Source organism: Pinus tabuliformis, chromosome 3_2, assembly GCF_031772625.1.
Source record: "Pinus tabuliformis cultivar Carrire ecotype Pingquan chromosome 3_2, CPIR1, whole genome shotgun sequence".
NCBI classification, from domain to species: domain Eukaryota; kingdom Viridiplantae; phylum Streptophyta; class Pinopsida; order Pinales; family Pinaceae; genus Pinus; species Pinus tabuliformis.
The window spans coordinates 413053333-413125421 of NC_142302.1; the positions used below are offsets into that span (position 1 = coordinate 413053333).

General features: G+C 39.1%; 2 pseudogenes; both read right to left on the minus strand.

The window, feature by feature from the left end:
- Positions 1 to 1170: 1170 nt before the first annotated feature.
- LOC149181131 (BTB/POZ domain-containing protein At5g48800-like) lies at positions 1171 to 39575 on the minus strand (annotated as a pseudogene).
- Positions 39576 to 39837: 262 nt separating this feature from the next.
- LOC149181132 (BTB/POZ domain-containing protein At5g48800 pseudogene) lies at positions 39838 to 41114 on the minus strand (annotated as a pseudogene).
- Positions 41115 to 72089: the final 30975 nt, after the last annotated feature.

Consider the following 72089-nt stretch of genomic DNA (forward strand, 5'->3'; position numbering starts at 1 on the left):
CCTATGCTACAGTGCAGTCAATAAATTTGATCTTTATGGGTGTCTCTGGGCTCCAAACTGTTTACAGTATTTCCTAAAAGGACTATCCATATCTCTCCTTGCTCTAATCAATCATCAAGAAGTGTTTAGGGTGAAGGACCCAAGGCATTTGTTATCTTCTATGGAGGAGATGTAGTGCTAAGAGGCACAAAGCTTCTCGGGCTTCAAGATCCAACACTCTAATGCATGTGGAAAACTCTCTTGAATTGATGTTGGATGACTATGGAGGTTTCTTCTCAATACCATATATGTTCATCCACAATCCAAATTTTACAATAGTTAAAGAGAATGTCATTTCATAAGAAAACTGGTAATGTAAATTCCACTGTTGTGAATAAAAGGAAGTTCCATCAAGAAAACTATTGCACAGCCCTTCTATAACTCCCTTGTCATTTGGACATTGATAATATCTCCCTTTTCCATCGGTAATGCTATCCAGGAGATGATTTGTAACCAGTGCACCCATGTAAATGGGCAAAAATTGTTTGTCTTTTATTTACTTCATGATTTCTTTTATCTCGTGGTTGCTGCACATTCTCATCATTATATTATTTTAAGGGAAAAAATGTATAATTGTCGTTTTCACTTCTGCATGCAGCATCTCTGAATAGTTTGAGAATACCTTATTCAAACCAAATCATGCATCTTCATGACCTAATCGTGGATTCATCAACGTCACAATCGTTAACTCAATCACATTTGGAAATGCGACTTGAAAAAGTTTGACAATCTCATGATCCATTGAATAAAATGTGACCTTTGGGAGAAACATCGATCAGTGAGGTCATTTGCGACTTATGAAGGTTGCATTGCAATGAAGACGCATCTTCTGGTTCCTTCCCTACGGCATAAAATTGAAATTATGTGACTTCGGTGGAAGGGCGACTTACTAGAGGTCGCATAGTCGCGTTGCAGACAGGTCGCTCACTCTGGTTGCTTCCCTGAGGCTATAGAGTGCGATTATGCGACTTCGGTGGAAGGGTGACTTACCAGAGGTCACATAGTAGTGTTGAAGATAGGTCACTCACTCTGGCTTCTTCTTTGAGGCCATAGAGTGAGATTATGTGATCTTGGGAGAGTTCGCAGTTTGACAACTGCAACTTGATGGGAATTTATGACCTGGAGCTTGTACTAACGAAATTTTGCCATGTGGGGATTTCCTTTCCATTCCATATCTTTTAATCTGGGATGGGCCTTCATGCAGATATCAATGGCTCTATACAACCCATTTTCCACTGGGAGTGCACACTCTCGCATCAATTCAACAACGGTTATGAATTTCGCAGGCTTGAGATTTGCATCTGGTGCTATTTTCCCAAGTAGTTATCCAACCACTTGGAAACTTTTATGATGGAAACCTGTGAAGGAGAATCGGCCAGGCCACTAGACTTGTATCCACCCAAGTTTGAATCCACTGTATCCTGATTCTCATCCTGTTGTAAAAAAAAAGAAGTTTCCTAATATTCTATGCTCTGCATCCTGATTCTCATCCTATTGTAAAAAAAAAAGTTTCCTAATATTCTATGCACTACATCCACATCAAACAGAGTATCTCTACTACATAAGAGGGAAGAGATTAGCAGACCCTCGAGGTAGGCACATTCGAGCTAACGCCCAGTTCTTTTCTCCAAGTCTAGCCTGCAAGCAATCGTGGAATTGAGCATCATAGCAATACCAAGAAGGTCGGAGGGAAAGGTGATGGGTATGGAATTTTCTCTGTAGGAAAGAGGCTCACAATAGTCTCCACCAGTATTCTTTATTTGTGATGGTTCAAGGTAGCAGCAAGGCTGGGCAGCTTTGTTCGAGCATAGGCATCACATTTCTTGGCAAGCTCTTTCAGGGCCTATTCGGCATAATGCATGAGTGATGTCCTAATGTTCTCATGTGTTACACCTATGGATTTCATGGCTAATATTTCTTTCTGATACATTTTGATGCCAACAACCGATAACTCTTCAATCCACCAATCTCCCCCTGAATAGTTCTATTGACAATTCAACATCACGTTTCTTAGTCTACAGCCTACCAGAGTTGCTAGAATCTAGGTGTTACACTAAAATTTGTCACCATGACTATTTGCAGTTAGTATGGCTCCATCAACTGTCATACTATCCTCCTTGGCAAGTCTCATACCTCTGCTCTCCATGTCAAACTCCAAGAAGGAGAGAAAGTCTTTAAAAATCTATATATCTCTGGGTACGTAGTTTCTCTTAGCCTTACCTGCGTGTACGCACCCCAAGTTCACAATACCTGCGTACTTGTACGCTCTGTCTGTAAAGGGGAGGGTGTGTACTCCTATAAAGGTCAAAAGGCGCAAGTTTCACTCCAAAAAAGTTACTTGTGGTCATTTCTAGAGCATTCTAGAAGCTTGTTTGACGTGTATGGAGCGCCTCCAGATGGTTCATGTATCCCTATGAAAGAGGAACTTATCCCATCAAGAGGGGAGCTATCCCATCCAAAGAAGGGCTTATCCCATTGATGGTGGACCTGATTAACTTCCTCTAGAGCACTATAAATACAGGCATTGGGCCAGAGGGAGGAGAAGTTGAAAGCTGAACATTCCTAAGGGTAGATGCTGCTGGAATTAGGACTCCCTTGTAAAGCTTGAGAGGAGAGATTCCCATCCTTTCCTAGCCTTATTTGAGAGTGGGTGAGCTGATCAAAGTAAAGGAAAACTCTTGCTGGACCCTAGGAGGGACTTGCACAACACCAAGGCTCAGGTTGTAATGGTTCCTTTTGTTTCCTCTTAATACAAATGAACTCATTTTTCTCAACAGATTGTTATTCATGATTTGTTTCATATACTCCTTGGTCTGTATGATAGATATGTATTGTTTTATGAGTTTATCAGGTGCTATTTAATCTTTTGGCTTGTTAGGGAATGCAGGCTTCGAAGAGAAGGAGGAGCTCATCCGGATCGATGAGGCTGGACTACTACAAAGCGTTGGACTAAAGGTATGTTAAAATCACCTGATTACTTGTATTCTCAATGCATGTTTAGAGAAAGGTAGTGTTTATTTGTCTTGTTTGTCACTAGAAAGCTTTTGCTTCTAGGGAGGTCGGCTGTGTCTGCACTATCGACTCTTTCCGCATGACAAAATGGCGACTCGGATTCAGTTTCATGTTTACGCAAGCTTGAAACGAAAAACTATGCTTGTTCTTTTCTTGTGTCAAGCTCGTTAAAAAATGAAACAAATCCTCCCCTAATTGAGTCGAGAGTTTGACTAGATCTCATAAATGTTAAGTTGTATATTTAGGTTAGTTATTTCAGTGTTTTGCATAATTTTCTTACAGTTATAGGTCGAGTCTTTCAAACGATCTCGTTCATGAACCTTCATTCCATCCAGCTTGTACTTAGTTGAATGAAATGAAGCTGGGGGGCATGCGCTCTAGCAGTTACGCTTAGGCGGCATCAAGCATAGTTTTTATCTGTTTCAAGCTTGTGTAAAAATGAAACTACTTTGAAGCATAGTTTTTCTCTGTTTCAAGCTTTTGTAAAAATGAAACCTATCTCGAGTCAATTTCAGTTATTTTCAAGACTCGTTAAACTCATGAAAATCCCGAGATTATTTTGCTATCTTTCATTCTCGTAAAACAAATGAAAATGTCGAGTTCTTTCCGTCTTTTCCTGCTCGTAAATTAAATTGAAATTCGGCCATATGAGTACATTTTTATCATTTTTTTGAACTCATTAAAACTTATGAAAAAGTGAAAACCATGAGTACATTTTTATCATTTTTTCGAACTCGTTAAAACTTACGAAAAAGTGAAACCTTAGAGTCATCTTTAAGCCCTTTTCTGACTCCTAAAACATGAAAATATTGCCGAGCGTTTCTTTTACACTCGTTAAAACGGAATTAAAAGACGGTCCCCTTATAGCCCTTTTCTGACTGTAAAAACAAGAAAAGATTGTCGGATTTTTGTCGTTTCAAATTCGATACTGGAAATAAAACGACGTGTCCTTGATCGCTTTTTACTTTTCAGGTCAAAGACACTAATCATGAAAGTACTCCTTGGTCGCAAGATCAAGCGGTTCTCTCAAGTATTATTTTATACTTTTTCGGGCTTGGGAGACACAAATTTACGAAAAAGTTCAACCCTGGAGTTTTCTTAAGTTTTTTCAGACTCTCTAAAATTGAAAAACGCCGAGTTTCTCCTATACTGGACTCGTTAAAATTTCACAGTAAAAGACCTGTTCGGTTACAAACAGGAACGGACCACTCCTTCTTAGGGTTCAAATCAAAACTAAGTTGGACTCATCCGAAGGATGAGCTTATAATCAAGCATATGTTATCCTCCTCAAGCTTGTAAAAAATAAAGAGGTACTTGCCAGAAATGGTGGGGGAAAAGAGAGAAAAATGAGCCTATTTTTTATCCTTTGTCTCGGAAGAAGCCTTATCACCACTCTTGAACACGACACTTTTCATTCACCTGGGTTGGGAAATCCTTTGCCTCACAGTTGATTAAACCACATTGAAAGTCTTTAGCCGGGTATTAACTTTGGGTCAAATGTCACCAAGCCATCTGTTGTGTCGTTATGTGTTCAAGAGGTCACTGCAAATAAACCATTCATCTGCAAAATACCCGTCATCCATCTCGACCATCCCTGAGTCAGTCCTTACAGCTACATTTCTTCAACTTGATCTATGATTTCGTGTTGTGGGCTTGCCTGCAACGGGTCGCTTTCTATCGACATCAGCACATTATCTAGAGAGATGACCTAGAAATCGTCAGTACCTTGGAATCTGCATGCATCAATGGCAGGTTTCTCGCCTTTGATGACGGTTTACATCATTGACTTTCGATCGAAGGACTCCGTGAAATGTTCGACATCAACTCATTCATTCACATCTCATGGATTGTACTGGGTACTTTGAGAACCATTGACATCACTAGTGGTCTCTCTCACACTTGTTAACAGTTTACATCATCGACTGGTAATCAAGTGGTTTCTACCATGTTCGACATCAACTCATTTATTCGCATGGATAGAATCGTACCTTTTCGGGAAGTAGAAATGAAGACCCTGGATCTAGTTTCCACCATCCAGGCTGCGAGGAGTTTTGTATTCATTATACAGTAGACTAATCATAAATAGATGGCTGTGTCCATACTGTGTCTACATGAGTCTATGATTATGATGTATTGCGAAATCATTCCTATATCAGAGTAGTAGTTAGTTTGTTAGTTAAAGTTTTTGATCTGAGTATGGGAATGCCTACCTCAGCGATGGTATGATCTTATATATGTATTTTGTGTTGAATACTTGCAGGTTTCGACTGGGCTCTCCACAAGATAATCCTTGAAATGATAAAGTACTTCACCCTTCCTAGATGATATGAAACCCTTATCTACTACAGGCTTCGCACTTTAGGGGGCAATCTGTTACACTAAAATTTGTCACCATGACTATTTGCAGTTAGTATGGCTCCATCAACTGTCATACTATCCTCCTTGGTAAGTCACATACCTCTGCTCTCCATGTCAAACTCCAAGAAAGAGAGAAAGTCTTTAAAAATCTATATATCTCTGGGTACGCAGTTTCTCTTAGCCTTACCTGCATGTACGCACCCCAAGTTCACAATACCTGCGTACTTGTACGCTCTGTCTGTAAAGGGGAGGGTGTGTACTCCTGTAAAGGTCAAAAGGTGCAAGTTTCACTCCAAAAACGTTACTTGTGGTCATTTCTAGAGCATTCTAGAAGCTTGTTTGACGTGTATGGAGCGCCTCCAGATGGTTCATGTATCCCTATGAAAGAGGAACTTATCCCATCAAGAGGGGAGCTATCCCATCCAAAGAGGGGCTTATCCCATTGATGGTGGACCTGATTAACTTCCTCTAGAGCACTATAAATACAGGCATTGGGCCAGAGGGAGGAGAGGTTGAAAGCTGAACATTCCTAAGGGTAGATGCTGCTGGAATTAGGACTCCCTTGTAAAGCTTGAGAGGAAAGATTCCCATCCTTTCCTAGCCTTATTTGAGAGTGGGTGAGCTGATCAAAGTAAAGGAAAACTCTTGCTGGACCCTAGGAGGGACTTGCACAACACCAAGGCTCAGGTTGTAATGGTTCCTTTTGTTTCCTCTTAATACAAATGAACTCATTTTTCTCAACAGATTGTTATTCATGATTTGTTTCATATACTCCTTGGTCTGTATGATAGATATGTATTGTTTTATGAGTTTATCAGGTGCTATTTAATCTTTTGGCTTGTTAGTGAATGCAGGTTTCGAAGAGAAGGAGGAGCTCATCCGGATCGACGAGGCTGGACTACTACAAAGCGTTGGACTAAAGGTATGTTAAAATCACCTGATTACTTGTATTCTCAATGCATGTTTAGAGAAAGGTAGTGTTTATTTGTCTTGTTTCTCACTAGAAAGCTTTTGCTTCTAGGGAGGTCGGTTGTGTCCGCACTATCGACTATTTCCGCATGACACTAGGCGTGATAGGCTCGATGCCATATACTCCCTACAGGCCTTTGAATCAATTGAATCAGTGCATTTGTTTATAATTTTCAGTTCCTCTACAAGAGGGAGAAGATTCATGCAACCGTGTATAACTTCTGCAGATTTTTCAAGGCTTTGGGCCACAACTTCATCAAGATAGGCCTTCGTGTGAGCCATTAGGTTTTCTTCTATGTAGTCCTCAGTCATTTCAAGATATTGGGTAACACATTGAATATGGGCCACATTTGATGAGGTGATTTCAAAGTTTATGCCATCGCTGAACTTTGGTGCTTAGCTTTAAATTATCGCAGTCTCTTGCATCTGCTACTAGCTTTCGAGTCTGCCTGCCCTGTAATACCAATGGAAACTTGTGCAATCCAAGGCATCCACCATCAACATCTATAACAATGTCACTAGGAACATCTGAGGAAAAATCATATGTCCACATTTTCTCCCTGCTTTTAGAAATCGACCCTCCGCCCCCAATTGTTAGATTGTTTATTCCATGGAAGAGTCAGTGATTAGATTTCAAGTCTGCCCAAACGCTTGGATCCTCAAAGGCGATGATTGTTCCAGAAATCTTGACTGTGAGTGAATACTGACAGGGACCAGAGAAGTTGAGGGGCTTGACCAGGTAAGCATTTCCTCTTGGAACTAACAAGATTGAAGGGTCAGATTGAACATGCTTCATTTCACGCTATCATGAAATCCTGGGTATCATCGATGTATCCATCTCCAACAACACCAACTCATCCACATTCACTACTAGATGATTAGCAATGAATATGTTTGAACCAGTTTACATTCCTGGATCCTCGAATCTAGGCCCATAAATGCCATTGTGACTGCTCCTTCTTCATTAAATATGTGCCCATTACAGCACTATTTAAAACCCTGCATATAAAATGGGATAAATGATTCAAACCATTAAAATAATTTCATCTGGAGGTGATAGTAAAATTTCAACTAAATTAAAACCAGATCTGCTTGGATTCGAAAATCAGCATAGCAATTAGCCACCTGAATCGAGTTATGAATTGCAATCAATTTATGCTATGCCAAGATTGAAGGGTCAGACTCAACATGCTTCATTTCACGCTATCATGAAAGCCTAGGTATCATCGATGTATCCATCTCCAAAAAAACCAACTCATCCACATTCACTACTAGATGATTAGCAGTGAATATGTCTGAACCAGTTTACATTCCTGGATCCTCAAGTCCAGGCCCATAAATGCCATTGTGATTGCTCCTTATTCATTAAATATGTGCCAATTAAAGCTCTATTTAAAACCCTGCACAAAAAATGGGATAAATGATTCAAACCATAAAAATAATTTCATCTGGAGGTGATAGTAAACTTGCAACTAAATTAAAACCAGAGCTACTCGGATTCGAAAATCAGCACAACAATTAGGCACCTGAATGGACTTATGAATTGCAATCAATATATATATACACGTCGCACACCTTTTAAAGTCAATGTTTAAATTAAAAATGATGGTTAGAGAAATACGTCTAGAAGAAGTGCCATAGTTGTTTCCAACTATGGTGAGGCACAGTTGTTCCCATATGATAATCTTAATGCCACAATTATCCACCCATTAATCCGACGATGGATTCTGGAGACACAACTGTCCTGCAGGCAAAAAATATATAGGCCCATCCAACCCATCTCACCATTTATGGCCTCTAGTCACCACTTTCATTGGAATTTTTTCTCCATCACCACCATTGTGCTCACCCCCAACCACCTTTTCCCTTCCTAATCTGTCAACCATTTACCAACTTTGCTCAACACAGGGAGGAGTAGGCATTGTCATCTGCATTTTTCTTCGATCACGCCTGCTTTGCTCACCCCCAACCACCTTTTCCCTTCCGACTCTGCCACCTGTTTCCAGGCTCTTCTCATGACAGCCATGCCCAAACAACGTCGTCGACATTTTTTCCATCAACTGTGGGCTTTCACACGCAATTTTTAGAAGAGAGGGTTGGCGGCAATTAAGTTCGAAACCTATTTATTATTGTGGCTTTCACAAATAGGATTTTAGCTTTTAGGCCAAGGGCTTTCACGCCTAGGAGTTTCTCTTTCAGGGCAAGGGGTTTCGCCTTCACAAGCTAGCCTTTTTCTTTCAGAGTGACAATGTTCACACTCCAAGTTGATGTGGGTGCGACACGGAATTATTTCGGTCTGAGGTAGCCTCTTTAAGCATGGGGCGCACAGGTTTGAGCATATATTTATAGAAAACGTTAAAAATTTAACCGCCATTTTTTCCTCAATTATAATAATCCCTCATTTTTCCCTTCTTTTCAGGACTCTATATTCGATGGTTGCTTCCATCGACCTGCTCCTTTGACCGTTGTGCTCGTCGCCACTGGCATGCTCTCAAGTCTTCCATGCGACGTCCAAGTTTTTTCCTATTCATGAAACTTTGCAGCCACATTCATTACTTTATCCCTTCTTGCTTCCATTTCTTTTACCCCTAATAGCCTCATTGTTATGCTTTCCTTTTGATGCTTATGATTTGGTAGTCGCGATACAGTGCTTAAGGTTTCGTAGCTTAGCTTAGGAATTTGTAGCTCAGCTTAGGACTTGGTAGTTGGGCTCAACCTTCGTGGTTCCCATGACGGTTAGTTGTATGTCCGTCAATGTTCATGTGTAACCACAACAACAAGAAAATGCATTATTAATTTGAAACATATAAATGTGGAATGTGCTTCTCTCGTTCTGTGTAAAAACTATTTGTAAACTTTTTTTCCTCTTTATATCTGGTCATTTGTTTCCATGTGTTTCTTGGTTTCTACTTGTCCACTTCAGTGACTATTTTTCATAATATAAATGAATGAAATGGAATTATTTCAAGTTATTTTAACTTTCAATTTATTGTAATAGCCATATTTAGTTTTTAAATATTTGTTGTGAAAAAAAACCAAATACAATTCATTTCATCTTCAAATATTTCATTTTTAAGATTGTTGGTTTGCTTACTTCCATGGCTTTTGTTTTCCACTTTAATTCTTTTGAGAATGGCCTCTACAGTTCCCCAAGGGACTTGTTATAAGCAAAATAAACTTTATAACTTATTATATTTAATGAAAAAAATGAATGTCATTCTGTGTATAAACTATTTGTAAAGTAATCATGTTGCCATTTTCTCCCTTCAACTGTAGTAGATAGTGGAATTTTTGGTTTCATTATTTCCATCACTTTTTTTTCCACTTTCATTCTTTTTAGAACAAGATATATGGTTCCAGAATATAAAAAAATATTATAATTTGTTGTTAAAACTTGTACAATTTGTTTTCATCTCATTATTTGTAAAACTATTTGTAAAGTTTCATTCATCCTCGTATATAATAATGTTTCCATTTTCTCCCTTTGACTATAGTAAATAGTGGAATTATACGTTTGGTTACTTCCATTGCTTTTTTTTCCACTATCATTCTTTTCAGAACGATCTATACAGTTCTAGAATATAAAAAAATTATTATAATTTGTTGTTAAAACTTGTACAAATTATTTTCATGTCATTTTGTGTAAAAACTATTTGTAAAGTTTCATTTGTGCATATATATAATTATGTTGCCAATTTTTCCCTCCCAGTGGAATTTTTGTTTTGGTTACCAACAATTCATTATTTATTACCATAAATATAATATCTTTACTTTTTTGTATCGCTCATAACCATAATAATAGTTTTAGACATAATAATTATAAGTTATGATTCAAATGGTTTGAAAACAACAAAAGCCTATAATGAATGCACATAAAGTTATATAAAATGAAATTAAATGTATAAAAAAAACATTTTGGTTCTATTGATAGTGTTGGACCTACCAACATGTCAGGGGATCTCCCCAGTAAGAAGTCCAAATTGGACCTCATACTGTTTGGTGTAGGAATCCCAGTAGTGGGTCGTACGTAATTCCTTGACCGCAATTTTTCATAGATGCAAGTAATATGTCCCTGTTGGTAGCAAGGGTGTGACAACTGTGGTGAGCCAAGGAAAGTACATGAGAGGTTCTAACACATGGGGAGTGAGGGGAGTGCACCCCTTGGAAACCTATAATAGTACTCATTTTGGAAGGGAACAAACGAGCAAAGATGGATCACCAGCTGGAATGTAAGATACTGAGAAATCCAAAGTGATGTTCAAAACAACAACACATCTGCAAAAAGATTCATACAATTTCACACAAAATAGTTCATACACAAATGCGTAAGTTAAATAACATACATTGCTACAGCAACCAGAATAGTCCAACTACAATAACAACACATGCATGAAAATTTGTTGGCTTTGTTATATTAAGAAGTGCAAGTTCCAGTCATACAATACATTCATGTACACCCACTAGTTCCAATATTCGAGCGTTACAGCCATAATCAACTACTCCTCCAAAGAGATATATTAGCTTTGCATAGTGGAGAAGCCAAGATGTGTTACAATATTGTCCAAGATTTCTCTAAGATAGTCCTATCGAAGCTTGGTTGACCAAAAGCCAATACAATGAGTTATGAGGGACTATTTATAGCAAAGGATGGAGTGGCCCTTGACATTCCTCTTTATGACAGTTCATCTACCCTCATGACTCTTCATCTACTCTATGACTGTTATATCCAACTATTAACACTTGAACTTACACTTGACAAGACATTACATTACAATGCACATGTACCCATGTGAGACAAAATGGCTTGAGCAAGCCATGCAAGACATCACTATGACTCGGATGACAGTGGGAATTCTAACTCTTCTACATCCTCTCAATGATCAACAGTAGTGAAATAATGCCAAGATCGATAGTCTGCAATGGTGTCTGTGTACTCCAAGGTGACATCTTTCTGGAACCCGAATCTTACCTCCATAGCATTCGGGTAAATTGCTTAGGCTCCTATTTCCAACTCATCTGAAATCACATGCATTATTGTCTTCAGCGTAGCCGAACCAGAAGCATACTTGTGCATGATGTCTGCACTGATTAGCAAGTCTAGGCTGGTGGCTATGCACATCAATGCGTCAAAGTATGAGTCAAGCTCTAGTCGGACCTATGCCTTTGTCTTCACCTGGGTGAGATTCCCAATATATGGGATTACATGTGTGTGCACCACAACATCCATAGTCTTGAATACACGTGCATGGGAAGCCTGTAGACTAGTGATGACCTACAAGAGCTCTTCATAGTTCTGAATCTGACTTCGGATGCGTGCCTTCAGATCAACCACATTGGGCCTCATCATCTTAAGTAAGTGAAGCGGGGCTCCCTTATATCTCATCGTCCATGTTTTCATGTAATCAACAACAGCATGCACGTTTGACAAGATGTGTTCTCTTCTAGCACATCATTATTGCCATCCATTTAAATGGAATACTGCCTTATGCACGGTACCAAAATTGGAATACAATGCTTCCATTACTGTGTCAAGGGAGAACACTTCATCTTGTATTACCTTCTTTAACTCTGCTCGGGTGGATGTTGTAACCAATTCTCCTCCTTGCTTGGCCTTATATAGTTCCTTTACTATTCACTCATTCTCAACTATCAGAAAACAAACACTTGATCTAGTGGCTTCGGCATAAGCTCTAGTAGCATCGACCAATGCTACTGTCTTTTTGAGTATGTCAGATATGATCACTCCTTCTTCATACTACGGAGGAGAGGTGTGATATTCTAGAGTCGACACTCTACAAGATTACACAACTCTATGTTGAGACTCGTTGAATGAGATGTTGTGCATATCTCCCTCCAACTGATCTCCAAGGATCTTAGTGTCTCCTCGATCACTTAAGACTTGCTCTTCTTCTGGATGCGATGAAGCTTGTGGGTCAATCTCTTTGTGGCAAGGCATCAAGTCGATGTCTTGCTCTAAATCTTGGCACTCCATATCCGTATCCATTTTTTCAATTTCTCGCTCTATCTCCTAAGCGAAGTCCTACTCTTGCCATGTCACACCCAATTTTCCCGATAGTTGTTGTTCTGATGAGTCCACTACCTGTATGGACAATGTTTTATTCATCTGCACAAGATGCGCCCCCTATTGTATCTATTCTTGTTGCACTTCATTCTCTTTTCTGTGCAGCTCCTGTTCCTTCTGGAGTTTCTCCTTCAACTCATGCAACTCCTTCTCTGTTTCCTCCATTATCTATTTCTCTCTCTGCCTTTGTGTGTTTCACTTATCGCGTTGTTGCCTCTTCGCCTCTATAGCCATAGCTTCTTTCTCCACAAGTGGATCTACATGGAACTTGCATCTTTTCTCTTCCTCCATGCGATCAACAATCTTCCTCTTGCCCTTGTCGCGCACTGGTATGTTCACCTCTGCTACTGCTGCTACTTCTGGTGCTCTCTAGGATGCTGCTTCACGTTGCTTTGCTAACCATTCCACAGTGAAGCTGACTGGTTCATTGAGTATGGAGGAGCTGTAACAGTATCTCCATGGATCCTCCTCCACCCAATGACATGCCCCGTGGATCTAGTTGAATTGTACTGTCACGCAGTGATCTTTCACAAGACAATGTGGGTCATACAGATTGTAACTTCAAATGTCGAATGGATACTTCTTCATCTACTTTGCTTCGACATCTGAATGCTTGAAATTCTGGATCTTGTATAACCCAATGCATAGCGGAAGAGCGGACCAAGGTGCCTGCTTCTTCCAATGCAACCTAACTGTCAATCTTTCCTAGATGTGATATGCTACTTCTTGCATGATGAGTATGTCCAAGGAAAACTTTGGTAGAACATGTAGAGGATTCTCCGCACTGTATATTAGTGTGAAGGTGTTGGACAGTGAGGCATACCAATTATCAATTTCTATCAGTGCCTCCATTGTTGCCTTCAACATGCAGGGCGGATCCTGTTCAAATATCATCTTGTTAACCAGGGTGAAAAAATGATCGGATTTCCGTGTGATAACTCCTATGAAGATGCATTCAGACAACATCTTACAATAAGTGTTCATGGCAGTCTTCGTCGATGTCCATGCCCATTTCAAGCCCAGGAACCTTGTCAGGCACATATTGCATCCAAGATGTAGGCAGACATGTATATCTCTGCTTTCATACCTTTGGGCAGTGGTCAAGCGCTTGTAAATTGTTCCTTCAACTGATGAGCCAACACACTGGACCAATTACATGCTTTTCCCTCTCTGGCCAGTTGGTCCAGCATGATCACCCAACTCTGTGGGAAGTTTTCCGTGCTTTCTTTGCCATACAATCGACATGTAAAGATGACCAAGTATTGATACGCCTTCTGTAGTATCTTCGTTTTATAGATCTGGTTGGGTTTCATCCTGAATTTAGTGGCTCCTTCCCCTAGTTCTTAAAAATGTCTTTGGAGTTGGCATGGCTGCTAGGTAGGTTAACAGGTGTCTCCATGATGGTCACGGGCTTCATCATCTGATACATCTTACCATAATCCTATGCCTTGAAGGTAGCAATCTTTGTCCCGCTAACACTACTCAATGTCATCCTCTTAGGATTAGTGTGCGAGACAATCCAATGTATCATGTCTGTGCATGGGAGCACGGGATACCCGCATCCAATCCAGTACAAGTCGGGCTTGTGGATGTTCACATACACCTAGTGGTCTTTGAGGTCTTCCCCAAATTTTCTTGGAAATGCATCGTTGACCTCTTGCCATTTTAACCTGATGTCCTTGTCTAGAATCAACTTGGTATCTTCATAGATCGGTAGACTTGCAGACACGCGCTCAGTTGTTGCTCCAGTTACACTTCCCCCTATGTCCTTTGAGCCTACTCTCTTGGAGGTCATTGATCGTAAACTACAAAGAGGAAGAAGAACACCTGCTAGATCTAGAGACAAAGTGACATGCATGGCAAGAAATCTATCAGTGAAAATCAAAGCAAACTTGAGGAAAGACATGCAACATACCTTGGGATTGAAAGGCAAGGATTGCATAATTTCTTCTGGGAGGCTGGCTGACTGGCTGCCAGAACTACACAAAAGGCATTTTGGGTTGTCTTGGGAGGTTGACTAGCTACTAGATTTGTGCAATGTGTAATCTAGGCTAGTCTGTTGACTAATGGAATTGCGCAATGCACAATTTCAGCTGGCAATGGTTGCAGGTTCAATGAATGCATTGAGGAATTTTCTAGTCTAGCAGTCATTGTCCCTTAAAATTGTGCAATGCAAGCCTGGAGGATAGCTCTTGGGAAAAAATGTGTATTTCCTAAGAGGAAGACAATGCCTTCCTTCTTAGGATTGTGCAATGCTGTCTCGGTGAGGCAGAGTCTGGGCTAAGGCTACCCAGACTTGCCGAAGGGAAATTCAAAGAAAATGTGAAAGTGAATGCATAGCGATATTGAGTGTAAGAAGAAGAAAATGAATGTGTGTGCAAACAGTGAACGAAATATTTATAAAATGGAACAGTATGCATATCGGTGAAGCGAGTCACTGAATCAGTGACTATTCGTGCAAAACAATTTCATGCATGCGATAGCAGTGAGATGCTAACAAAAAATGAAATGGTGCTATTAAAAGCTAGTATGCATGTAAAAGATAGCAAGCGTTCACAAAAATCAAGAAAATAGCACTCACACAGGCGAAAACACAAAAAGCGACAAAAACGCTGCAAAAGACAAGTTGAGACCACTTACAGGTGAGTAGCTGAGCTGGAAGTGTCAAATAGTTCTGGATGTACTGTCGGATGTCAAAGCTTCAATATTGATGTTAATAAATGAGTTATGATGCATCGAATAAATAAGTTTGAAGCTCATGATGTGCATGCCACAAATCTAGGAAAAAGCGACACTTGGAAGAAAGATTCTAACACAATCTTTGAATATAACCTCTAGCAGCTACAAATAGCTCCCTAAAATCTAGGGATTCTTTTTTTATGTTGATTTTACTATTCCGAGAAAAAGCATCCCATGCATGCAAGTCAAGTTTCCTTGGTCCCGGGTGGAACTGTTCAATGCAACTGCACATGCAAGAGCCTACTTAATTGTTGGGGAAAAATGTGCATTTGTAGGAGGGAGATGGGTTGGCTGCCCAGGAGATTTGTGCAATTTCTACGAAAAGTGGCTAATTGGTGCCCAAGATTTTGCAATTAATGGGCTGAGAAACCCTACTGGGATCAATTGCGAAATTTTCTAGATGAAGCCTTACTCGTAGATTTGCGGAATTTTGGAGCCCAGCAGGCCGCCAGACAAAATTAGTTAATTTCTGGAGGGAAGGCTAGTTTCCCTCCAGAATTGCATAATTTCTTGAGGGAGATGCTTAGCCTGCACCTAGACCAAGTCCTTAGAAACAACCTGTGAGGGGAATCCTACAAGCTTTGATGGATAGGCTGTCTTTCTGCAAGAAAATCACTGAAGCTTTTGTACTTGATGGAGCAAGACATGGTGCTGCGAAAGGTTGGAAGGGAGGTTCCAAAACAAAGCTAAGGAAAAATTTTGGAGGGTGGTTGTAGCCACTACAACACTTAGGGACACATTGGTAGAACTCCAGCTCTCTAAATTGACCTTGTTCATGAAAATAAATTCTAACACCTTCATAAGTATTTTTTAGTTCTCAGTTCATCTTAGTTTCACACTAGATTCATTGTAAGATGTAGCATCTGCCAAGCTCTTGGTTGATTGACACACATTCCAAGCCAAGGCAACATAGTTGTTTCAATTGGAAATGAGGGGCATATTGGTGCAGAAGCAATATAGTTTTCAGATTCTTAGTTTCATCTCTGGTGTTTCTCCACTGCCAGCAAGCCTAGACAGTACCCCGACAGAGTCACGCAAGAACACAAGCATCACTCTACTACCAGCAAGCCTGGTCAGTACCTCCATAGAGTTACTTGCATCACCTCTCTAAGCAGGAATCCTTTATATTCTTTTGCCTTATTCATTTTTCATTTTTTTTTTTTTATTTCCAATTTTCATTTTTTTATCTTTTCATAGCTTTCCGTAGCACTTATTCATTTCAAAGGCGGAAGAGGGATCCTGACTTATTAAGAGTAGAAGAGGTTGTTCCTTTCGAGAAGTAGTTTATTAAATTCCTCTGAAGTGCCTATTAAGGTTTCCCCCCTCATCTTACTCTATCTGGATGAGCTGACAAGGGTTAACCCAAAAACAACCAACTAGAGTAGGTGACACTAGTTAGCGCACAAGTGTTGTGTTTTCAGCAAGGTTCACTTCGAACAATACGTTTTTCCATCGATGTATCATGGACTAGAAGTAACAAGTTCTTAATATAAAGATAGGATGATAGAAAACCAAGCAGTGATAGCTACATAAGGCCTCTTGTACTTTACCCAGCTTGTTTCATGAGTCATGCATCGTTTCATGTGAAAGTAACCTACGAACAAAGCAAGAAAACAAACAACAAACCAAAGTAGAAGCAGAAGAAAATGTGAAGCAAGTAAGCAAACAAGCAAGCAAACAAACAAATAAGAAAAGGAAGTAAGCAAACAAACATGCAAGAAAACAAACTAAAAGCACACACTACTCCTACTCCTAGCCTAACAGTGCATGGGCCTGATCACGTGAATTGATATTTCCAATGTAGCCACCGGCAAATTGGTTGACCCATGTTGGTGAAGACTTGGTCCGTGAGCAACCCGGTTGTACAGACTAGTAGACAAGAAAAATGTAATAATGAAGACAAACACACCTCATGTTTCAAAGTAAATGAGTGAAAGTGTGTGACATGTGGTCTGTGGACTTGTCGCAGTGTTATGTGACACTACATGCAACTTTAAAGCATACGCATACTCTTCACTATGACATGCAAGTAAACAGAAGAAGCAAAGACAATTTGTGTTGCATGTGTGTGCTTGCAATGTAAGATTCCTCCAATGCATGAGCGATGGGATCATGAAGTTCGAGTGGAGTAAGCATGATTTGTGTGTGGGATTGATCTTCAATGCATACAGATGAGTGATGAGGAGCCTCGGGTGATTGAACAATTTCCTGATCGAAAGTGAAACCAACCTCAGGATAGTGAGGGCCTGATATAACCATCATCTTGGGCTAAAATGCCTTGATAGTTTGGGGGGCTTCGACTTCATCGTTATCTAGATCATCATAAATTGGTGGCTTCGAAAAATAAACTGTGATAGAATCATGATTGTGATCGAATATGGGAGTAAATGGATCACGATAGCCACGATTAGAAAAATCAAAGATTTCATCGGTATCCTCATGATCTGATGAATCAAATAGAGGCGTAGATTAGAAGTGAACAAATTTATCCTCTGTTTTTCTGGAAAAGGAAGATGAAAGATCAAATGTATTTTAAATGAATAATTCATCCTCTCTGTTGTCGAATGATGGACTGACATCCAGTGTTTCTTGTGAGTGATACATAATAGGTGCATCCTTAGATGAAGATACAAATGTGAAATCATGGATGGCACTTTCACCAAATATGTGAGGAAAGAAAGGATGAGGCTGGGACGGAAAGGAGTCGTCATTCACCGAGTGTTGATGCTCAAGCTTCCCATCATATTCTTCATGAATGATAGCGCATGTTGGATGTGCAACACCAAATTCGTCAATGGCTTGATCCTCGTTCACAACAAGTGTAGAGTCTGCAACGGAAGAACACAAGATAGTGTCATCTAGAGCAACATCTGAGTATGAAGACAGAGGCTGTGGTACAAAATGCATATGAAAACTCGATTGAATCACAACCAAATCTACATGAAAATTAAGTGAAGTGATGTTGGGAGGATGTGACAGCTGAATAGATGTGTGAGAATGATCTCCCACATCATTCTGTAGTGGTGGATATGTTTAATGAGGGGATGGCAGACAGTCACTTATGATAGTGACCACATCCATTTGTGATTGCACAGCTCCATCACTAAAGAATACTTAGTGAGGCTTGATTTCAAACTTCTTCTTAGGATGAGTAGATTTCTTAAAACAGTATTTGAATCAATCCCAAAGATAGAAAAATTTCATCTAGCTCATCGGAGCTTGAAACTTCAAATCACGGAAGCATTGCCAAAAATCCATAAGTGATTCATGTGGAGCCTTTCATTGTTGTAACTATTTTTGGTCAAGATGTTCTTGAGAAAAATGATAGAAAGTATCTTCAATGAGATCACAGAAGTGCTCAAGTGAGTGCACGTTGTCAGTCAGCACATTGCATAGCCATTGATGTGGAGATTCACGAAGTGTGTATGCAAGCAGCACACTGGCCTACTCGACGGAACATCCATCTTCCTTGTAAAGCATGGAAAGAAAGTCATGTAAAAACTCAAGCCAGGCCACTTCGCCTTCACCATCATATGTGTATGTGGATAAGAGATCGAAAAAGTCCCTTGAGATGGTAACAAATTCGGCATGCGAAAAACATCATGGAGGGAGGAGAGTGCAAGACTCCATGATAGATATGCAAAGGTTCAAAATAGGATGAGAGGACACAGCTTGTCATTTGGCCCTCCTTCTAGTGCCAGAAATGTTGATGGTGATGGACCCGCCAGTATATCAGGGGATCTAGCTAGTAAGATGCCCCAATTAGACCTCATATTGTTTGGTTTTGGAGTCTGAGCAGTGGGTCATACGATAATTCCTTTACTGCGATTTCGCACAGAGGAAAGTAAGATGTTCTCTTTGGTAGAAAGGTTGTGACAGCTACAACGATCCAAGGAAGGTGCATGAGAGGTTCTAGCACATGGGGAGTGAGGTGAGTGTGTCCCTTGGAAACCTATAATAGTACTCGGATTGGAAGAGAACACACGAGAAAAGATGCATCACCGGCCAGAAAGCAAGATAGTGAGCAATCCAAAGTGATGTTCAAACCAACAACAAATCTACAACAAGATTCATGCAATTGCATACAAAATAGTTCATAAACAAAGAGCGAAGTCCTACTCTTGTGATGGCATAGTTTCTCTCACAAGATGCATACCCATAGCTACTTTCTCCACAAGTGGATCTACTCGAAACTTGCAGCTTCTCTCTTCCTCCATGCGATCGACAATATTCCTCTTGCCCTTTTCATGCACTGGTATGTTCACCTCTGCTGCTGCTGCTACTACTTTTGGTGCTCTCCGGGATGTTGCATCACATTGCTTCGTTAACCATTCCGCAACGACGCTAACTAGTTCATTGAGTATGTAGGAGTTGTAAGAGTATCTCCATGAGTCATCCTCCACCCAATGACATGCCCCGTGGATCCAGTTGAAATGTACTCTTGTGTAATATTCATTCACAAGACAATGTGGGTCCTACGACTTGTAACTTTGGAGGTCGAATGGATATTTCTTCATCTGCTCTACGTCGACAACTGCATGCTTGAAACTTGGGATCTTGTATAACCCAATGCATAGCGAAAGAGCGAGCCAGGGTTCCTTTTTCTTCAGGTGCAGCCTAGCTGTCAATCCTGCGGAGATGTGATATGCTACTTCTTGCGTGATGAGTATGTCCAAGGCAAAATTTGGTAGAACATGTGGAGGCTTCTCTGCATTTTACATCCGTATGAAGGTGTCGGATGGTGAGACATACCAATTAGAAATGTCTATCAGTACCTCCATTACTACCTTCAACATGCATGGTGGATCCGTTTCGAATATCATATTTTAAACCGGGTGAAAAAATGATCAGATAGCCATGTGATAACTCCTCTGAAGCTGCATTCAGAAAACATCTTACAATAAGTGTTAACATTAGTCTCTATCGGTGTCCATGCCCACTTCAAGCCCAGGAACTCCTTTCAAGCACAGATTGCATCCAAGATGTAGGGGGACATGTAGATAGTTGCTTTCATACCTTTGGGCGGCTATCGAGCCCTTGTTACCTATTCCTTCAGCTGATGAGAAAACATGCTAGACCAGTTACATGCTTTCCCTCTCTAGCCAGTTGGTCCAGTGCAATCACCCAAATCTATGGGAAGGTGTTAATAGGCCAAAATGTACCACCAATGACTAAGGGGTCTCCTCGGTGCTAGGTCCCAATTATACCTAACACCTTTCGAGATAGGAGCCCCATCCGATATGTGGGCCTGGCTGCCACCATGAATTTTTTTTGCTCTTGGTTATCAAATGAGAAGGTGCTAGAGTGGGGCAAGAATGAAGTGCTTGAGCAGTGAAACAAAATCAGACCACTATTGACAAATTACAGAAAGTGGTTTAAAGAAGTCATACAAATGATAAGAAGAGATAAATGATGAGGGTGATTAATGAGCTAAAATCCCATCGGACATAATAAACCGAAACATGTTGGAGGTCAATTGTGAAGTAGTTCACAATAGGTCACCGACATGGCCAGGAAAAAGTAAACACATATTCTAAAGAAAAATATATATGCGACCACTATGTATGAGTACATAGCATCTCGCTTATATGAAAGCACACATACAGATATGGTGAGGTACCAGACAACTAACACAACCACCATGAGTAGGCATGGGAATCATTGCAAAAGGTAAAAGAAAACATCTTATTAATATTGCTCCAACTTCAAATACATATCAAGCAATTGATCAATACCTATTAATGGAACGTGGACTATTCATACCGTCGTCCAGTGTCAAAACCCTAACCCTACTACCAACCCATTCTCCTAGCTACTAAGAGCTGAGTAGCCCTAGCTCTCAAGCATTAATCAACTATCTATATTGGCCTCAACTTGAGTGCCAAAGTCCCCCCCTTAAAGTGAGGGATGAGGGCACATTTATAGAGGTCAGGTGACCATTCACCAACCGTGACCTTTAGCCTTCCCTCGTGCCCTTTCAGTTACCTTCATGCCTCTTTAGCTTCCTCACTACTCTCTCATGCCTACTACCTAGAACAGGTTTAATTCCTCTCAACTTAATTGTTGGCATCATAGGAGGACATTTACATTATGATAAAAAGAAGAAGGAGATGTAGAGGGTTCTTATAAACCCTAGAATTCTTTTCACCAAGGCGGTTTCCAGAGTACAATACCAAATTGTGTGGTTCCTTGGCTGCATGGAATGCCATTACAGTTGCCATTATGTCTCGATCAACCATGTTGAGCTGGCTTATTTACAGGTCAGACATCCTAGCTGCAGGTCTTCCCATGAGTAAACCTAGACCTCTCCTCATAGGTCGGAGTCCTTGCCCTCCTGTACCCTATAAGACAAGAATGATAGTTATACATGATGATAATTGAATACCATACCATAAATGTAACAATAGATAAATAAATAACAATAATCATGAGAAACTGAAATCAACTTTGGACCCCTGGATAATCCTATCCTATGCTACAGTGCAGTCAATTAATTTGATCTTTATGGGGTGTCTCTAGGCTCCAAAATGTTTACAATATTTCCTGAAAGGACTATCCATATCTCTCCTTGCTCTAATCAATCATCAAGAAGTGTTTAGGGTGAAGGACCCAAGGCATTTGTTATCTTCTATGGAGGAGATGCAGTGCTAAGAGGCATATAGCTTCACGGGCTTCAAGATCCAACACTCTAATGCATGTGGCAAACTATCTTGAATTTGATGTTGGATGACTATGGAGGTTTATTCTCAATACCATATATGTTCAACCATAATCCAAATTTTATAGTAGTTAAAGAGAATGTCATTTCATAAGATAATTGGTAATGTAAATTCCTCTGTTATGAATAAAAGGTAGTTCCATCAAGAAAACTATTGCGCAACCCTTCTATAACTCCCTTGTCATTTGGACATTGATAATATCTCCCATTTTCATCGGTAATGCTATCCAGGAGATGTATTGTAACCAGTGCCCCCATCTAAATGGCCAAAAATTGTTTGTCTTTTATTTACTTCATGATTTCTTTTGTCTCGTGGTTGCTGCACATTCTCATCATTAGATTATTTTAAGGGGAAAAAGTATAATTTTTGTTTTCACTTCTGCATGCAACATGTTTGAACGGTTTGAGAATACCTTATTCAAACCAAATCATGCATCTTCATGACATAATCATGGATTCATCAGCATCACAATCGTTAAATCAATCACATTTGGAAATGCGACTTAAAAAAGTTTGGCAACCTCATGATCCATTGAATAAAACGTGACCTTTGGAAGAAATGTCAATATGTGAGGTCATTTACGACTTATGAAGGTGTCATTACAATGAAGATGCATCTTCTGGATCCTTCCCTGAGGCATAAAAATGCGATTATGCAACTTCGGTGGAAGGGCGACTTACTAGAGGTTGCATAGTCGCGTTGTACATAGGTCGCTCACTCTAGTTCTTTCCTTCAGCTATAGAGTGTGATGATGCGACTTTGGTGGAAGGGAGACTTACCAGAGGTCGCATAGTCGTGTTGAAGATAGGTCACTCACTCTGGCTTCTTCTTTGAGGCTATAGAGTGTGATTATGTGACCTTGGGAGAGTTCGCAGTTTGACAAATGCGACTTGATGGGAATTTATGACCTGGAGCTTGTAACAACGAAATTTTTCCTTGTGGGGATTTCCTTTCCATTCCATATCTTTTATTCTTGGATGGGTCTTCATGCAAATATCAATGGCTCTATACAACCCATCGTCCACTGGGAGTGCATACTCTCGCATCAATTCAACAACGGTTATGAATTTCACAGGCTTGAGATTTGCATCTAGTGCTATTTTTCCAGGTAGTTATCCAACCACTTGGAAACTTTGATGATGGCAGCCTGAGAAGGAGAATCAGCCAGGCCACTAAACTTGTATCCACCCAAGTTTGAATCCACTGCATCTTGATTCTCATCTTGTTGTAAAAAAAAAATTCCTAATATTCTATGCTTTGCATCCTGATTCTCATCCTATTGTAAAAAAAAAAAAGTTTCCTAATATTCTATGCACTACATCCACATCAAATAGAGTATCTCTACTATGCTAGAGAGAAGGGATTAGTAGACCCTCGAGGCAGGCACATTTGAGCTAACGCCCAATTATTTTCTCCAAGTCTAGCCTACTAGCAATGGTGGAATCGAGCATCATAGCAATACCAAGCAGGCTGAAGGGAAAGGTGATGGATATGGAATTTTCTCTGTAGGAAAGAGGCTCACAATAGTCTCCACCATTATTCTCTATTTTTGATGCTTCAAGGCAGTAGCAAGTTTGGGCAGCTTTGTCCAAGTAGAGGCATCGCATTTCTTGGCAAGCTCTTTCAGGGCCTATTCGACATAATGCATGAGTGATGTCCTAATGTTCTCATGTGTTACACCTATGGATTTCGTGGCCAATATTAATTTCTGATACATTTCGATGCCAACAACTGAAAACTCTTTGATCCACCAATCTCCCCCTAAATATTTCTGTTGACAATTCGGCATCATGTTTCTTAGCCATAGCCTGCCAGAGCTGCTAGAATCCAAACGTGACAGGATCGATGCCATCTACTCCCTATAGGACTTTGAATCAATTGAATCAACACATTTGTTTACAATTTTCAGTTCCTCTAGAAGGGGTAGAACCTTCCCGCAATCGTGTATAACTTCTATATATTTTTCAAGGCTTTGGGCCACAACTTCATCAAGATAGGCCTCCATAAGAGCCATTAGGTTTTCTTTTGTGTGGTCCTCAGTCATTTCAAGATATTGGGTAACACAATGAAGATGGGCCACATTTGATGAGGTGATTTCAAAGTTTATGCCATCGCTGAACTTTGGTGCTTAGCTTTAAATTATCATGGTATCTTGCATCTGCTACTAGCTTTCAGGTCCGCTTACTCTGTAATACCAATGGAAAATTGTGCAATGCAAGGCATCCACCTTTGAAATCTATAATAATGTCACTAGGAAAATCTAAGAAAAAATCATATGTTCACCTTTTCTCCCTGATTTTATAAATCAACCCTCTGCCCCCAATTATTAGATTGGTTATTCCATGGAAGAGTGAGTGATTAGATTTCAAGTCTGCCCAAACGCTTGGATCCTCAGAGGCAATGATTTTTATAGAAATATTGACTGTGAGTGAATATTGACAGGGACCAGATAAGTTGAGGGGCTTGACCAGGTAAGCATTTCCTCTTGGAACTAACAATATTGAAGGGTCAGATTGAACATGCTTCATTTCACACTGTCATGAAAGCCTGGGTATCATCGGTGTATCCATCTCCAACAGCACCAACTCATCCACATTCACTACTAGATGATTAGCAGTGAATATGTCTGAACCAGTTTACATTCCTGGATCCTCGAGTCCAGGCCTATAAATTCCATTGTGACTGCTCCTTCTTCATTAAATATGTGCCCATTGTAGCTCTATTTAAAACCCTGCACAGAAAATGGGATAAATGATTCAAACCATGAAAATAATTTCATCTGGAGGTGATAGTAAAATTGCAACTAAAGTAAAACAAGAGCTGCTCGGATTTGAAAATCAGCACAACATTTAGGCACCTGAATGGACTTATGAATTGCAAGCAATTTATGCGATGCCAAAAGAAATGGTGCAATTAACAATTTAAGGGCGCAGAGTAACATGGAAATTTGAGGAATCTTAATGCACTCGAGGGGACAAGGGCCAAGACAAAGCAGGGTTACTGTCATGATGTGTTATCACAAACCCTTATGCATATGTGTGATCATGCTTCAGGGTGAGTCAAGAAGAGCTTAAAATGACATGAGTACTTCGATCACATATGTCTAGAGTTGCAAGGGTAGTATATAATCTTTGCAAGCCCTAATGCTCATGTGGAGATGTAGGGCCAACCAAGAACCTGGGGGAATATGATATGCAACCATCTCTCCCATGATGCCTGACAATGTCGATGGAAACGCACTCTTAGCAGGAGGTGAGTTAGGTCAAAACAGGAGAGGTTTCACCTTTTCCCATTTAGGGTTTTTCCCAAATCCCAATATGTCCAACCATAAGGAAAGCCAAATTGCATGTAAGCCTACTCAAATATAGGACATCTATTGGTCGCGATACGAAACATGTGACGATGAGTTTTAAAACATGAGAGACTCTTAATGCATTAATGAAGCCATTGACCTTTGAAACCCTAATGTGATTTTGAGGCCTACATCTGAGATAAAACATGGTGTGTGAATGCTTTGCATGAAACATGAGTGGGCGCATGAAAGGGGGTGGATAGGAAAGGTTGCTGGAGAGAAACCGGTTGGGGTCCTATCAAAAGACCCTAGAAGCTCGGGATGAGTGGTGGGGTACCCAAAATTTTGAATATGCCCCAAAAATTTGGGTGCTGTTGTAGCGCCTACAACAATTGGTGAACCACTGGTAGAATCCAGTATCTCTATCAACACCCCTGTAGTAGTCCAAGTGTGAATAATGATGCAAGGGAATATTGAACCGATGCTATGGGCACCTCTTGCGTGGCCACGACCTTTGTGGATATGCCTTCCCTTGTGCCTCGGCTAGGTCATGCTAGTTAGTAAACACCCAATTAATAGTTCGCACATGTCGGTAGTTGATGATGATGCAAAGAACAGGGCAGAGGGCTTATTGTATTCAGAATTTTAGAAGTAAGTTTCTAGTGTTGCTCCACTACCAGTAGGCCTGGATGGTACCCCAGCAGAGTCACTTCAAGAAATCACATATGTTGCTCCACTGCTAGTGATCCTGGTCAATACCCCAGCGGAGTCATTGCATTACCTCCCGGTGCAGGAAGCCTTTCTCGATCCTTTACCCTTTATTTGGTTTCATTTTCTTTTACATGTGCATTTGCACTTATTTCGGGGCATCCATTGCGCCAGGGCAGATGAGGGATCCCGAATTATTTACGAGCAAGAGAGGTTGTTTCTTGTTTGACAGAAACTAAAAGATATCATGATTTAGGTTTGGCCTCATGCCAAGCTTCCACATCTCATTTCCAATTAGCAAGTGAAAAGGAACACAAGTCATTGAAACAATCAAGACCACGTTGGGCACTAGGTTGAGGTTATGGGTATAGGTCATTCAACCAGATTAAGGTTCCCCATGAGAAATTTGTTCTTATCTTCCCTGTTAATAAATTATACTCATATGAGAGATCTCCAGGATGCAACTTTGATGATTGGTTCCAAGATCTTTCAAACAAGTGTGAAGAGGATGAAACAATGCACTTTGGAGCGAGAGAAAAAGGTGTGAGAAAGCTATTCATGGCACCATAGGCTTGAAAACTTCAAGTTCATGAAGGCTCATGTGGCAGCATGCAACGTGGAGGAAATTTCTAGGCTAGGTCAAAGATGAGTGTGTGCCAAGTGAGAAGGAAAGTGTATGATGCAATGCAACAGACAGGGCTAATGATGCAATGTAATGCTATTTGTAGAAGATATCAACCAATTGGAATTAAAGGACCAATGCAATGCATATGCAGAGATTTCATGAATGCCATGCAATAATAAACAAATGCAAGGACATGAGTGCAAAAAATAATAAGCAGGGAACTAACTACCAATAGTAGAGGAAATGAAGCATGACAAATTTAAATCATAAAGCAAACTCTAATCAGTGAACTAATAAGAAAAACTAAAACCTAACTAATCTAAAACCCTAAATCCTAATTTAACCAAAGCATAGGTCAAGTTATGTGAAATTGAACTTCCAATGCAGCCAGCGTAGCAATTCCCAACCTGAAAACACAAAGATGACAGCCATTAGAATGTGTGGAAAGAGTTGTGCAAAACATAACATGCTTACCTATAAAGCATGCACAACAGAAAGAACATCTCGTCCATCTACAAGGAAATGTGTTAGAGAATACCTTTCAAGGCAAAATGCAACCAAATCCTGGTAAACTAAACCACAAGCATGAAATTTATAGTCATCCAACCATAACATACATCTGTTTATGCTTAACCCTAAATCCAATGCAAGTAAGGCAAGATGTTGTCAGCTAGTAAAGGAATCTGCCAGATTGATCTGATCAACAACCCTATCATGATGTAGAGGATGATCAACTTGATAACCCTAAAAAGAGGGGCCTCTGTTGGGTGTAACTGAGATCCCTGAGGATTCAAACACAGAAACCCTAATTTCAGAAACCCTAGTTTGAAATTTTTCCTAAACTTCGTCAAGGACGTGATGACCTGACATAAGCATCAGCGGAAGCTAAAGTGCCTCATCATCCTGGACAGCCTCTAAACCTTCAAACGACATGCCATCCCATATTAGTAGCTTTGCAATATTTGTAGATGGGTGTATACGATTATTGTTGGTTGTGACCGGACAACTATCAGTGAAAATATTGTGGATTGGATCCATTGTCTGAATGTTGACAGATTGGCAGCTCGACAAATGGGACTCTTTAGATTCCCGAGAATGAACTAAATCAACCGCAAGAGTGTTAGGCAAAGGGGAGAGCATGCAATTGGCCCCTTTCCATAAAGGAGATTGAAAGGTATCATTTGATTGCATATGTTTACAGATTGTATTTGAGACAATGGCTAGAGCACTTCCTTCAGTAAAAAAATTAGGATATAGAGGTTTATGCACATTAGTTGAAAGGCGTTGGAAAGATTTTTTGAGAGACACATTGCTTGAATCAAAGGGTTTCCAAGATGAGCTCGCATCCGGCGAGATGATGCTGAGAGGAGCATGATGTGTGGAAACCATAATTTCAGAAACCCCAATTTGACTTGGTTCAAGGGTCTCATCAGGAACATGAGAACTTGATAGAATCATCAACAAAAGCTGAAGTGCCTCAACTTCCTGATGAGTCTGTAAGAATTTGTAAGTTGGGTCAACAAATTATAGTGGCTTCGTAGGATCAACAGATGAATACATAGGATAATCACCAAAGGCATGAGAGAATATATTTATGGTAAAATGAGAATTGTTGAAACCACCAGTTTGATCAAGTTGGGTATCTGATACATAAGGCTCTTCTTGGCTTGGGGGTGAAGCGGGATTAATGAGGGAACCAACTTGAGCTAGGCGAGATGCAGGGCCCTCTTCTTCACTTGTTAAATACTACAAGTGGCAAAGATCAGGTATAAGGGATTCAGACTCTGCATCATTTGATTGTGAAACCTCACCCCCATGCACATGATTGCAATCAGTGCGAGTGAGATAAATATATGAATGATTTGAAGAAACTGCCAATGCAGTAGACCCATGGAATAAATCAAGGTAGAATGGATGCACACAGTCAGATGAAGGAGCACTGATCGAACCTGGACTCACATTCTTCCCATTAACATTCACCAAAGAGAAAGATAAATTTACAGGCCTGATATGTTCCATGGATTTGATATGACAGTCAACATTACTTGAGACAAGACCAACACCATCATGCACAGTTGAATGAGATCCCGGGATATAGTGCGACGTATGTTGAATAGACTCGATCAAAATAAATGTTATGTGATTTTCAGATTCAAAACCAAAAGAATGTATGAGGGATTTTGATCCAAAATGGATCCTAAAAACCTCTAAGTCTTCATATACTTAACTATCGGAAACACTATCACAATGGAAAATAGTGAAAGAAAGGGTAAAAATAGAGCTAAGCAAAGGTTGAAGTGACGCTGCATAGGAGCTGTCGGATCGAACCGATCAACAGTCCAGATCTAATCGGCATATCGCAATCGGTGGAGGCCAGCAGGAGATATCGGAGGCAACCATATGAAAATTGCAACAGCAATTAGCGCAAGTCAACGAGGACTGTTGATCAAGCACGTAGATCAATGGTTCAGATTTACTTGCAATATCGCATCGCTAAAAACATAAGGAGGACTAACCGTGGCCCGAGGACTATGTGATAGGTGATTGCGATATACCACATCTCAATATCGCATCGCGGTGATACAAAGGAGAAAGGCCGATACAAATGAGACTTGTGATAGCCGAACCCGACGGGTTTTATAAATGCGACTCTATAAGTTTTGAGTTCCGATATAAATGGATTTGTCAAGATTTTCTGTGTATTAGCGCATTTCCGTATATAAACCGAAATACAAAGAAAAATGCCCCGAAGCGTTAAAGCCAGAACCGAAAGGAATTATAGATGCAGCCTTATATTATTTGAGTTCCATAATGAGCAGGATTGCAGGCGGGCTTGAGGCAGTAAGTGGTATTGGAAGGGTTTCACCCGATCCCATACACTGGCCGACACATGGCTTGGCGAGGAGAGAGAAAAATCGCCTTTTCAGGTGGGTAGTCTCCGCACACCTAATCCACTCGAAATAGATATCAAGCATTGGATGGAGATCACATAGATCAACGGTGGGCTTGTGATAGTGACCAAAGGTGGACCTGATAGAATTATAAGGCAGATTTAATATTATTTGAAGTTCGATAGAAAGTATTTTATCAGATTTTCCAGTGTTTTCTGTGTATTTCTTTATCTAAATAGAGAATCGAATTTTTGGGGATTTCAACCACGCTAGTGGTCCTTTCCATTTAAAAACAGGTGGCCACCATACCTGAAGGAATTTTAGAATGATTGTTTAACACTCAGAGGTGATTTGAATGGATAGAGACTAGAAGCCAGAGAGCCCGAAAGGGGAGACGAACAGACAAGCACCGATAGGCTTAAAAGCCACTCGATGTCAGAGACAGTGCAGGTAGTTGCTGAGACAGAGAGAAAGCAAAAGATAGAGAGCAAGAGGGAGAGTCGGTGTACTCTTGTAGACTTGAGGATTTCAATTAAATCCCTGTTGTTTTATCACTGTTGTGTTGAGACTCAATTTGAGCTCACACTTGTAATAATATGCTCTTGAAGACATAATAGAGAGGTCACCACTGAAAGCTGGACCAGGAGACATAGCCAGGAAGTCTGGTGAACTCCTTGATTATTTGTTGTGTTGATGTGTGTGCCTGTTATGTTTTTCTAACTGCTCATTGTCTATATTATTCGCAATATTTTTGATCCATTGCACTAGTTAATATAGGAATTCCTGCACATGAGTCTGTAATACCTTAATATTGTTTTAAGATCTCATTTTCAGATCAAGTGGTATCAGAGCTTTTGGTTTTGGTTTTGTTAAGGTTAGACAAGCTTGTGCTAGATTTTGAATGCTAACTAGGTCAAATCTCAAACTAGGAGAAGGAGAAATTGTTGAGGCTAATCCAGAGACTGGGAGAGTATATCCTCAGAGGAGAATGGCAGAAGAAAATCCATTGGGATAAGAATCTCAATTTATGGAAGGTTTTAAGGCACTCCAAGCCATGGTGGAAGATATGTATCGGGAATTTAAGAAGGGTCGAGGTGAAAGCACTTCAGCACCTAAACCAGACAAAGGAGCAGAGAAACCTTTTCTATTTTCCCATCTCGAAGGCAAAGGAAAAGGATAAATGCCTTCTCCACCATCTACTACATCATCACATTCATCATCCTCATCATCTTCTTCACATAAAACTAGCCCTGATAAGAAAAAGAAGGAAACTTCTTTGATTAAATTAGATGTGAAGTTTGATTTTCCTATTTATGATGGAGAACTAGATGCAGAAAATCTAGATAACTGGATAAGATAGATTGATGTATATTGCAAGGTGTATAACATTGATTTAGAAAGGAGAAAGATTCAGCTGGCTAGCCTACAACTTGGAGGAACTGCACTAGTGTGGTGGGAAGGCAAGATATAAGCTGATCTGCAAAGACTTGGTAACATCCTTTCTACCTGGAATGAATTTGTTTCTCCCATCAAAAAACAATTCTATCCTTCAGCTTATATGTAGCAGGTAATGATGAGTTAGCAAACTCTTCCCCAGTTAAAGGGTCAAAGTGTACAAAGTTATACTCAGGAATTTAGAAAAAGAGCTTTAACTCTAGGCATATGTCTAGAATCACCTGAAACTTTGTTGAAGTATACAGGTGGTCTACATAACTATTTGAAGCATGCCATTCTCATGTTTAATCCCACTAGCTTAGATGATGTCTCAGTTCAAGCTACACATCTAGAAGCTAGAGGCAAGAATGTGAACCCAGAGGTTGGGGGATCATCTAAACACTCTATAAGCAAGAACAAGGTAAAGAGGAAACTGAAATGGAAGGAGAGGAAAACAAACACTATACAGAAGGACAAACCTTCATGCAATCCTTGCACGAAGGATGGACACGATGAGGCACACTGCTGGTCTTTGCATCTAGAGTTGAAACCTAAGAAGTTCGGTGGTAAGAATAAAAAGATTGTTGCTGCTATTCAGAAAGACTTGGGGTCAGACTCAGGTGATGAAACAAAAATCACAGCCACAGGTATAAAAGGTAAAAATTCTGAAGCATCCACAAGTAATTCTGCACAATCTATTGATAATGAAAATAATGAGAGGAAAGGACATGAGCTTTTTCGTATTAGAGTCATTTCCAAGCACCAAAATATTGATACTTTATTTGATAGTGGATCACAAGTAAACTTGATTCCTGAAACAATTTTAAAGAAGTTGGGATTACTAACGAAACCTCATGAGAAGCCATATCCATTAGGTTGGGTATGTGATAAAACAAAGATATAAGTAACAAGACAATGTAAACTTAGGTTTGCTATTGGGTCAACATTTGTAGATGAGGTTGAGTTAAAAATAGTTCCATTGGATATATGTGGTATTTTTTTGGAAGTCCTTTCTTGTATGATAGGAAAGATATTTTCTATAGAGCTGAAAATAAGTATCAACTCACTAAATATTGAATAGAATATATTGTAAGAGCTCATAAACTCAAAAATAACTATTCTCTCATAAACTCAGGGTAGGTGAAAAGAATTGTGAATTCAAGTAAGCAATTTTTACCACTGGTTGTAAAGGAAAAGAACGCTGATAAAACCAATATATTTGAAGGCTGTGATGCTAAACAGAAAGCTGATTTAGTTAAAGCTGTTTCAGAATATGATATCTTATTTCAAGAACCTAAAGGTCTACCACCCAAAAGGGAAATAGTACATGATATTCATTTGCAGCAAGATGCTCCATTACCTAACATCGGAATGTACAGGTTATCAGCTTTAGAGAATGTAGAGATAAAGAAGCAGGTACAGGAGTTGCTCAATAAAGGGTTCATAAGACCAAGCACATCACCATGTGGATCTCTAACTGTGTTGGTGAGAAAGAAAGATGGTTTGTGGAGAATGTGCATTGATTATATAGCACTGAATAAAATAAAAATCAAGAATCATTATCCTCTTCCTTGTATTGATGATCTATTAGATCAGTTGAAAGAAGTAGTTTACCTTTTTAAGTTAGACTTGCGAAGTGGCTATCATCAAGTCAAAGTTGCAGAACAAGATGCATGGAACATTGCTTTCAAGACAAAGCAAGGGTTGTATGAATGGCTGGTTATGCCTTTTGGCTTAACTAATGCTCTTGCTACATTCATGAGAGTGATGAATGATGTAATAAGACCTTTTATTGATGATTTTGTAATTGTTTATTTATATGACATTCTTGTTTTCAGTAAGACATGGGAAGACCATGTAAAGCATATAAAGCAGACTTTAGATGTTTTAAAAAGAGAAAATCTCTATGTGAAGCTGTCAAAATGTGAATTTGGCAAGACATCTTTAAATTATTTGGGTCATATTGTAGGGGTGGTGAATTGAAGATAGATCCCTCTAAGGTTGAAGTCATTGTGAACTGGCCTAAATCCAAATCTTCTACAGAGGTTAGGAGTTTCCTAGGAGTAGCACAATATTGGAGAAAGTTTATTGCTAAATTTTCTTTGATTGCAGCTCCATTACATGCTTTAACAGGATTGGAATAGGTGTTTTAGTGGGGAAGCAAACAACAGAAACCTTCAAGACCTTAAAAGAAAAATTAGTACAACATCAGTACTAGAACTGCCAAATCTTCAACATCCATTTGAGATTGAAATAGATTCCAATGACTATGCCATGGGAGCAGTGTTGATGCAACACGGTAAACCCATATGCTATCATTCTGAGACATTTACTACTGCAGTAGTTAATTATCCGACATATGATAAAGAATTGTATGCATTAGTACAAAGTGTGAAAAAGTGGAAACATTACCTAATGGGCAAAGAAACAATCATACATATAGATCATCAACCACTCTAATATTTGCACTCACAAACTAATTTGTAGCAATCAAGACATTATAGGTGGATGGGTTTTCTATAGCAATTTCATATTGTCATCAGATATAAGAAGGGCATACACAATAAGGTTGCAGATATGTTATCAAGACCAATCATAAATGCATCTACTATACTTAAGCATAACTCAGTAATGCATGAAAGTTACATTGAACAATATGCTCAAGATGTATATGCAACTCTAAGTCATGGCAAGCAAGTAGAAGAATTGGATTATTATGTTAAGGACCAACTCAGATATCATTTGGGAAAGTTATGCATTCCATAAACTAAAAGAGTTAACATAATCCGAGAAGCACATACTTCTCTCATATTAGGTTATTTTGGTGCAAGTAAAACAGTTTCATAGTTGCAAAGGTTCTGTTATTGGCCAAGAATGCATGAAACAATTTCTACATATATTAAAGGGTGTACTATGTGTGCCACAAGCAAGCCCAGTAATAGAAAATTAGGCTTGTACAGTCCACCTCTAGTTCCTTCTCATCCTTGGGAAAGTGTTTCCATGGACTTTGTTGGGGGATTGCCAAAATCTAGAAAAGGTCATGATTATTTGTATGTTGTTGTGGATAGGTTCAGTAAAATGTATATTTTGATACCTTGTAACAAGCAGGTTACAACTAAACAAACAGCGAAGTTGTTCTTTCAGAGTGTATGGGTTCATTTTGGGTTACCCACTTCTATTGTTTCTGATCGAGATTCTTGATTTGTTGGGAAGTTTTGGTCAAGTTTATGGGAGTTGATGGACACTAGATTGAAGAAGAGCACAGCATTTCATCCATAAACAGATAGTCAGATAGAGGTGGTCAACAGGACAGTGATCTAGTTGCTCAGAGGTTATTGCAGTAAGAATCCCAAGCTTTGGGATATGCATTTGTGTTATGTGCAACATGCTTGCAACCATGCTAAGCACTCTTCTACTCAGAGATCTCCTTTTGAGACTTGTTTTGGTTTTATACCTCCCTTGGCTTTTGTCTTTGGTAAAAACATAGCAGTTGATGGACATAGCGATGTGGACAAAGCAACCAAGTTCATTGAACAAATCCAAGAAATTCACCAGGCAGTGCAGGAATAGCTGGAAAGAAGTCAGGCCAAGTACAAGGCAAGGCATGACAAGCATCGAGTTGAGCATAGTTTCCAAGTTGGTGATCAAGTATGGTTGTACATTAGCAAAGATAGAATGCAAGGTGAAGGTGAGAAGCTAAAACCAATAAGGTATGGGCCTTTCAAGATACTTGATAAAATTGGTGAAAACGCTTTTTGCCTTGATTTTCCAGCTTATATGCAAATCTATTCAGTCGTTAATGTAGAAAACTTGAGACTGTATGAACCTTCATTGATTGAAGATCCTGAAGAGAAAAGTCAGTTGCCTTCTATTGATGATCTGTTGCATAAATATCTCAATGAATTGTAGGAAGACATAGTTCTGGACAGGAAGGTGAGAAATACGCATTGAGGGGATGTTGAGTACCTGAGAATCAGACTTAAAGGTTCAAAACCAAGCAGTGCACGATGGATAGAAATTGGACAAGTGAGGAAGCTATATCCGCACTTGATCGATGCCTAAAAACCAACTTTTGGTGGTCCAAAAGCTTTTCAGTAGGAAGGTGTGATCCAAAATGGATCCTAAAAACCTCTAAGTCTTCATATACTTAAATATTAGAAACACTATCGCAATGGAAAACAGTGAAAAAAAGGCGGAAAATAGAGCTAAGAAAAGGTGGAAGTGATGTTGCATGGGAGTTGTCAGATTGGACCAATCAACAGTCCAAATCTAATCGGCATATTGAAATCGGCAGAGGCTAGCGAGAGATATCGGAGGCAACCATAATAAATCACGACAACGATCAGCGCAAGTCAACGAGGACCGTCAATCAAGCGTGCAGATCAACGGTCCAGACTTACTCACAATATCACATTGCTAAAAACACAAGGAGGACTAACCATGGCCTGAGGATTATGCAATATGCAATTGTGATATATCGCATCGCGGAGATACAAAGGAGCGGGGCCAATACAAATGAGACTTGAGATAACTAGACCCAATGGGTTTTATAAATGCGACCCTATAAGTTTTGAGTTCCGATATAAAGGGAATTTTTAGGCTTTTCTGTGTATTAGTGCATTTTCGTATAAAAACTGAAATACAAAGGAAAATGCCCCGAAGAAATAAAGTTGGACACGAAAGGAATTATAGATGCAGCCTTATATTATTTGAGTTCTGTAATGAGTGGGATTTTGGGCGGCCCTAAGGCGATAAGTGGTATTGGACGGGTTCCTCCCGATCCCATGCACTAGCCAACATATGGCTTGGTGAGGAGAGAGAAAAACCGCTTTTTCGAGAAGGTAGTCTCCGCACACTTAAGCCACTCGAAATAGATATCAATTGTTGGATCAGAGATCACGTGGATCAATGGTGTGCTTGTGATAGCGACCAAAGGTGGACCCAATAGGATTATAAGGAAGATTTAATATTATTTAAAGTCCAATAGAAGGCGTTTTGTCGGATTTTTCAATGTTTTCAATGTATTTCCCTGTGTAAATAGAGAATTGACTTTTTGGGGATTTCAATCACGCCAGTGGTCCTTTCCATTTAAAAACAGGTGGCCACCATACCTGAAGGTGTTTTACAATGATTGTTTAATGCTCAGAGGGGATTTGAACAGACAGAGGCCAGGAGCCAGAGAGCCTGAAAGGGGAGATGAACAGACAAGCACTGATAGCCTTAAAAGCTACTCAATGTTAGAGACAGTGCAGGTAGTTGCTGAGATAGAGAGAAAGTAGAAGATAGAGAGAAACAGGGAGAGTCTGTGTACTCTTATAGACTTGAGGATTTCAAGTAAATCCTTATTGTTTTGTCACTGTTGTGTTGAGACTCGATTTGATCTCACACTTGTAATAATCTTCTCTTGAAGACATAATAGAGAGGTCACCATTGAAAGCTGGACTAGGAGATGTAGCCAGGAAGTCTGGTGAACTCCTTGATTATTTGTTGTGTTGATGTGTGTACCTGTTATGTTTTTCTAACTGCTCATTGTCTATATTATTCACAATCTTTTCGATCCACTGCACTAAGTAATATAGGAATTCCTGCACATGAATCTGTAATACCTTAATATTGTCTTAATATCTCATTTTCAGATCAGATTTAGAGACGAGACCATTACATCTGTTTCTCAAAAAGCATTGTTCATCTTTGAACTATCTATGACCACAATCTTATTATGTAACAAGTCAAGAGGAGGATGAAAAATTCCACAAATAGTAATCTCTTCCTCGGGGATTTGAGGTTGTTCCAAATTCAAAGAGATAGGCTAAACAAAATTACGAGTAGAATCTAGGAACTTTGTAATTTGCAAATTATGACGATACTCATGCGAAACAGGACTTGTTTCTAATTGAAAATGTTGTAAAGAAATGAGAACCAGTTGTTCAAAATTTATATACAAATACACCCAGTCGACATCACTTTCAAGAAATTCAAAGCAAATATGCACATATCTGAAAGAAAAATCCTCTAAAGATTCCTGAGGTTTCATCCTAAGCTCATTTATTCTCTTTAACGCATCTTGGAAATCATACATGTTAAGTTCTTGTTGGATCTTAGCGATGAGTTGCTTGAATGAATGATTAGACGTCACTGGCAATGTGTGGCACCATTGCTTGGTGCAACCTTCAAGGGTGAGGGAGAAAACGCACAAGAAAAATCTTCGTCGTTGATATCAAAAGATTCACAAAACTCAAGGAAGTCATAAATGTGCTCGATTAAAAGGGTTCCATCCTCACCATAAAACTTTAATTGAGACAAGCGATGGAACTGCTCCTAGGGGATGGAAAATCGAAAAATAGACAAAGCAGATAAAGGCCTTGGGAGAAAGATTCTAGTTGGAGCCATTAACATATATGAGACTAAAATGCAGGCTTCAAGGGCTCATCTTGTCATTTTTCCCTCCTTCTAGAACCAAATTATTGACGATCCAAAATGTACCACCAACGACTAAGGCTCCCCGGTGCAAGGTCCAAATTAGACCTCACACCGTTAGGGATAGGAGCCCCATCTAGCATGTGGGCACAGCTGCCACCATGAATGTTTTCTACTCTTAGTTATCAAATGAGAAGGTATCAGAGTGGGGCGAGAATGAAATTCTCAGGCAGCGAAACAAAATCAAACCAAGATTGAAAAATTGCAGAAAGAGGTTTAAACAAGTCACAGAAATGATAAGAAGATATAAACGATGAGGGTAATTAGTGAGCTTAACCCCATCGAACACAACAAAGAGGAACCTACCAAAGGTCAATTGTGAAGTAGTTCACAATAGGTCGCTAACATGGAAAGGAACAAGTAAACATAGATTCTAAAGCAAAACATACATGTGACCACTATGTATCAGTACATAACATCTCGCGTATATGAAAACACACATACAAATATGGTGAGGTACTAGACAGCTAAAACAACCACCATGAGTAAGCATGGGAATCAGTGAACAAGGTAAAAGAAAACATCATATTAATATTGTTGCAACTTCAAATGCATATCATGCAACCAGCCAATGCCCAGTAGTGGAACATGGACTGTTCATACCATCACTCAGTGTTAAAACCCTAACCCTATTGCCAACCCACTCTCCTAGCTACCAAGAGTTGAGTGGCCCTATCTCTCAATCATCAATAAACTATCTATATTGGCCTCAACTTGAGTGCCAAAGTCATCCCTTTAAAGTGATGTATGCAGGCACATTTATAGAGGTCAGGTGACCATTGATCTACTATGACCTTTGGCCTTCCCTCATGCCATTTTAGCTACCTTCATGCCTACTGCCTAGTATAGGCTAAATTTATCTCAACTTAACTGTTGGCATCATAGGAGGACATTTGCGTTATGATAAAAAGAAGAAGGAGATGTAGAGGGTTCTTGTATACCCTAGAATGCTTGTCACCAAGGCGGTTGCCAGAGTACAAGACCAAATTGTGTGGTTCCTTTGCTGCATGAAATTCCATTGTGGTTGTCATTGTGTCTCGATCAACCATGCTGAGCAAACTTATTTACTCGTCAGACATCCTAGCTGCAAGTCTTCCTATGAGTTACCTTAAGTCTCTCCTCATAGGTAGGAGTCCTCACCCTCCTGTACCCTATAAGATAGTAAGCATAGTTATACATGATGATAATTGAAGACCATACCATAAATGTAACAATAGATAAATAAATAACAATAATCACAAGAAACCGAAATCAACTTTGGACCCCTGGATAATCCTATTCTGTGCTATAGTGCAGTCAATTAATGTGATCTTTATGGAGTGTCTCTGGGCTCCAAAATGTTTACAATAGTTCCTGAAAGGACTATCCATATCTCTCCTTGCTCTAATCAATCATCAAGAAGTGTTTAGGGTGAAGGACCCGGGGAATTTATTATCTTGTATGGAGGAGATGCAATGCTAAGAGGCATATAGCTTCTCGGGCTTCAAGATCCAACACTCTAATGTATGTGGCCAACTCTCTGGAATTTGATATTGGATGAATATGGAGGTTTCTTCTCAATACCATATATGTTCATCCATAATCCAAATTTTACAGTAGTTAAAGAGAATGGGATTTCATAAGAAAACTGGTAATGTAAGTTCCACTATTCCAAATAAAAGGTAGTTCCATCAAGAAAACTAGTGCACATCCCTTCTATAACTCCCTTATCATTTGGACATTGATAATATCTCCCTTTTCCTTTGGTAATGTTATCCAAGAGATGATTTGTAACAAGTGCACCCCTGTAAATGAGAAGAAATTGTTTGTCTTTTATTTACTTCATGATTTCTTTTGTCTCATGGTTGCTACACATTCTCATCATTATATTATTTTATGGGAAAAAATATATAATGCTCGTTTCCACTTCCGCATGCAGCATCTCTGAATGGTTTGAGAAGACCCTATTGAAACTAAATCATGAATCTTCATGAGCTAATCGTGGATTCCAAAGCCTCATAATCATTAAATCAATCACATTTGGAAATGCAACTTGCAGAAGTTAGACAACCTCATGATCCATTGAATAAAATGTGACCTTTGGGAGAAAAGTCAATATATGAGGTCATTTGCGACTTATGAAGGTCGCATAGTCGTGTTCCAAGGAAGTTGCATCTTCTGGCTGCTTCCCTGAGGCATAAAAATGTGACTATGTGACTTCGGTGGAAGGGAAACTTACCAGAGTTAGCATAGTCACATTGCAAATAGGTAACTCACTCTAGCTGCTTTTGTGAGACTATAGAGTGTGACTATGCGACTTTGGTGGAAGGGATACTTACTAGAGGTTGCAAAGACGTGTTGCAGACAATTCGCTCACTCTGGCTACTTCTTTGAGGCTATAGAGTGCGATTATGCAACCTTCGGAGAGTTCGCATTTTTACAACTGCGACTTGATGGGAATTTATGACCTGGAGCTTCTACCAGCAAATTTTCGCCTTGTGGGGATTTCCTTTTCATTCCATATATTTTAATCCATGATGGGCCTTCACGAAAATATCAATGGCTCTATACAACCCATCATCCATCGGGCATGCACATTCTCGCATCAATTCAGCAACAATTATGAATTTCACGGGCATGAGATTTGCATCTGGTGCTATTTTGCAAGGTAGTTATCCAACCACTTGGAAACATTGATGATGGTAGCCTGAGAAGGAGAATCAGCCAGGCAACCAAACTCGTATCCACCCAAGTTTAAATCCACTACATCCTGATTCTCATCCTGTTGTAAAAAAGAAGTTTCCTAATATTCTATGCACTGCATCCACATCAAACAGAGTATCTTTGTTGTGCAAGAAGGAAGGGATTAGCAGACCCTCGAGGCAGGCACATTCGAGCTGATGCCCAGTTCTTTTCTCCAGGTCCAACCTGCAAGCAATGGTGGAATTGAGCATCACAGTAATACGAAGCAGGCCGAAGGGAAAGGCAATGGGTATGGCGTTTTTCTCTATAGGCAAGAGGCTCACAATAGTCTCCACCATGATTCTCTGTTCGTGATGCTCCAAGGCAGCAGCAAGGCTGGGCATCTTTGTCCGAGCAGAGGCATCTCGTTTCTTGGCAAGCTCTTTCAGGGCCTATTCAGCATAATGCATGAGCGATGTCCTGATGTTCTCATGCATTACGCCTATGGATTTTGTGGCCAATATTACTTTCTGATACATTTCAATGCCAAGAACCGACAACTCTTTGATCCACCAATCTCCGCCTGAATAGTTCTGTTGACAATTCGACATCGTGTTTCTTGGTCTACATCCTGCCAGAGTTGTTAGAATCCAGACGTGATAGGCTCGATGCCATCTGCTCCCTACAGGCCTTTGAAGCAATTGCATCAACGCATTTGTTTACAATTTTCAGTTCCTCTGCAAGGGGGAGCAGATTCCCGCAACCGTGTATAACTTCTGTAGATTTTTCAAGGCTTTGGGCCACAACTTCGTTAAGATAGGCCTCCGTGTGAGCCATTAGGTTTTCTTCTGTGTAGTCCTCAGTCATTTCAAGATATTGGGAAACACAGTGAAGATGGGCCACATTTGATGAGGTGATTTCAAAGTTGATATCATCGTTGAACTTTGCTGCTTAGCTTTAAATTATCATGGTCTCTTGCATTTGCTACTAGCTTTCGGGTCCGCCTACTTCATGATACCAATGGAAACTTGTGCAATGCAAGGTATCCACCATCGACATCTATAAGAATGTCACTTGGGACATCTGAGAAAAAATAATATGTCCACATTTTCTCCCCACTTCTATAAATCGACTCTCTACCCCCAATTATTAGATTGTTTATTCCACGGAATAGTAGTGAGTGATTAGATTTCAAATCTCCCTAAACGCTTGGATCCTCGAAGGCAATGATTGTTCAAGAAATCTTGACTGTCATCAAATACTGACAGGGACCAGATAAGGTGAGGGGCTTAACGAGGTAAGAATTTCCTCTTGGAACTAACAAGATTGAAGGGCTAGATTGAACATGCTTCATTGCACGCTTTCATGAAAGCCTGGGTATCATCGGTGTATCCATTTCCGACATCACCAACTCATCCACATTCACTACTAGACGATTATCATTGAATATGTCTGAACCAGTTTCCATCCCTGGCTCCTCGAGTCCAGACCTATAAATGCCATTGTGACTGCTCCTTCTTCATTAAATATGTGCCCAATGCAGCTCTATTTAAATCCCTACATAGAAAATGGGATAAATGATTCAAACCATGAAAATAATTTCATCTGGAGGTGATAGTAAAATTGCAACTAAAGTAAAACCAAAGCTGCTCAGATTTGAAAATTAGCACAACAATTAGGCACCTAAATGGACTTATGAATTGTAAGCAATTTATGCAATGCCCAAAGAAATGTAGTTAACAGTTTAAGGGCTCGAAGTAACATGGCAATTTGAGAAATCTTAATGCACCCGAGGGGATGAGGACCAAGACAAAGCAAGGTTACTATCACAATGTATTATCACAAAACCTTATGCATATGTGTGATCATGCTTCAGGGTGAGTCAAGAAAAGCTTAAAATGACATGAGTACTCCGATCACATATGTCTACAGCTACAAGGGTAGTATATAATCTTTGCAAGCCCTAATGCTCATGTGGAGATGTAGTTCCAACAAAGAACCATGGGGAATATGATATGCAACCATCTCTCCCATGTGCCTAACAATGTCGATGGAAACACACTATTAAAAGGAGGTGAGTTAGGTCAAAATAGGAGAGGGATCACCTTTTCCCATTTAGGGTTTTGCCCAAATCCCAATACTTCCTACTGTAAGGAAAGCCAAATTGCATGTACGCCTGCTGAAATATAGGACATCTACTGATCGCGATGTTAAACATGTGAAGATGAGTTTTAAAACATGAGAGACACTTAACTCATTAATGAAGCCATTGACCTTTGGAACTCAAATGCGATTTTGAGGCCTACATCTGAGATAAAACATGATGCATGAATGCTATGCATGAAACGTGAGTGGGCACACCAAAGGGGGTGGATAGGCAAGGTTGTTGGGAGAGCAACTAGTTGGGGTCCTATTAAAAGACCCTAGATGCTCGGGGTGAGTGGTTGGGTACCCAAAATTTTGAATATGCCCTAAAACTTTGGGTGGTGTTGTAGTGGCTACAACAGAAGGTTTTTGTGCTTTCTTTTCCATACAGTCAACATGCAAAGATGACCAAGTATTGATATGCCTTCCACAGTATATTCATCTTGTATATCTGGTTGGGTGTCATCCTAAATTTAGCCGACTCCTTCACCTAGTTCTTCAAAATGTCTATGGAGTTGGCATTGTTGCTAGGTAATCTGACGGGTGTCTCCATGATGGTCACAGGCTCCACCATCTGATACATCTTATCATAATCCTATGCCCTGAAGGTATAAATCTTCGTCCCACTGACATTACTCAATGTCATCATCTCAAGATCATGTGTGAGATGATCCAATGTATCATGTTCGTGCATGGGAGAACGGGATACCTGCATGAAATTTGGTACAAGTTGGACTTGTGGATTTTCACATACACCTGCCAGTTTTCGAGGTCTTCCCCAAATGTGCCTCCAAATGCATCACTGACCTCTTACCATTTCAACTTGATTTCCTTGTCTAGAATCAGCTTGGTATCTTAATAGATCAGTAGACTTGCAGACACTTTCTCAATTTCTGCTCCAGTTGCACTTCTGTTAGTGTCCTTTGATCCTACTCTCTTGGAGGCCATTGATCCTGAACTGGAAAGAGGTGGACGAACACCTTCTAGATATGGAGACAAAGCAACATGCATGGAAAGAAATCTGTTAGCAAAAATCAAAGCAAACTTGAGGAAAGACATGAAACATACCTACGGATTGATAGGAAAGGATTGCGCAAATTCTTCTAGGAGGCTGGCTGACTAGCTGCCAAAATTTTGGAAAAGGCAGTTTGGGCTATCTGAGGAGGCTGACTGGTTGCTGAATTTGGACAATCCAGGCTGCCCTGCTAGCTGCTAGAATTGCGCAATGTGCAATTTCACCTGGAAATGGCTACTGGCTCAGTAACTGCATTGTGCAATTTTCTGGGCCAGCAATCACTGTCCCTCAGAATTGCACAATGCAAACCTAGAGGATAACTCCTGGGCATAAACATGCATTTCGTGAGAGGAAGACAAAGCCTTCCTTCTCAGGATTGTATAATGTTGTCTTTGTGAGGTAGAGTCTAGGCCAAGGCTGCCCAAACTCGCCGATAAGAAATTGAAAGCAAATGTGAAATTGAATGCATGGCGATACTAAGTGTAAGCAGAATGAAATTATTGTGCATGTAAATAGTGAATGAAAGATTTAGAAAATGAAAAAACATGCATATGGGTGAAGTGAGTCACTGAATCAGCAACCGTTCGTGCAAAACAGTTTCATGCATGTAACAACAATGAGATGCTAACAAAAACTAAAACGGTGCTAGTACATGCTATTATGCATGTAAACAATAACAAGCGTTCATATAAATCAAACAAACAACACTCACACAAGTGAAAACACAAAAAGTGACAGAAATGCTGCAAAAGACAAGTTGAGACCACTTACCATGAGTAGATGAGATGGATGTGTTGTGGCATGTTAGAGCTCCAAGATCGATGTGAGGAAATGAGCTCTAATGCGTTGAATATATAAGTTTGAAGCTCATGACGCGCATGCCACAAATCTAGGAAAGAGAAACACTTGGAGGAAAGATTCAAAAATGATCTTTGCATGTAATCTCCAACTGCTAAAAATAACTCCCTAAAACCTAGGGATGCATTTTACATGTTTCTTTTTCTATTTTTGGAAAAGGTAGCCCATGCATGCAAGTCAATCTTCCTTGGTCCCAGGTGGAAATGGTCAACCCAACTGTACATGCAAGAGCCTACTCAACTGCTGGGAAAAAATGTGCATTTCTAGGAGGGATCTCGGGTGGTTGCCCAAGATATTTGCATAATTTCTCGGCAGAGCGGCTAACTGCTACCCAGGATTGCACAATTCCTGGGCTGAGTAGCTCTGCTGGGAGGAATTGTGCAATTTTTTGGATGAAGCTTGACTAGCAGATTTGCACAATTCTGGAGCCCAACAAGCTGCCAGATAGAATTGCACAATTTTGGAGGGAAGGTTGGTTTCCCTCTAGAATTGCACAATTTCTTGAGGGGGTTGCTCAGGCTGCAACTAGACGAAGTCCGAAGAAGCAGCCTATGAGAGGAATGCAAAAAGATTTGATGGACAGGATGTCTTTATGCAAGAAAATCACTAAAGCTTGTGTACTTGACGAAGCAAGACATGGTGCTGTGAAAGGTTGGTAGGGAGGCTCCAAAAATAAGCTAAGGGAAAATTTTGGAGGGTGGTTGCGGCAATTACAACACTTGGCGACACACCGGTAGAACTCCAACTCTCTGAATGGACCTTTTTCGTGAAAAGAAATTATAACAGCTCCGGAAGTATTGTTCACTTCTGTCTTTGAGGTTTCTGCGAGTCTCATGATTATGTAGATTATCTTCCGGATAAATCACATTAGGTTTCTTTTTGATCGACGTTTCCAACCAGCAACGGTGGTTCATCTTCAGGATGTGAAAGATTATTGAAAGATCGGTCTCATTTTTTCTTTCATATATATAGAGATGTATGAGATGTTTAGCTGACAGATATTAGGATTTATTAAATTATTTTTAAATTATTCTAATTGTTTTAATTATAATTTAATTGTTTTATGTATTTTTTAATTATATTTTTGTGATATTTAGGGTTTAAAATTATTATATAATTAATTTAACTATTCTATTATGTTTTGTGAATTTAATTGTATTATTGTGATATTTTTGGGATTTTAAATTATTTTTTTATAGAATTATTATTTCATTAGGGTTATGGTTGTATTAATTATATTTGTTATATTTGCATTAATTATTTCTTATTTTAATTATATTTATTTTAATTATTTATTTATTTTAATTATTTTAATTATATTTATTTCAATTAATTATTTATTTTGATTATTTTAATTATTTTAATTGTTATAATTATTTTTATTTATTAATTAAATTTATTTTAATTATTTATATGGCTAATCCATTTTTCTTATTTTATTTGTTTTCATTAATTATTCTCTTATGTTTCATTTTAATTTTTAATTTTTGTTTAGGATAAGTTGCCCTATTCTAATTGTGTTAGTTATCCCTTATTCTATTTGTTTTGATTATGATTTAGTTATTCTGTTATGTTAATTATTGAATTGTTATTATTATTTTATTAGGGTCATAGCTTAGTTAATAATATCTTCTTATCTATGTTTATTTATTAATCATTTATTTTAATTATTTTAATTAATTATTTATTTTAATTATTTTTAGTTGTTATAATTATTTTTATTTATTAATTATTTACTAATTATATTTATTTTAATTATTTATATGGCTAATCCATTTTTCTTATTTTATTTGTTTTTATTAATTATTCTCTTATGTTTCATTTTATTTTTTTATTTTTTTTTATTTTTGTTTAGGATAAGTTGTCCTATTCTAATTGTGTTAGTTATCCCTTATTCTACTATTCTATTCTATATGTTTTGATTATGATTTAATTACTCAGAATGTTAATTATTGAATTGTTATTATTATTTTATTAGGGTCATAGCTGTTTATTCCTATTATTTTTATTTCCTATGATTTTTGTTAAATTATATTATAGTATGGTCATAATTTGTTTTTAATTATAATGGATTAGATCTTTTATGTTTGTTCTAGGTTAATTAGAGGAGGATTATAGTTAGGTAAGCATAGATTTGGATGATAGGATTGGAATCCAGTTTTCGCTTATGGTCCATCCTTCGTCGCTATTGAGGTTATTAGGGTGTTTGCTAATTTCTATGGCTTCTCTGAATTTCCTTATGAAATAAGAGCAATGCTGGCTTCCATGAATATTTGATTATTGTGCTGACTTCTCAGAGAATGATTGATTCTAGCAAAGGTAGGAATAATTGATGAATCTCTGCATCTCTTTAAGAATGTAAGGTCAATCTTATTTTTCGTTAAGACCAATCTGTGTCATTCAAATCTGCGAAATTCTTTCATTATCTCCCTTCTGTATTGGGTGAGTATTCTATCTTTGAGGTTTCTACGAGTCTCATAATTAAGTATATTATCTTCCGGATACATTGCATTAGGTTTCTTTTTTATCGACGTTTCGAACCAGCAACGGTGGCTCATCTTCAAGATGTGAAAGATTATTAAAAGACTGGTCTCATTTTTTCTTTCATATATATAGAGATGTATGAGATGTTTAGACGACAGATATTAGGATTTATTAAATTATTTTTAAATTATTCTATTTGTTTTAATTATAATTTAATTGTTTTATATATTTTTTAATACAATTAAATTCACAAAACATAATAGAATAATTAAATTAATTATATAATAATTTTAAACCCTAAATATCACAAAAATATAATTAAAAAATATATAAAAACAATTAAATTATAATTAAAACAAATAGAATAATTTAAAAATAATTTAATAAGTCCTAATATCTGTCAGCTAAACATCTCATACATCTCCATATATATGAAAGAAAAAATAAGACTAGTCTTTCAATAATCTTTCACATCCTGAAGATGAACCACCATTGTTGGTTCAAAACGTCGATAAAAAAGAATCCTAATGCGATGTATCCAGAAGATAATCTACATATTGTTCACTTCTCAACTCATCTTGGTTTCACTCTAGCCTGATTGTAAGATGTAGCATATGCCAAGCTCTTGGTCGATTGACACACATTCCAAGCCTAGGAAACACAGTTGTTTCGATTGGGATTGAGGGGTATATTGGTGCACAATTAGTATAGTCGTCAGAGTCTTAGTTTCATCTCTGGTGTTGCTCCACTGCCAACAGGATTGGACAGTACCCTCGTGAAGTCACATAGGAACACAAGCATTGCTTTGCTGCCAGCGAGCTTGGTCAGTACCCCCACAGAGTTACTTGCATCACCTCTCTACGCAAGAAGCCTTTCTCTTCTTTCGCCTTATTCATTTTTCATTTTTCTTTTATTTCCACTTTTCATTTTTTCATTTTTTCTTAACTATGCATAACACTTATTCATTTCAGAGGTAGAAGAGGGATCCCGACTTATTGAGAGAAGAAGACGTTGTTCCTTCAAGGAAGCAGTTTATTGTATACCTCTGACGTTCTTGTTAAGGTTTTCACCCTCACCTTACTCTACTTGACTGAGCTGACAAGGGTTAACCCAAAAAAAACTGACTAGAGTAGGTGACACTAGTTCACATGCAAGCGTTGTGTTTTCACCAAGGTTCACCTCGAACAGTACGTATTTTCCATTGACTTATCATGTACTAGAAGTAACAATTCTTCATATAGAGGCAGGATGACAGATAACAAAGTAGTGATAACTGCATAAGGCCTTTTGTACTTTACCCAAATTGTTTCATGAGTCATACAAGGTTTCATCTGAAACTAACCTACGAACAAAGAAAGTAAACAAATAACAAACTAAAGGAGAAGTAGAAGCAAATGTGAAGTGAGTCGCAAAAAAGAAAGCAAATAAAAAAACAAACAAACCAAGTAAGCAAGCAAATTGAAAGCACGCACTACTCCTACTCCTAAGCTAACGGTACATGGGCCTAATCACGTGAAGTGATATTTCCAATGCAACCACCGACACATTTTTTGACCCATGTTGGTGAAGGCTTGTCCGTGAGAAACCCGGTTGTGCAGACCAGTAGACAAGAAAGATGTAACAGTGAAGATGAACACACTTCATGTTTCAAAGTTTCCACAGGACATAAGTGAGTGCAAGTGCATGACATGTTTTTCGTGTACTTGTCACGGTGTTGTGCGACATTGTGTGCAACTTTAAAGCATATGCATACTCTTAACTGTGACATGCAAGAAAATGAAAGAAATAAAGAAAACTTGCGTCGTGCACGCGTGCTTGAAATGTAAGATTCCTCTAATGCATGAGAAATGGGATCATGCATTTCAAGTGGAGGAAGCATGATCTGTGTGTGGGATTGATCTTCAATGCATATAGATGAGTGATGAGGAGCCTCAGGTGATTGAACAATTTCCTGATCAAAACTGAAACCAACCTCAGGACAAGAGGGCCTGACATAACCATCAGCGTGGGCTAAAGTGCCTTGATAATCTGGAGGGTTTTGACTTCATCATGAGCTAGATCATCATAAACCGGTGGCTTCGAAAAATCAACTGTGATAGAATCATGATCGTGATCAAATATGGGAGTAAATGGATCATGACAACCATGATCAGAAAATTCAAATATTTCATCAACATCCTCATGATCTGATGAATCAAACAGAAGGGTAGATGAGAAGCGAACAAATTCATCCTTTGTTTTTCTGGAAAAGGAAGATGAAAGATCAAATGGATTTTCAATGAATAATTCATCCTCTCTATTGTTAAATGATGGACTAACATCCAGTGTGTCTTGCGAGTGATCAACAATGGGTTCATATGTAGATGAAGATACACATGCGAAATCATGGATGACAGGTGTTGGGGCAAAGTGATTGCCTATCATTTAATTTGTCAACCTGGGTGTTTCGTAAACTTGTGAAGCATGCGTGCACTGTATGTGCTAGAAATTGTCCTTCAGTTTAGATCAATTTAACTAAAAAATAACGAAAACCAATTCATCTAATCTATGAAATCAAATAATGAAAATGAAATTCAATTAACCTGTGAAATCAAAAACAACTAATGTATACTTAGTTACTCCAGCATTCAATTATGAAGTGTTACCTTCTTGAGATGATGTATAAGCAACTATTTATACTTTAACTTCTAATGTCCTAGAAAAACAAGTAAAGTGTGCAGAAAATAACTCAATAATTGCATGTATTAAATATTCAATCATTCAATCTTGAAATATGATTAAATCAATTTCTTAAAATGATCTTTAGGAATATCAGTTAATGTAATTAAATGAGGATCTTAAAAGCAAATATAAAAGCATGAAAAAGTAAAGCTCAATGATTGCATAAGTTGAGCATTCAATCACCCAATTTGAAGTCACCTTCTTGGCCTGATCATTTATTCAATTATACAATGGATTGATAGTTTGATCTAAGAAAGTAAATAATAAAACATGAAAGTAAACTAAATAACTATGAGCCCTTGCCTCAAACTTAATCCAATTAGAAAATACATAAATCTTCTCTATTGAACTGTTTTTAGAAAAGCAAAGATTACACAGTCATTCTAAAACTAATACTAAGAAATCAAATGAACTTTAATCTATAAAAGCAATTAAATATCACAATCGTTAGATGGCCATTCCAATTGTGTATGAGGATGGCAAGTGAAGAAGCTCCATATGCAAGAAAAAATAAATCTTCAAATCTCCAAGTATAAGCTCCAAATTCTCTATTAAAAACATGAGCATTTCTCCAACTTTCATGCCTTTCAAAGGAAAAGGCTCTCCTATTTATACAAAAACATAAGAAGCTACCCTATTTAATGAGGATCCACTAAAATCTCATATAGTCACAACCAAATAGCTCATGATGAGACACATATCCCCTAAGTGTCTCATAGAGTTCTAATCCAAATAAGAAATGATGAGACACCTCATAGAGTTACAATCCAAATAGGACACATATCCTTCTTTGACCTTTATACAAATCTCCTTTGAAGGGAATTCGAATTTAAGCATTGGAGGCCACATAAGGGTGCCTTGGAAGCTTCCAAATAACCTACACATGTCATGAAACTCAGGCCACATATATAGATACATGAAACCATGTTAACTTCCTAGCTTTTAATCATAAATTCACTTTAAACACATAAAATGAATAACTTTAGTAAATAAGGATCCTAACCCATATATTTATGAAAATGGTGGCTAATGAAAGGTTATATGGTTATGAAGTTGCGACATGTGAGTGAAATGGTGGCGATAAAGGTGAAAGTGGATGTTGTTTTGAAGGCATTTTGGAGGCCCAACAGTAGGTTCACCAAAGATGTCAGGAAATAACAGAGGAGGCTTGAACGGAATGGAGTCATCCTTCACGGACTTTTGATGCTCAAGCTCCTCGTCATATTTTTCATGAACGATAAAGCATATTGGTTGTGCCATACAAACTCTTTTAGTGGCTTGATCCTCATTCACAATAAGTGTAGAGCCCGGAATGGAAGAACACAAGACAATATCATCTAGAGGAACAGCCGAATACGAAGCCGAAGGTTATGTACAAAATGAATATGACAACTCAATGGACTCCCAACCAAATCTACATGAAAATTAATCAAAGTGATGTTGGGAGGATGTGAGAGTTGAACAGATGTGTGAGCGTGATCTCCTGCATCACTCTACAGTGGTGGAGTTGTTTGATGAGGGGATGGCGGACAATCACTTGTGACAGTGACCACATATGTCTGTGATTTCGCAGATCCATCACTAAATAATACTGAGCGAGGCTTGATTTCAAACTTCTTCTTGGGACAAGCAGATTTCTTACGACAGTACTCGAAATGGTCCCAAAGATAGAAAATTCTCATCTGGCTCTTCGGAGCTTGAAACGTCAAATCACGAAAGTGCTGCCAAAAATCCATAGGCCATTCATGCAGAGCCTTCCGTTGTTGTAACAGTTTTTGGTCAAGATGTTCTAGATCAAAATTATAGGAAGTGTCTTCAATGAGATCACAGAATTGCTCAAGTGAGTGCATGTTGTCAGCCAACACACTGCATAGCCATCAATGTGGAGATTAGCGAAGTGTGTATGCAAGCAGCAGATTGTCCTGTTTGTCAAAACATCCATCTTCCTCATGAAGCATGGAAAGAAATTCATGTAAGAACATAGGCCAGGCCACTTCGCCTTCACCATCATACATGTATGTGGACAAGAGATAAAAAAACTCCCTCATGATGGTAACAAATTCGACACGAGAAAAACATCATGGAGGGAGGAGAGGAAACAACTTTTCATTTGGCCCTCCTTTTAGTGCTAGAAATGTTGACAGTGTTGAACATGTCAGGGGATATCCCCGGTAAGAAGTCCCAATTAGACCTCAGATCGTTTGGTGTAGGAGTCACAGGTGTGGGTTGTACGGTAGTTCCTTGACCGTAATTTCGTACAAAGGCAAGTAAGATGTCCCTGTTGGTAGCAAGGGTGTGAAATCTGCAGCAATCCAAGGAAGGTGCATAAGAGGTTCTAACACATGGGGAGTGAGGTGAGTGCACCCCTTGGAAACCTGTAATAGTACTTGGATTAGAATTGAACACACGAGAAAAGATGCATCATGGGCTGGAAAGAAAGATAGCAAGCAATCCAAAGTGATGTTCAAACAAACAGAACATCTGCAACAAGATTCATACAATTGCATATAAAATAGTTCATACACAAATGCGTAAGTTAAATAACACACATTGCTACAGCAACCAGAATGGTCCAACTACAATAACAACATATGCATGAAAACATGTTGGCTTTGTTCCATTAAGAAGTGTAATTTCCAGTCATACAATACATCCATGTCCACCCACTAGTTCCAATAATGGAACGTTAAAACCACAATCATTTGCTCCTATAAAGAGATATACTAGCTTTGCATAGTGGAGAAGCCAAGGCACATTACAATATTGTCCAAGCTTTCTCTAAGATAGTCCTATCGAAGCTTGGTTGACCAAAAGCTAATCCAGTGAGTTATGAGAGACTATTTATAGCAAAGGGTGAGGTGGCCCTTGACATTCCCCTTTGTGACAATTCATCTACCCTCATGACTCTTCATCTACTCTATTACTGTTACATCCAACTATTGACACTTGTACTTACATTTGACAAGATGTTACATTACAATCCACATGTACCCATGTGAGAAAAAATGGATTGAGGAAGCCATGCAATACATCACTATGAATTAGAAGACCGTGGGAATTCTAACTCTTTGACATCCTCTCGATGATAGACAGTAGTGAAATGATGCCAAGAATGATAGTCCACAATGGTGTCCGTGTACTCCAAGGTGACATCTTTCTAGAACCTGAGTCTTCCCTCCATAGCATTCAGGTACACTGCTCGGGCTCCTCTGTCCAACTCATCTGAGAGCATGCGCATCATTATCTTTAGCACAACCAGACCAGTACCATACTTTTGCATGATGTCTGCACTAATTGGGAAATCTGGGCTGGTGGCTATGCGCATCAACTCGTCAAAGTACAATCAATAGTCAAACATGTGCCTTTATCTTCACCTCGATGAGAGTCCCAATAGATGGGATCACATGTACGCACACCACAACATTTATACTCTTGAATACATGTGCATGGGAAGCCTGTAGAATAGTGATGAGCTGTGGGAGCTCTTCATAGTTTTGGATGTGAATCTGTATGCATGCCTTCAGTTCAATTGTTCTAGGCTTCATCATCTTAGGAAAGTGAAGTGGGGCTCCCTTGTATCTTATCATCCATGTTTTCATGTAATCAACAACAGCATGCATGTTCGACAAGATGTGTCTCTTCTAGCACATCAGTGTTGCCATCCGTTGAGATGGATGACTGCCTTATACATGGTACCAAACTTGGAATACAATGTCTGCATGACTGTGTCAAGGGGCAACACTTCATCTAGTATTTCCTTCTTCAATTATGCTTAGGCGGATGGTGTAACCAATTCTCATCCCTTCTTGGTCATCTATAGTTCCCTAGCCATTCACTCGTTATCAACTATCAGAAAGAAAACACTCGACCTAGTGGCTTCGGCATAAGCTCGAGTAGCATCGGCCAATATTGCTGGATTTTTACGCACGTCAGACACAATCACTCATTCCTCATACTGTGCAGTAGAGGTGTGGTCATCCAGAGTCAACACTCTGTGAGATTTTACAACTTTATGTTGAGACTCGTCGAATGAGATATTGTGCATATCTCCTTCCGGATGATCTCCAAGGATCTCAGTGTCTCCTTGGTCACTTAGGACTTTCTCATCTTCTAGATGCGGTGAAGCTAGTGGCTTGACCTCCTCATGGTGAGGCATGAGGTTGGTGTCTTGCTCTAATTCCTGCCGCTCCATATCTGTATCCATTTATTCAAGTGCTCCCTCTATCTCCTAAGCGAAGTCCTTCTCATGTGATGGCTCACCCTGTTTGCCTGATGTCAACTATTCTGATGAGTACACTACTTGAGTGGGTGTTGTTTCATCTGTCTGCACAAGATTTTCACCCTATTGTACCTCTTCTTGTTGTGCTTCCTTCTCTTGTCTATGCAGCTCCTGTTCCTTCTAGAGTTGCTCCTTCAACTCATGCAACTCCTCTATTTCCTCCATTCTTTGTTTCTCTCTCTTCCTTTGCATGTTTCTATTATCACATTGTTGCCTCTTTGCCTCTATAGTCATAGCTCCTTTCTCCACAAGTGGATATGCTCAGAACTTGCATCTTTTCTCTTCCTCCATGTGATCGATAATCTTCCTTTTTCCCTTGTCGCGCACTAGTATCTTCACCTTTGTTGTTGTTGTTACTTCTGGTAATCTATAGGATGCTACTTCACATTGCTTCGCTAACCATTCCACAATGAAGTCAACTGGTTCATTAGGTCTCGAGGAGTTGTAATAGTATCTCCATTGGTCCTCCTCTACCCAATGACATGCCTCGTGGATCCAATTGAACTGTACTCTTGCGCAGTGATATTTCACAAGACAATACGGGTCATACGGATTGTAACTTCGGAGGTCAAATGGATACTTCTTCATTTGCTCTACTTTGACATCTGCATGCTTGAAACTCCAGATCTCGTATAACCTAATGCACAGTGGAAGAGTGGGCCAAGTTGCCTTCTTCTTCCGGTGCAACCTAGTTGTCAATCCTGCCGAGATGTGATATGCTACTTCCTGCATGGCAAGTATGTCCAAGGAAAACTTCAGTAGAACATTCAGAGGCTTCTCCACGTTGTACAATCGTATGAAGGTGCCAAACATTAATTCATACCAATTAGCAATGTCTCTCAGTGCCTCCATTGTTGCCTTCAGCATGCAGGGTGGATCTTGTTCGAATATTATCTTGTAAACCGAGGTGACAAAATGATCTGATAGACGTGTGATAACTCCTCTAAAGATGCATTTAGACAAAATCTTATAATAAGTGTTCACAATAGTCTTCGTCGATGTCCATGCCCACTTCAAGCCCAGGAACTCCCATTGGGCATAGATTGCATCCAAGATGTAGGTGAACATGTAGATCTCTGCGTGCATACCTTTGGGTGGCTCTCGAGCCCTTGTTACCTATTCCTTCAACTGATGAGCCAACATGCTAGACAAGTTACATGCTTGGCCCTCTCTAGCCAGTTGGCCCAATGCGATCACTCAACTCTTTGGGAAGGTTTCTGTGCTTTCTTGGCCATACAGTTGACATGCAAAGATGACCAAGTATTGATATGCCTTCCGTAGTATCTTCATCTTGTAGATCTGGTTGGGTGTCATCTTGAATTTAACCAGATACTTCACCCAGTTCTTCAAAATATCTCTTGAGTTTGCATTGCTACTAGGTAAGCTAAGGGGTGTCTCCATGATGGTCACGAGCTCCGTCATCTGATACACCTTATCATAATCTTGTGCCTTAAAGGTAGCAATCTCTGTCCCACTAAAACTACTCAATGTCATCATCTCAAGATCAATGTGTGAGACAATCCAATGTATCATGTCCGCGCATGGGAGCACGGGATACATGCATGAAATCTGCTACAAGTCGAACTTGTGGATGTTCACATACATTTGGTAGTCTTCAAGTTCTTCCCCAAATGTGCCTCCAAATGCATCGTTGAACTCTTTCCATTTCATCTTGATTTCCTTGTCTAAAATTAGCTTGGTATCTTTGTAGATTGGTAGACTTGTGGACACTCGCTCAACTGTTGCTCCAGTTGCACTTCCATTAGTGTCCTTTGATCTTGCTCTCTTGGAGGCCATTGATCCTAAACTACAAAGAGGCATACAAACACCTCCTAGATCTAGAGATAAAGCGAAATGCATGGCAAGAAATCTATCAGGGAAAATCAAAGCAAACTTGAGGAAAGACATGCAACATACTTGGGGATTGATAGGAAAGTATTACGCAATTTGTTCTGGTAGGTTGGCTGACTGGCTGCCATAACTTCACAACAGGCACTTTAGGCTATCTATGGAGGCTGACTGGCTACTGGATTTGTGCAATGTGCAATCCAAGTTGGCCTACTAGCTGTTGGAATTGTGCAATGTACAATTTCAGCTGGCATTGGTTGGAGACTCAATGACTGCATTGCACAATTTTCTGGGCCAGCAGTCACTGTCCCTTAGAATTGCATAATCTTTTCCTGGAGGAAATCTCCTGGGAAGAAATTTTCATTTCCTGACAGGAAGATAGAGCCTTCCTTCTGGGGATTCCACAATGCTGTCTCGGTGAGGTAGAGTGTGGGCCAAGGCTTCCCAAACTTGCCGATGGGAAATTGAAAGAAAATGTGAAAGTGAATGCATGGAGATACCGAGTGTAAGCATAAGAAAATGATGTGCATGAAAATAATGAATGAATGATTTAGAAAACCGAACAACATGCATATGGGTGAAGCGAGTCATTGAATCGATGACCATTCGTGCAAAATAGTTTCATGCATGTGACAGTAGTGAGATGCTAACGAAAATTGAAAAATGGTGCTGGTACAAGATTGCGTTCATGTAAATGATAGCAAACATTCATAGAAATCAAGAAAGCAACACGCAGACAAGCGAAAACACAAAAAGCAATACAAATGTTGCAAAAGACAAGTTGAGACCACTTACCCATGAATAGCTGAGCTGGATGTGTCAAAGAGTCTTGGATGTGCAGTGGGATGTCAGAGCTCCAAGATCAATGTGAGAAATGAGCTCTGATGCATCGAATAAATAATTTTGAAGCTCATGATGCGCATGCCACAAATCTAGGAAAAAGTGACACTTGGAGGAAAGATTCTAAAATGATATTTGCATGTAACCTTCAACTGCTAAAAATAGCTCCCTAAAATATAGGGATGTTTTTCACATGTTGCTTTTTCTATTCTAGGAAAAAGCATCCCATGCATGCAAGTCAGGTTTCCTTGGTCCCGGGTGAAACTGGTCAACCTGATTGCACATACAAGAGCCTGCTCAATTGCTGGGAAAAAATGTGCATTTCTGGGAGGAAGCTGGGCTAGCTGCCTAGGATATTTGCACAATTTCTACTCAAAGTAGCTAAATACTGCCCAGGTTTGCACAATTCTTGGATTGAGCAGCCATGCTAGGAGGAATTGCACAATTTTGTGGATGAATTCTGACTTGCAGATTTGCACAATTCTGGATCCCAGAAGGTTTCCAAATAGAATTGCGCAATTCTAGAGGGAAGGTTGGTTTCCCTCCAGAATTATGCAATTTTTTGTGGGAGTTGTTTAGCTTACAGTTGGATCAAGTCTGAAGAAACAACTTGTGAGGGGAATGCAACAAGCCTTGATGGACAGGTTGTCTTTCTGCAAGAAAATCATTGAAGCTTGTCTACTTCACAGAGTAAGACATGGTGCTATGGAAGTTTGGTAGGGAGACTCCAAAACGAAGCTAAGGAAAAATTTTGGAGGGTGGTTGTAGCTACTACAACACTTGGTGACACACTGGTAGAACTCCAACTCTTTGAATGGACCTTGTTCGTAAAAAGAAATTATAACACCCCCAGAAGTATTGTTCATTTCTCAGCTCATCTTGGTTCCACACTAGCTTGATCGTAAGATGTAGCATCTGGCAATCTGTTGGTCAATTGACCCACATTCCAGGACAAGAAAACACAGTTGTTTCGATTGGGGTTGAGGGTTATAGTGGTGCACAAGCAGTATAGTCATCAGATTCTTAGTTTCATCTCTATTGTTGTTCCACTACTAGCAGGCTTAGACAATACCCCGGCGGAGTCACACAGGAACACAAGCATCGCTCCACTACCAGTAACCCTGGTTAGTACCCTGACTTATTTACTTGCATCACCTCTTTGCACAAGAAGCCTTTCTGTTCTTTCACCTTATTCATTTTTCATTCATTTTTTTATTTCCACTTTTCATTTTTTCATAACTATGCATTGCACTTATTCATTTCAGAGGCAGAAGAGGGATCCTGACTTATTGAGAGTAGAAGAGGTTGTTCCTTCAAAGAAGTAGTTTATTGTATACCTTTGATGTGCCTGTTAAGGTTTTCCCCCTCAACTTACTCTACTTGACTGAGCTGACAAGGGTTAACCCAAAAAAAACTAACTACAGTAGGTGACACTAGTTAGTGCACAAGCATTGTGTTTTGACAAAGGTTCACTTCAAACAATACATATTTTCCATCGACATATCATCGACTAGAAGTAACAAGTTCTTCATATAGAGGCAGGATAACAGATAACCAAGTAGTGATAGCTTCACAAGGCCTCTTGTACTTTACCCATCTGATTTCATGAGTCATACATGGTTTCATACGAAACTAACCTACGAACAAAGCAAGCAAAAAAACAACAAAGAAAAGCAGAAGCAGAAGCAAATGTGAAGCGAGTAAGAAAACAAGCAAAAAAACAAACAAGCAAAGCGAGTAAGAAAACAAACATGCAAGAAAACAAACTAAAAGCACAAACTACTCCTACTCCTAAGCTAACGTTGCATGGACCTAATCACATGAAGTGATATTTCCAATGCAGCCACCGGCACCTTGGTTGATCCGTGTTGGTGAAGGCTTGGTCTGTGAGCAATCTAGTTGTGTAGACCAACAAGCAAGAAAGATGTAACAATGAAGACAAACACACTTCATGTTTCAAAGTGTCCACAGGACATAAGTGAGTGCAAGTGCATGACATGTGGTTCATGGACTTGTCACAGTGTTGTGTGACACTGTGTGTAGCTTTAAAGCATACACATACTCTTGATTATGACATGGGAGCAAACTAAAGAAACAAAGACAGCTTGCATCATGCACACATGCTTTCAATGTAAGATTCCTCCAAAGCATGAGTGATGGGATCGTGCAGTTCGAGTGGAGGAAGCATGATCTATGTGTGGGATTGATCTTCAATACATACAAATGAGTGATGAGGAGCCTCAGGTGATTGAACAGTTTCCTGATCAGAATTGAAACCAACCTCAGGACAGTGAGGACCTGACATAACCATCAGCTCGGGCTAAAGTACCTCAACACTTTAGGGGGGTTTCAACTTCATCATTAGCTAGATCATCATAAATCGGTGGCTTCAAAAAATCAATTGTGATAGAAACATGATCATGATCAAATATGGGAGTAAATGGATCACGACAGCCACAATCAGAAAAATCAAAGATTTCATCGGCATCCTCATGATATGATAAATCAAACAGAGGGGTAGATGAGAAGCGAACAAATTCATCCTTTGTGTTTCCAGAAAAGGCAGATGAATGATCAGATGGATTTTCAATGAATAATTCATCCTCTCCATTGTCGAATGATGGACTGACATCCGATGTTTCCTACGAGTGATCAACAATGGGTGCATCCGTAGATGAAGATACACATGTGAAATCATGGATGGAAGGTTCACCAAATATATCAGGAAAGAACAGAGGAGGCTCGGACCGAAGGGAGTCATCCTTCGTGGGCTTTTGATGCTCAAGCTCCCTATCATAATCTTCATGAATGATAATGCATATTGGCTATGCAACACCAACTCCATTAGTGGCTTGATCCTCATTCACAACAAGTGTAGAGTCCAAAATGGAAGAACACAAGACAATATCATCTGGAGGAACAACCATATACGAAGATGGAGGTTATGGTACAAAATGCATATGACAACTCGATGGACTCCCAAAAAAATCTACATGAAAATTAAGTGAAGTGATTTTGGGAGGATGTGAGAGTTGAATAGATGTGTGAGCGTGATCTCCCACATCACTTTGCAGTGGTGGAGTTGTTTGATGAGGGGATGGCAGACAATCACTTGTGACAGTGACCACATCCATCTACGATTGCGCAGCTCCATCTCTAAAGAATACTGAGTGAGGCTTTATTTCAAAATTCTTCTTAGGATGAGAATATTTCTTAACACAATACTTGTTATACAGGAAAATGACCTCCTCATCAGCTCAGAGGACAAAGACATGATGACTAAATGACTGACCAAGTACACAGACCCAGTTGTCAAGCTAATGTTGTCTAGAAACTATCAACCTGTTTTGTAAAGCTTCTTAGCAAGCCTAAGGGTGCATTAGTGCCTAGGGTAACTCTACTTTTCACCTCAAGAACATCATTACTGACCCTACATCAGTTTCTATGGGTCAAAGGAGCAAATTGACTGAGAAAATATTCCTATATTCTCTCCTATGTCAGCTCATAAAAGCAGGGAAACATCAGAACTCAACTTGTTTGGGGGAATTACTAATTCCTAATGGATTATGCAAATGGGAAAGAGCACTAAAGCATGGAAACATCACTGCTTTTTCCTAATGGAACTCATGAAGGACTTGGAAACCCTAACCCTACATGTTATATATGCAAGGCTTGGGCCATTGTGAAAGAGGTTGAACCATTCGAAAGGATTTCCTTTTTTACTATCAGACATAGTTTAGACTAAGGCATCATAAGAGGTTAAGAAGGGAGAGAGAGAGAGGAGATGGAGGGGTAAGGGAAGCATGATGCAACTGATGGTTATAATCACTCTTTCTACATTAATATAGAACTGTGGTTGTGTTGTCCACTCTCTGATGTTGGTAGTATAACTTGTTTATATGTTTATTCAATATATTTTCGCATGAGTGGCTTAGTTTTATGCCACTAGATATCTTTTATATGTTCATGCATTAGTTTATCAAGGTTTTATGCTATGATATTACGCTTGTCTTTGCTATGTGCAGGTTTTGATATGGAGCTAGCTCAGGGATCTTCCGCCTAGCTGCATTGCGCTCTCTAGCAACACCACACTAAGAATTAAGGTAATAATTCCTTCTCAGTTTGATATTCCTTTGTTAAACATAGATATGCATGTATTTTTGTGACAATTGCAGCTAATATGACTGTCTGGAGATGATCCTGGGAAGATCATTGATGGTTTTCTATATCACCAAACACCCATGCATTAATCCCTATAGCAGAATTGGTGAATCCACTAGGGACTACACTTAGTTCCCGGTTTTTCCCAAAAAATTCCTAGATCTCTCTTTCGTCCATGCCTTCCTGTACTTCTTCATTCCCTAGATCTGATCCCCACAACCCATTCTTTTACTATTTTTCCTCACTAACGCGGGTTACCAGTGAAAACAATGCTTTATAAAGCATTGTGCCCTCACAAATGGAGCTTTAGTGCTGAAACTAACTCTCTATAGCCTCTAGTACAAGGCGTTAGTCAGCCATTTCTTGATAAATAACATACCCTGTGAACTCATGTGTTGGGAAATATGCTTGTAGACTGATTAGGGATCTGCACCTGCACTTTTTTGACTGATCTGTGTCCTGAACAATTTTTTTTTTAAGAAAATAGCTTTACTTCTTAAAGTTTTTGTTTTCATTAAAGAAAAAATACATTTTTTTTTATTATTTTCTGCTTAGCTAGTTAGATCTGCATTATTTGGTTTCAATAGTTGTTAGTGAGCATTGAATTTATGTCATTTATGCTAGTGTTTTACTAAATAGGATGCATGGTGTAAATATGGATGTATGAATGATTCTCCCTTTGTAGAAGCAGCTTATTCTTCGAAAGTGAAAATTTACAAGCATTATTTTTGCATGATCTGAGTCAGAGTCCCATATAATTTCATACATCAACTCCCCTACCAAAGACTCTAACAAAGTACATTTAAAATCCACCTAATAAAATCAATCAGAAGCTCTTTTTAGAGTAAACACACTTTAGTTTAGGCTAGGATCTTGGGATAGGCAGTGTGAGTTAACTGCCCAAGATCATACATCGAAACTAGTGTCATTAAAGAGAGAAATCCTTCTGCACTGATACTATCTAGGACCACTCAAGTAAAAGCGGAGCTAAATACATGACAACATTGGATTGTAAGTGAAGGTAGCCTACCTTTCCTTACTTCTCCTTTGGGTATTCTGTGTATCGGGGATCCCTTCTGTTCCAAGAGGATCTTGTCATATCAGTTGCACAGGTTCAGTTTCGTCATCAGCATTTAGTGTCCAGTGCCTTCAGCTTTGACAGTAATGTTTATGGTTCAGGTTGTTTGATGATGTCAATGGTTTATGTGGGTTTTTATGGTGTTTAGTACCTGGTTGTCAACATGTGTTCGTCGTTAGTTCCGCTAGGGTATGTTTGTCAATTTTGGTTCATGGTTATCATCATTTGGGTTGTATGTCACCTTGTGACAACTTGTTGTAAAAGGTGTAAAAGTTTAAAGACTAAACCCTACACATAAATGTATAAACCTACCTACAAAACTATGGTAGACAAAAAAACCTAATTCAAACCTAAACCCATTAAACTAATACCTAATGCAAACTACACCATGCATTAAAATGCAATAACCTAAGTCTAAACACTTTCGGACCATTACAAAATACATTGCAAACCCATTGTAATAAACATTACAAAACAAATGTATTAAAACCAAAGTCTCTGGTCATCACAAACTATTTAAAGAAATGCAAAATATATAACGGGTCCCTAACCATGGGGGTTTAGACCGCATTGGAACCGTGTCATGTGAGTGGATAAGGGAGTAACAGCTATGGTAAGAGGTGGTTGGAGGTTATAGTTAACCACAACATCAAATAGTCAGTGGGACCGTAACCATGTGAATGACTATGCAAACCATGGTGGGGAGACCACGTCGGAACTGTCGGACTATCCGCCAACTGTCACCATGCATGAGATCATTCAGGGTGAGTCACCTGAACCGCTGGCCTGGAGGTTACCAAAAATGGTTTATCACCTGATCACATGCGCTATCTGCACTTCCTCTGCCTATTTAGCTAACTACTAATAGATTCGGGCATATCCAAAGTCTAAATTAGGTTTTTAATTGTATTTTTGGATATCAATTAATTCCTAAATGGTGAATGTCACTATGTGACATTAAAACTTAACCAAACCCTAATTTAACCCCAAATGTCAGCTAGTTCATTCCTAAACTTGGCATGAAGGATTTTGAATGAATTTGCAGGGTTATAAATGTAGTTTGACACTTTGAAGAGAGGAGAGTGGTTTTGAGTTTTGTATGCAGATTCTGGAGATTATAGGCTATTTTGTTTTCAGTGTAACAAGTGCATCGAGAGTCAGAATTGGGAACCATGGTCGGCGTTGGAAAGCAGATTTAGAGAGATTTCTTGTGACAGTGACCAGAATTTCTTGTGTGCATGATCAGTCTGGTCAATTTTCTTTGTAATCGACCTCCTTGGATTCAATCTTAATAAAGCGTCACCCATCTTGAAATCGAACTCGGAAACGTAGTCCATCAGGGATGAACTCCGTAATCAATATTGTTGTCTGGTATCACTGTGTTTTGCTGCTTTTCACTTCTTTTTTACATCTTTCTTATGTTTCTCATCTATCATAAAGTCTTTCCTTTTCAATCGATTCTCATAGTTAAAGCACTTTAAGTTAACATTCAATTCACTAGTGGCATTAATCTATTCTACTTTAATTTAGATCATATAATTTGGTATCATAGAAGGTTTTGTTTGTAGAATTTCTCAGTGAATGTTAACCAGGTCAAAGTTGAAACGTGGAGAAGGAATCCTCGAGGATATTCATCTAGAGATTGGAAAGCGAAGAGTCACTCATAAGTCGACCATGATAGGATCTTATTCAGGTGAAAATCCTGAAACTAAGATGAGCGAGGAACAGTTTCAGCAAGCATTCTTGAGTATGTAGCAAAATTTGGGAGAACTTTACGAAGATAAGAAGGCAAGAGATGTAATTTATTCTTCAAACACATCAAAGAAAGAAAAAGGTAAAGGAAAGGTTGATAAACCTCCTTCACCTCCATCATCTCCATCATCATCATCTTCTTCTTCTTCTTCTTCTAGTATAGAATCTAAAATAGAAAAGAAACCTAAGAAAACATCTCTTTTGAAACTTGATCTAAAATTTGAGTTACCTATTTATGATGGCAAAATGAATCCTGAAAAGTTAGATAACTAGATTAAGTAGTTAGAAGTGTATTTTTGTATTTATAACATCTGTGATGATAAAACGAAAATTCAGTTAGCTACACTTAGAATGGGGGGAATAGCTTTAATCTCGTGGGAAAGTAAAACTCAAATAGATGTAAAGCGGAAAGGTAAAGTCATCTCTTCATGGTCTAAGTTTTTAAAAGCACTTAGGAAAAAATTCTATCCTTGAGGATACATGCAGCAAGTTGTTATTGATTGGTAGCATTTGAGGCAAGGTAAAGGGCAGAGTGTTCAGGGGTTTACTTAGGAGTTTAGAAAGAAATCATTAGCGCTTGGTATTTCATTGGATACACGTGAAACTTTGTTAAAATACATCTGTAGTTTACATTCATATTTGTAGCATACATTATTGATGTTTAATCCTAATGATTTTGACGAAGTGTGTGTTTAAGCCATACATATTGAATCATGTGGCAGACCATTCAAATTTTCATCGCAATCATCCAAAGAGTTGGAAATCAAGGATTCCAATGATAGTAAGGGTAAGAAAAATTCAAAGAGAAAGAAATCATAAATAGCTTAGAAGGAAAGACCTACTTGTTCTCATTGCCAGAGAATCGGTCATGATGAATCTAGATGTTGGAAACTTCATCCAGAACTTAAGCCCAAAAAGTTCCTTAAAGAGAAGGATGAAAATAAAGCAATTGTAGCAATCTAGCAAGATCTAGGTTCCGATTCAAGTGATGAAAGGAGGATAACTTCCATAGTTTTGACAGGTAAAACTTCTAACACTGGTTCAAGTTCGAATACTATTGCATCTTCATCAAACATAAATCCTTGAAATGAGGATAAAAGAGTTGAATTATTTAACATAAGGATAACTTCTAAGAACACAAAGATAGATAAAATTTTTGACAATGGATCACAAGAAAATTTAATATATGAATATTTAGTTAAGAACTTGGGTTTGGAGACATAGAATCATCCAAGACCTTACCCATTAGGATGGCTAAATAAATCAACTCAAATAAAAGTCACAAAACAGTGTCGATTAAGATTTTCCATTTTAGCTAATTACATTGATGAAATGGAATTAGATGTGGTTCCAGTAGGCATATGTGGAGTTGTCTTAGGAATTCCTTATCTTTATGATCGTGATACAGTATTTTATAGAAGAGAGCATAAATATCATCTTAAGAAAGATGGGGTTGAATTTATTGTCAGAGCACATCAAATTAAAAGTCACTTGAATTTAGTTGTTGCTAATCAAATGAAGCGATTAATAAGTTCAAATAAGAGATTTGTAATCATGTGTGTAAAGGAACACCATAAGAATCAACATGATTTTTGTTCAAGTTATGAGTCTCAGCTTAAAGATAGTTTGATCAAGAAGGTAGAAAAATTTTCAGTTTTGTTTAAAGAAACCAAACATCTTACTCATAAGTAGGGAATACAACATGAATGACATTTGATGCCTAAAGATCCTCTTCCTAATGTTAGAATGAATCAATTCAGTCCAAGTTTGGAAGTTATAAGTTGCAGGTATGTAGGTCAGTATTAGGGAAATTCAATGTTAAATTTCTCTTGTACTGTGTCACCATTTCATGTTTAAAATAGTTTGGAAGCCTCTTTTCAATTGGAGAGGAAGTTTATTTGTTTTCATATCAAAGCCTTTTCTAAAGAAGTGTCAAAGTATCCAGGGGAAGTGCTAATCAATGGAAATATCATTTAATAAATGAAGAAAAAATGGTTTAAATAAATCATCCAACATTTCAATACTTTCAAAATCAAACTAAGTTGCAACAGTTTTCATATTACAGTTTGATGGGTTTATTGCAGCAAGTTCACTTAGTAATCAGAAATCAAGAAATTATATCATGTCAAGTAGTTGGTTTGATGTCAAAAATGTCTTTGATTGTCTTTTTCATCCCGCAATATAGACTGTTAATACATGTCAATAGTATTTAACAATATCCTATAGAGACTGTTTTCAAAGATGTTTATGAATCACTAATTCATGGTATTTCGTGGAAAGAAATCAATTTCCATGTTCATAATAAGTTGTTTGACCATCCTTGCAAGTTGTGCATACTGTGGATGGATGGAACAGTTCGTAGATTCTACATGTGCTAGGATCAACATCATCAGGGTCATCACTTTCAGGTGGTTGATCGAATGTATTGGTACATCATCAGCGTAAGGTGTAGAGTGAGGGAGCTCTACCCTCACCTTATATCTTTCTAGTCAGACTTTTGTGGTCCAAAATCTTTCAATTGGAGAGGATTGATCCAGGACGATCTTGTTAGATTAATAAGTTGTTTGACCATCCTTGCAAGTTGTGCATACTGTGGATGGATGGAACAGTTCGTAGATTCTACATGTGCTAGGATCAGCATCATCAGGGTCATCACTTTCAGGTGGTTGATCGAATGTATTGGTACATCATCAGCGTAAGGTGTAGAGTGAGGGAGCTCTACCCTCACCTTATATCTTTCTAGTCAGACTTTTGTGGTCCAAAATCTTTCAATTGGAGAGGATTGATCCAGGAGGATCTTGTCAGATTAGTTGCACAGGTCCAATTTCTTCATTAGAATTTAGTGTCTGGTGTCTTTAGCTTCGACAGTAATGTTTATGGTTCATGTCGTCTGAAGATGTCAATGGATGATGTGGGTTTTTATGGTGTTTAGTGCCTGGTTGTCGACATGTGTTCTTCATCAGTTTCATGGGAGTATGTTTGTCAATTTTTGTCCATGGTTATCATCATGTGGGTTGTATGTCACCTTGTGACAACTTTTTGTAAAAGGGTGTAAAAGTTTAAATACTAAACCCTACACATAAATGTATAAACCTACCTACAAAACTATGTTGGACAAACAAACCTAATTCAAACCTAAACCCATTAAACTAAAACCTAATGCAAACTACACCATGCATTAAAATGCATTAACCTAAGTCTAAGCACTTTCAGACCATTACAGAATACATTGCAAACCCATTGTAATAAACATTACAAAACAAATGTATTAAAACCTAAGTCTCGGGTAATTACAAACCATTTAAAGCAATAAAAAATATATAACAGGTCCCTAACCGTCGGGGTTTAGACCGCATCGGAACCGTGTCATGTGAATGGATAAGGGAGTAATAACTATAGTAAGAGGTGGTTGGAGGTTACAGTTAACCGCAACATCAAACAATATGCAGAACTGTAACCATGTGAACAACTATGCAAACCACGGTGGGGAGACTGCATCGGAACCACCAGACTATCCACCAACCATCACCGTGCATGAGATCAGTCAGGGTGAGTCACCGAAACTGTCGGCCTAGAGGTTACCACAAATGGTTTATCACCTAATCACATGCGTTTTCTGTGCTTCCTCTACCCAGTTAGCTGACCGCTAATGGATTCGGGCATATCCAAAGTCTAAATTGGGTTTTTAATTGTATTTGTGGATATCAATTAATTCCTAAATGGTGAATGTCACTATGTGACATTAAAACTTAACCAAACCCTACTTTAACCTGAAAAGTCAGCTAGTTCATTCCTAAACTTGGCATGAAGGAGTTTGAATGCATTTGCAGGGTTATAAAGGTAGTTTGGTGCTTTGAAGAGAGGACAGTGGTTTTGAGTTTTATATGGAGATTCTGGAGGATATAGGTTGTTTTGTTTTTAGTGTAATGGTGCATCGGGAGTCAGAATTAGGAAAGCTGGTTCAAAGAGATTTCTTGTGATAGTGACCAGGAGTGCCTGTGTGCATGATCATTCTTATCAATTTGCTGTGTAATCGACCTCCTTGGATTCAATCCTAATAAAGCGGTTTCCCATCTTGAAAGAAGACCCAGACACATAGTCCATCAGGGACGAACTCCGTAATCAATCTTGTTGTCTGGTATCGCTATGTTTTGTTACTTTTCACTTATGTTATACATCTTGCTTATGTTTCTCATCTGTTGTAAAGTCTTTCCTTTTCAATCGATACTCACTGTTAAATCACTTTAAGTTAACATTCAGTTCAATAATGGCATTAATCAATTCTACTTCAGTTTAACATATGATCATTTCAGATCACCTTCGAGGATATTGGAGCTGAGTCAGGCACTCAAGTATCCTAGCCACGTAGCATACTATCTGTGACTATGTCCCCCGGTAGTGTCTGTGATTTGAGGTATCCTTAGTGGCCATATTGTTAGGGATGAACACAAGGTGACTGGGGCAGGCTTCCCTGGTACCTAACACAGACGAACCTACTCTATCTTTGGTTTTTGGGAGGGTGCTCATCCTCATGAGAGTACTTGGCCCCTTAATCTAAGGTTCAAGCGAAGATCAAGAGTAATCGTAACTATATATTTGGCCATCTCTCTCTGTTATTCATTCTGATACTAGGTTTCATCTCCAGTGGTCGATGCTTATCAAACAGGGTCATTTCCCTTTACTTGTTGATTGATTTCCTTAGTGTATTTTTTATTTTTTAAGTACCAGAGCATTATCACTGAGACTTTAATAAACATCACAGTAAAATTTACTGATAAAAAATATCGGCCACTGTGGCTACATCTGGCTCTTGTCGTCAATCTAGACAATTGTTAGGACTTCCCCCACTCACTATGGAGGATCTGCTGAGCTCTAGTGAACCAGATTCCCCATCTTCAGGAAATAAGCCTCTGAGATCTAACATAGAATAATTTTGGACATCCCACGATTCAATCTTACTAGAGGATTTATTTACCGAAGGATTTCTTCCTCCATACAATCCTTCGATCATGAATCCGTTGGGCCCACTCTTGGTTCTAGTTGTATTTGTACCTCTTTTGTCTTCAGTTGGAACATTTCCACCCATCCCATCGACGACTAATGGGTCGAGGACTTTTATGGACACTTTTGGTCCACCACCACCTCCTTAGTCGATAGTCAGTACCACACCTCTGATGGCGAACCCCACTATCCCATCTGTCCCAGGTTCAAATGCTATCGTGACACCCTCCACAAGTGGAACTCAGTACATTTCGGGTTTTGCCCCTTTTGTGTCATCCCCTGCACCTTTTACAAGTGCTACATATAGCGCTCCTTATAATGCTCAATATAGCATGGTTAGCACAGGTCCCTTCAACCAACAATATGGTTGCCATACATTGTATAGTTATGGCCCCCAGATTCAAGTATCTGGGGCACTATTCCCAATATGCATATACCGGTCGAGAGTGTGATAGTCCCCCCTCTGTTTTCAGGTATGCATGATCAGTAATTTATTGACATGAACCCTCCTTATGTCAGTTAAAGACCTATGGTTAGTTATGTGGCGAGCGGGAACCCTCAACAAGGTCCTAATCAATCCATAGGAGCACCCCACTCACAACCGCAAATGAGTCAAGGGGGCACTCCTTATACTGAGGGCACTTCTATTCCCCATCCTAACAATCCCTATGGAAACCCACATTACAATACCATACCCCAAGGCACTTACTATACCATGCAAGCTATGTATAATATTGGAAATAACACGATGGAAGGACTGTAAGGATCCTCAATTCATATGTCATCACCTTGGTCCGATTCAAGGGAATCAAACACCTTTCCTTTCTTAGCAACGCTCGATATCCCCAACTTGTAAAAACTTACAAATCACCCCATCTATCATAACTTACTTTGGCTACCAATCCCGCATAAAATACTGACAAGCATCCCAAAGTTCAAAGGGAAATAAGGGGAGGATCTAGGTACACACATCACCACCTATCATCTATGGTGTGTTTCTAACTCCATGGTGGATGATAGTATCTAGCTACATCTCTTTCCCCACACCCTTATTGGCAATGTAGCCAAGTGGTACATCGAGTTACCACGTGTGTCAATCAATACCTTTGGTGCTTTAGCGATGGAATTCTTAAAGCACTTCTAGCTACCCATCCACTATGAAACTAGGACAGAACTCCTCACTTCATTACGTCAAGATACTACCACCCACATCTCTGATCATATACATGAATGGAGATGTAGGCGGAGGTTAGTCAAAGCTCCCCTCCCAGACAATCTATTAGCGGATTGGTTTTGCAAGTATCTACTCCCCCAAATCGCTAAAGATGTCGCCTTAGGTGGTGCGTTCATAGAAGATCAATCCATTCATCGTGCCCAGCACTTAGATCTGATATATTCACAGTCTGGAACTTTATATAACATCATTCCCAATGCCCCTCACAACTCCAATGATCTCGCTACTCAGCAACCCAGAGCACACACCAATGGGATTATCGGGGCAACCTCCAGGTTTGCTGTAAAAAAACTCAATGGTCACATTTCCCAGATGTCAATTAACCCCTCTACCAAATCGAATTCTCTTCCTACTACTGCAATAAACTCTGTGCAGTCCACACAAATACCTAGTGGTAAGAACAAGAAGAATAAGTAAAAAACCACTCCTTCTGAAGAGAAGTCAACAAAGCAGCACAACCCAAACTAGAAGGCTATTCCATCCTTTGAAAATGGAAAGGATAAACCCACGAGATTCCCTTTTAAAATTTGTGCCAAAGACCACATGGCCTATCATTGTCTGTGTCTTCAGGAATGCACATATTTCATTGCTAAAAAGGACACTGGAAGGACCCCTTCTGTCATAAATAATCCTTTCCCTACTTAGCAGCAGCACCACCTTATTGCAAACTAACCCCAACCCCCACAAGGGAGCAATGGCGGTTCGCAACATCCTTCAGCTAGTGAACGACGATCTACCATTTACACCTTTGAAACGGTAGATCTATAAACCAGAGCCAAACCTTATGGAGGTCCAATCGGTCATGTAGAGGAACCCTCCTCAAGTTAAAACCCACCACCATCTAACTATCTTCATATCGAAAGGCTGGTTTCTGATCTTGTGATTCCCCCCTAAAGGGGCACTTCATCACACAATGCACAATACATCTACACGTACTACCCAAAACTACAATATTGTAGAAGATTTGGCGCAAGCGTCGTCAGCTATGTCGGCGCTTGAAGTATTACAAACTTGTCTAGCACAAAGGAAATCTTTGCTTTCGACTATTGGTTGTATCGACCCTCAAGATTCCATGCTTACAATTTTTGACATGGAAAAATTTAAACCTCCCGATTCACACTAGCTTGCATTTCAGGTGCACATATTTTTGAAAAGAAAATGAATGCATAGAACTGTCATTGACGAATGTGCTTCAACATGTGTAATGCCGGCTTCATGTTGGCTCGCTTTGAGTTCTCCAACCCTATCCCTGTCGTCGAATTCCCTTAAAGCTTTCGATGGCCACACTTTTATCCCAAAAGGTTACCTAGCTAGCTACCCCATCACCTTGAATAGGAAAACGATAATGGTGGACATCGAATTCGTAGATATAAAGCTTGATTATAATATATTTTTGGGTCACAGTCGGACTTATGCCATGACTGCCATTGTTTCTATTATCTTTCACATTGTCCTATTTGCATTGGATGGAAAGATAGTCACAGTGGACCAGCTGCCCTTTTGCACCCCTGACTATTCCTCGTTACCCAGCGGATCTGTACCCTTAGTGGGTGGTGTGCCAGACTCTTACATCAGTATTGGTACTAGTTTATTGAAGGGCTCTTCCCTAATGGGTTGTTTCCCTCTTCTACTACCAACAGTTCCACAGAAAGTCAATATGGTTTCATCTATTCCTCAAGAATCGACCGATCCTTGGATCCTACTGGCCCCTTTAGACATTGACACTTATGAAGAAAAACTTTCACTACCACCAGCTGAATTGGCCTACTAGGCCATTCAATCTGCATCTGAGTCTCTGGTCACTTTGATCACTGCCAATGGTACCACTTCCCCTCCCATAACTGCTCCTTCTTTTGATCCCCTCAATCAAGTCCTACCTACAAACGAAGTTATTAGAGAGATCATGAGTTTAGAAGAGTGACCTTGGGAGTGCTCGCGCCATTGTGTTTCGATACCTAATTCAAACATGATGCCTCTTCAAATCCTATCATCTAATGCACCTAAAATCGTCTCCTCACCATATAAAACTATCCAAACTTTGGACTCGAAAGGAAACATGGGAAATATTTCAAAAGCATTGCTCATTGATATTTCTGCCACGACAAGCATCGTAGAAAACATCTAGGTTGTAGAATATTGCAATCCTGAGGAAATTGCAAGCTTCACCTTCTTTTTTGAGGAATTCCGTGATGTATCCGCTTGGTCTTACGAGGAAATTCCTGACATAGATCCTTCTATTTTTTAGCATGAGATCAATATATACAACAATGCTAAACATGTCCACCAAAGGCTTCGACCAGTCCACCCCCGCAAAATGGAAGCCATCAAGACTAAGGTGGAAAATTTTTTACGTGCTGGTTTTGTCTACCCCGTTCCCTTAATAGAATGGGTTTCCAATCTGGTTCATGTCGATAAGAAACAAGGAACCATCCGCATATGTGTCGACTATTGAGACTTGAATGCTGTGGTGTCCGAAGGATAATTATCCAACATCGTTCATCGACCAAATCATCAACAACTGCGTTAGTTGTGAACCATTCTTATTCATGGATGGTTTCTCAGGTTACAACCAGATTGCTATAAAACCCAAAGACCAGCACAAAACTGCCTTCATTTTCCCATGGGGAATCTTTGCCTATCGAAAACTCCCATTCGGTTTAAATAATG